Source organism: Dermochelys coriacea, chromosome 1, assembly GCF_009764565.3.
Source record: "Dermochelys coriacea isolate rDerCor1 chromosome 1, rDerCor1.pri.v4, whole genome shotgun sequence".
Lineage (NCBI taxonomy): Eukaryota > Metazoa > Chordata > Testudines > Dermochelyidae > Dermochelys > Dermochelys coriacea.
Window position 1 is genome coordinate 9,211,855 of NC_050068.2, and position 72,089 is coordinate 9,283,943.

General features: G+C 48.6%; 1 protein-coding gene and 1 long non-coding RNA gene across 2 annotated transcripts; both read left to right on the forward strand.

Moving 5' to 3' along the window:
• The first annotated feature begins 7,639 nt into the window (after positions 1–7,639).
• Positions 7,640–13,689, forward strand: TPBGL (trophoblast glycoprotein like). The gene is made up of 2 exons (XM_043504019.1): positions 7,640–9,197; positions 10,579–13,689. The coding sequence occupies exon 1, from the start codon at positions 8,066–8,068 to the stop codon at positions 9,164–9,166; it is 1,101 nt and encodes a 366-aa protein (XP_043359954.1). The 5' UTR covers positions 7,640–8,065; the 3' UTR covers positions 9,167–9,197; positions 10,579–13,689.
• Positions 13,690–29,515: 15,826 nt separating this feature from the next.
• LOC122457856 lies at positions 29,516–55,598 on the forward strand. Its single transcript, XR_006277531.1, has 3 exons — positions 29,516–29,570; positions 54,629–54,674; positions 55,437–55,598. It is a non-coding gene; the product is annotated as an uncharacterized LOC122457856 (long non-coding RNA).
• Positions 55,599–72,089: the final 16,491 nt, after the last annotated feature.

Below are 72,089 nucleotides of genomic sequence, written 5' to 3' on the forward strand. Positions count from 1 at the left end.
AGTTGACTAAGGGCTTGACTACACACCCAGTTACTGTCCTGCGAGCCAGGGTGTGAATCGGCAGAGCACCAGCCTGCCACGCAGTAACCTCCCCTTCGGACACAGCTCCAGTCAGCTGCGAGTCCACACGCTGGGACATCCATTGCACGGGAGCAGTGTCCACACAGGACCTCCCTGAGCAGCAGGCTGGTGTGCTGGTGAGTCACACACTGGCTTGCTGCATGGTAGCTTGCCGTGTAGTCAAACCCTTACTTCACCCACGCCCCTGTTCTACTGTTTCCCAGGAATTATTTTTTAGCTTTATAACAGGTGTTTGCCTCAGGTTTTGAGGTAAGTAGACAACACAGTGACCTCAACCAGACAAGAAATGACCAAGGAACCAATTCGGTGTCAATTAACGCGTGCAACCCAATTTACACTCCCACATCCCACCTCCTCAGAGAAGAACCCCTCCCATCTTCTCAGGGGAAAGTCTGGGTGAACCTAGGCCAACCTAGGCCATTTCTGGGCTGTGAGCACCCTGGAATCAGGGGGCTGTTAGCCTGAGCGCCTTGGCTGATCTCAACTGCATGACTGATACTCTGTGCTTACCGAGGGCCCAGGACTGAATGAACAGAGGGGGCTGCAGGCCGGGGCTGAGGTGCATTAGCAAAGCTGGAGGGGCAGAACTGAAACAGAAGAAAGTGCTGCAGATTGTGACTGAGAGGCACTGGCAGAGCTGTGGGAAGGAGCCTGGGGCGGGACTAGCAGAGGGTGCTGAAAGGCAGGACAGTGGTACGATGGTAGAACGGTGTGTGCTGAAGGGGGGGAACATATCACAGTCCACCATGGAGATGCTCTGAGAACTGTGTTTGTGTGTGCAGAAGGGGGCATATAATAGGACTAAAAGGAAGGTGCAGCAGGCCAAGACTGAGGGGCACTGGCAGAGCATGCAGAACAGGACACGCAGAACAGGAATAGCAAGGGGTGCTGCAGGTAAGGATTGAGGAGCACTGGCAGTGCCGTGTAGGGAGCCTAGGTCCGTAATAGCAAAAGGGGGCTGTAGGTCAGGACCAAGAACTGTAGGGGTGTGGGTTTGGAAGGGCTCTTTCAAAGGATACCTTTGCAGAACTGCATGGGGCAGTCTTGACCTGCACCGTGCCTAGGTCCAGCCAGTTCTGTTCTCTAGCTTTCATGACACTAAACTCGTGCATCAATTTAACAAGACAGGTAACATCAAGGAGAAGGTGCCAAGTCTAGAACTGGCTGTTGGTGAGCGATTGTTTAGGCATCACTTCATGTTTGTATTTTATAATTGGAAGGCAACGTGATGCATACAGCAGGGTTAGCTTTTAAATAGCCAGGCGCAGACAGTAATAGGAAAGTGCTTCCCTTATTCTTTGGGCAGAACAGAAATGGGATAGCAATCACTGATTGCTGCATGTTCTATTAACTCTTCAGTTGCCAGGAACTACTTCCGCATGTCAGTTCTCGGGTGACCTGTGGAAGAGCTCTGTGTAGCTCGAAAGCTTGTCCCTTCCACCACCAGAAGGTGATCCACTAAAAGCTATTACCTCACCTACCTTGTCTCTCTGTCCTATCTCTCTGATAGGGCAGCTGGTGGTGTTGGGTTTTCTTGTCATAAAACCTTGGGGAGCCGGCTTGCTAGAACAGGGCAAACAGTGAGAGAGCTGCTTCAGAATTCACAGCTCTCTAAAATGCCATCTCGAGGATGTTCTGAATGCAAGAGATCTGCCATCTGCACTGCCATCGCTGAGAGGCCACTTCGGGCAGCTGTCTCAGGAACTGCCACTCACTGCATGACTGCAACCTACCTCACCAGCTGCATTCGTCAGGGATGCTGCAGTCAGCTGTGCACAGGGTAAGATGCACAAGTGGTGGTGGAGGGACAGAGGGAGATCAGCTTTTTCTTGGCAGCTGACCCACAGCTGTGGAATTCCCTTCTACCAGAAACCAGAATGACTACCCATCTTACCACCTTCGCAATGTAATGTAAATCCACAGGGCCAAATCCCTTAGGTCCACTGTAGCCAAAGGAATTTCACTGATTTACACGCGAGGATCCAGCCCTCTCTCTTTACAACAACTTTGCTCCAGTAACTGCCCTTCAATGGCAATTAATAAATAAATTACAAATTCTCCATGCTGGCTGTCACAGCATTACAGGGGGAAAGTGTGGTAAATACAGACTGAAGGCCATATCCTGCCCTCGGTTACCCTGGCATCAGTTAGATGTAATAGCACTGAACTCAGTGGCGTTACTCCTGATTTACAACAGGGTAATCAGGAGCAGAACCTGATAGATCTGTCTGTACTCAAATACCACAGTGACCCAGGTGGGAAAACAGATAGAAAGTTAGTACTTGTGGCACCTTAGAGACTAACAAATTTATTAGAGCATAAGCTTTCGTGAGCTACAGCTCAGCTCACGAAAGCTTATGCTCTAATAAATTTGTTAGTCTCTAAGGTGCCACAAGTACTCCTTTTCTTTTTGCGAATACAGACTAACACGGCTGCTACTCTGAAACCAGATAGAAAGTTGTGACTGCCACAGTGCGTGGTACTCAAATCTTGATTATTGCTCACCCAACTACCAGTTTCAGAGTATGATCTTTCTCCAGTAATAATATCTGATATGTAAACAGGATCGCGTGTGCAAATATCACACTGAAGTTCGTACTGTAGTCATTAAACTGCACTTGATCCAGACAATGTCTGCATACTTTCTTGACCTCAGACTTGACCCGCCTGTCCCATTTCATAATCATAGAATCATAGAATCATAGAATCATAGAATATCAGGGTTGGAAGGGACCCCAGAAGGTCATCTAGTCCAACCCCCTGCTCAAAGCAGGACCAAGTCCCAGTTAAATCATCCCAGCCAGGGCTTTGTCAAGCCTGACCTTAAAAACCTCTAAGGAAGGAGATTCTACCACCTCCCTAGGTAACGCATTCCAGTGTTTCACCACCCTCTTAGTGAAAAAGTTTTTCCTAATATCCAATCTAAACCTCCCCCATTGCAACTTGAGACCATTACTCCTCGTTCTGTCATCTGCTACCATTGAGAACAGTCTAGAGCCATCCTCTTTGAAACCCCCTTTCAGGTAGTGGCATGCTGAGTCAGTTTCCTTGACTTTCACCGAATAGAGACTCAAGCTAGACTTCAAATTTTGTGGTTTGAGGGTTGGCTGATTTATTAGCAACAGTGAGAATACGGATCTCCGGCTAGCCAAGTGGAGATACCCTCCCTCTCCTGTTGTGTTCTAATGAAAAAGAGAAACACTATTTGAAAGGCAATCCAGGGAACAATAAAACAAAACCCAGTTTCATGGGAAACTTAGACATATGGTTCACAAAAGTGCAAAGAAAATCAGCTGAGTTGGAAGCAGCCCTAGTACATGCTGATAACAAGACCTCATCACCCCATCCTTAAGCAGCTGCACTGGCTTCTCATTGATTTCAGGATCCATTTAAAAACATCCCTCTTTGTTTTTAAAACTTTCAGTGGATTTGCTCAAATCTATATCCTGGGCCTGGTCTCTACTTCCTTTCCAGCTCCTGCTGCTTATCCAACACCACTCTCCTCTCTGACCCTTCACACAACCTCGCCTCTGCTGATGCGAGAGACTTCTCCTCTGCAGTTCTTTTCATCTTGCAGTACTGATAGTTCTCAGGATACTTGGTGTTTGCTTAATGCCTCAGTTCTTGGAGTCGTATGAATATGCAAAAATCTCAGCTTCCATTTTTTAAAAAAGGAACATTTTAACCCCAGTTGTTGCTGAGAATTGAAAAAGCTTCAAAATGTGAGCCCTAAAGGCTCAGAAACCAGCAGACAAATAGAAAGAATCCAGGGTTTATTATATTTTAGAATCTCATGGTTTTTTAGCCAATCTCATTATTTGGGGGGGCTGCTTTGTGATGTTAAGTGCTCACCGTGGAGGGCTCAGGATGGGAGAACTTGCTTCTGTCGCAGATCATGGCACAAAATGCAGCCCTTTGTGTGGATGTTTCCCTGAAGGATTAGTTATCACCCCCGCTCCACAAGGAGTCTGACCCTTGATGTAAAAGGATGTGAAGAAGAGGGTGAGAACTATGTTCCATTGCGTGGTCTTCCTTGTATGTGAAAATGTGAGGAATAATGACAATAAATACAGAGCACAAGCTGTACGCTTTGCAATCATAGAACTCTGGATGTAAAGCTGTGGAGGGTAAGTATCATTATCTCCATTTTACAGATGGGGAAACTGAGGCACAAAATGGGGCAGTAACTTGTGCTGATGTTATGGAGATGTGCTTTAGTGAGAATCCTTAAGTTGATCATCTGGCTTTCCTTCAGATCTATCACATGCTCAGCTTCTCCGTTTATCCATATTTTCTCTGAGACCATTGTTACATTCTTCACACACAGGTCTTTGTCCCTGAGCTACAGCAGTGTGTGTAGGCATTGCCAGATAATCAGATCGAGCTGCCAGATCATCTAGCCCAGTATCCTGGTCTCTGTCAGTGGCCCAGTGCCAAGTGCTTCAGAAGAAGGTACAAGAATCCCTGCAGTAGGCAGCGATGGGATTATCTTGCCACAGGGGAAGTATCCTCACTAGCTGTAGGCTGCCTTGGCCATGAAGCATGAGGGCACATAAACTTTGAGCCTCTCCACTCTTCAAAGGCAGTGGATTTACATCAGTTTAACTGAGAGAGGAATTTAGCCGTTTTTTCTTGCATGACCTTTAAAGTCTTACTGTGCTTAGAACTGCATGGTTTCAGTTCAATTATGTTTTATGATCTTTAGACAACAAGGGAAGAAGTTCTTCCTGTCTTGGTTTCTGTGGGCAGGTATCTCTTCTGCTAGAAGATACATAAAATGACTAAAAGCTACCCTGTGGCTTTCAGTCTTATGTATAAAAGCATCCCGGGAACTTAATGCAAAAAGGTGATTCTAAGATACTGGCTCCCTTGTTTTCCAAAGTGATATTGATTTGTTAAATATAACTATTAGGAGTGACAAATGGTCCTAATTGTGTCAGAGACTTGGAAAGGCTAAGAAAAGACTACTCGAGCCAGCTGGATGCAGCAATGCTGACTTGACACTACATAACCTGCATATGCCTGGTTTTCCCCAGTTCCTCAGTATTTGAGATTATATTGGACTCCAGCTCACACTTGAATAATTCCTGAAACATGATTATATGAAATATTTCCAGCTATTTTCTGTTTAAAAAGCTCCATTTCTATCTCTGGCTGGTAAATTAGTCACTGTCATTTTAAATATGGGGTTTGCTTGGCCCTGACTGTCTAGATTTATGATAGATCATTAAACAGAGCAAGTTTTAAGGAAGAGCGGACTCGCTAATCTCAGCCAGCCTCCATGTCCAGAAGTTCATCTGGGCCATTAGTAATTTAGAAAAGATGTGAAAAAAGAGCAGGTATGAGGAGAGGGGAAAAATCTTCAATAGGAAAACCAAATACAAAGGGGCTGTGATAAAATGGGCAAGGAGGCAGTGATTCTGATGAGAAAATAAATAGAGCCAATGGGTAGGAGGCCAGACGGGCATTGGGAGACACAGTACTGAGCCACCAGGATGGCTGCCATGCACGCTGCTTTGTTCCCACCCAGGATCCTATAGGTAAACTGAGGCTGGTGGCTGCAGGAGACCACAGTGCCCATCACATATCATGAGACACTGAGCAGCCGTATTTCAGGGAGCTCCCAGCCCCATTCCTGTTCCAGTGTTGACCCGGGCTGCTATTTCGGCTGCATGGCAGGCACAGTAAGAGAAAATCCTTGACTCTCCCTGCACTGTTATCTCCCATGCATGGCCACAGGACCTCCCCCTTCTCCAGCGCTCAGTTCAGCACAGGGGGAGAGGCAGGCTCACACTGCTGCACACAGTGGTACTCGTTTCTCTGGACGCACTGGACAAATTCTGCACATGGAGTGCTAAGGGGCCTTCTCCCTTCTTGCGGCAGCCTGCAGGGTTGCATAAGGTCTGTGCCAGGCCATAGAGCATTACAGTGCCCCCCAGAAATGCTCGCCGTTAATATAAAAATCTCCCCATTGCTGCACGGAGAGGGGTCACCTTCCAGCACCTTCTAGCACCCTGCAGAGGGCAGGGGAGACTCCCACGATCACGACATCACTGCAGTGGTAAATTTGTGCAAACATTAATGCAGCCTTGGTCACTGCACACGGGACTGTCTACGCACTGGGGACTTAAGATCCTGGGGTAAACGCCAGCAGCACCCAGGGTTTAGAGCTGGGGCCTTAGAGCCAGTGAGCAGCCAAATTCTGCAATGGAGTCTTAGGTGCTATGATAATATACATCATCATCATCTGGGGGGAAACTCTGCAAGAGGAATCTCAGGGAGTTTCTTCTCTGCCCATGTTTCCTAGGAGGGGGAGCAGGGGTGTGACTGTGCCATCATGGCATTTATCCTATGGAATTTATCAGCGGGATCCTACAGAACACACCATGGAAAAAGAGAGAGCTGGAGCTTTTAAAAAGCTCCTCGCAGTTTCAGAAAGCTGCTCCCTGTGACTGCCATTCGTTCACCTCTTCTCCTGCTGGCATCCTGAGTGCTGCCAGGTACTGCAGATGAAGTCTCCAGCAAGCAGCTATTGTACGGATTCCCCACATCCACCCTGCACTCCACCAAACATTCAGCAACATACGTATTTTAAAAGCTGTAGATACAAACTCAAAGCACTAGGAACAAAACCAAGGAAGTCCCCAGCTCGAGGAGCCCTTGTCCTCATCTTTGTCCTCCCACTTCATCCCTCCCTCCCCCATCCCCATCCCCATCCCTCATCCCTTGCTGTCTATTATCTCTCTTTCTGGACAAATTCGGCTCTGAGTCACACCAGCAAGAATCCTCTGGGCAGTAACTCCTTTGATTTCACTGGAACCACACTGGCTATACCCTGGTGTCTCTGGGAGCAGGATTTAACCCCTACCTCCCTGCCCTGGCGTTTATAATCTTATCCTTTACAAAGTGCAAAGTGCCCTGCACCCCTGGTGTGGTTATTGTGATAGGCAGAGCACCATACGGAGCGGCAGTGGAGTTACTCCAGACTGATGTGAAAGCAGAATCTGGCCCACAGCTCGGGAAATCCACAAAGGGAAATAAACAATAGAAAGCACCCGTTGCACAAAGACAGGCTAAACACCTCCAATCCAACACACCCACACAACTCACCCCTCTCTCTGCTTCTCCAGAGCCTGACCAGCTACGCGTGTTCTCCTCCCCTTCCATCACAGACAGGGCAGCGCTGACCCGAAAGAAACTCTGAGCAGCGGGCACCCCCCTCAGCGCGCCAGGGCTAAATCAATCATACCAGGCACTGGCCGCACTTTGACCACAGCCAGCTCCCGCTAAAGGGAAACTTCTCGGGGTGCGAGCGCAGAAGAGGCCGCCGGACGGGCAGGGCTGAGATCTTTATCCCGGTGGTGCCTCGCTTCGCCCCAAAGCCCGGGCCGGGCCGGGCCGACTCCCGGCTTTAAGCAGCCTTTCACGAGCGGCTGCTGGCTCTCGCCTGGCACAGGCAGGAGGAGTCGGGGTCCCTCGCCACCAGCGAAAAGTGCCCCCCTGGAGCGCGGCTTTTGCCACTGGGAGAGGAGGGAGCTGGGGAGCTCTGATGACGCGGCCCCCGGGGGGCGACCAGGAACAGATCGGGGCGCCTCGCTGCCTCCTCCCCAGCGGGGAGGGTTTAATCCTCCCCAGCGTAGGGCAGAGGCAGGTCTGGGAGTCCCCCCCCCCCGCGCCCCGGTCCAGCTGACCTGCCAGTGCGGGGAGACGTCAGGGGGCGGCGGGCGCCAGCAGCAGCTGTCGGGCTGCGGGAGCTGGGACCCCACCCCCGCCCCGCCCCGCCCCGCCCCGCGCTCTCACTTCGGGTGCCGCGTCTCTCCCGTTCACACTTAGCAGCGGGCGCCGGGCGCGTGTGAGATGAGGCGGCCCGGGACCGGCCGGCTCCTGCCTTGCGCCGAGCGGCCAGGGCTGTGAGCGGGATCCCGGGGGGAGGGGGGGCCGCTTTCCACCCCCCGCACCGGGACTCGATGCCCAGGCAGGGAGCATGGCAGGGAGGCGGCCGCTGGGCGCCCGCGCCCTCGCCCTGCTCCGGTGGCTGGGGATGCTGCTGCCGCTGCTCCAGGCCGGCCAGGGCTGCCCGGGTCACTGCTACTGCTTCGCCACGCCGGAGCTGGACCAGTGCAGCTACGTGCGCCTGCGGGAGCCGCCGCGGGACCTGCCCCGCGGGGTGCGCAACCTCACCATCGCCGGCGGCAACCTGACGGTGCTGCGCCGGGCGGCCTTCGCCGGCAACGGGAGCCGGCCGCTGGGCAACCTGAGCCTGCTGCTGCTGCCCCGCGACAACATCCAGGCCATCGAGGATCGCGCCTTCCAGGGGCTGCCCGGCCTGGCGGCGCTGGACCTCAGCCACAACCCGCTGCGCGCCCTGGCCGGCGGCGCCTTCCGCGGCTGCCCGCGGCTGCGCACCCTCAAGCTCAACCGGGCGCTGCGGCTGCTGGGCGAGGCGCCCGAGGAGCCGCTGGCCGGCGCCCTGCGCAACCTGAGCCTGCGGCGGCTGGAGCTGGCGGGCAACGGGCTGCGGGCGCTGCCGGGCGCCGCGCTGCCGGAGGGGCTGGAGGAGCTGGATCTGCGGAACAACTCGCTGCCGGGGCTGAGCCCCGAGGAGCTGGCCCGGCTGGACTCAGCCCCGCTGGGCAGGCTGCAGCTCTACCTGGGCTCCAACCCGCTGCGCTGCGACTGCGCCCTGCGCCCGCTGCTGGGCTGGATGCGCAACGCCAGCTGGAGGGTGCCCGATGCGCGCAGCCTGCGCTGCGCCGCCCCGCGGGAGCTGAGCGGCGCGCCTGTGTTGCGCCTCCGCCTGGAGCAGCTGGGCTGCGGGGCCGGCCGGGAGCCGGGGCCCGAGGCGGCCGGCGAGCAGAAGGAGCTGGAGACCGCCTCCTACGTGTTCTTCGGCATCGTGCTGGCGCTGATCGGGGTCATCTTCCTCATGGTGCTGTACCTCAACCGCAGGGGCATCAAGCGCTGGCTCAGCAACCTGCGGGAGGCCTGCCGGGACCAGATGGAGGGCTACCACTACCGCTACGAGCAGGACACCGACCCGCGCCGGGCCAGCGCCAGCCCCAGCCCCAGCCCCTCGGGGCTCTGAGCCAGAGTGCGGGGGGCCAGCTCGGCGCCAGATAGCCCTGCCCGCACGCATCGCTAGGGGATCCCATCCCTCCAGAGCCCACTCCTCCACCCACAGCCCGTGGGGATCCCGCCCCAAGCCCCCACCCCCGGCCCTCGGGGCTCCTTCCCCCAGTCCTTGGGGTTCCTCGCCGCCAGCCCCCACCCTTGGCCCTCGGGGATCCCACCCCTCCACCCACAGCCCGTGGGGATCCCGCCCCAAGCCCCCACCCCCGGCCCTCGGGGCTCCTTCCCCCAGTCCTTGGGGTTCCTCGCCGCCAGCCCCCACCCTTGGCCCTCGGGGATCCCACCCCTCCACCCACAGCCCGTGGGGATCCCGCCCCAAGCCCCCACCCCCGGCCCTCGGGGCTCCTTCCCCCAGTCCTTGGGGTTCCTCGCCGCCAGCCCCCACCCTTGGCCCTCGGGGATCCCACCCCTCCACCCACAGCCCGTGGGGATCCCGCCCCAAGCCCCCACCCCCGGCCCTCGGGGCTCCTTCCCCCAGTCCTTGGGGTTCCTCGCCGCCAGCCCCCACCCTTGGCCCTCGGGGATCCCACTCCTCCACCCACAGCCCGTGGGGATCCCGCCCCAAGCCCCCACCCCCGGCCCTCGGGGCTCCTTCCCCCAGTCCTTGGGGTTCCTCGCCGCCAGCCCCCACCCTTGGCCCTCGGGGATCCCACCCCTCCACCCACAGCCCGTGGGGATCCCGCCCCAAGCCCCCACCCCCGGCCCTCGGGGCTCCTTCCCCCAGTCCTTGGGGTTCCTCGCCGCCAGCCCCCACCCTTGGCCCTCGGGGATCCCACCCCTCCACCCACAGCCCGTGGGGATCCCGCCCCAAGCCCCCACCCCCGGCCCTCGGGGCTCCTTCCCCCAGTCCTTGGGGTTCCTCGCCGCCAGCCCCCACCCTTGGCCCTCGGGGATCCCACCCCTCCACCCACAGCCCGTGGGGATCCCGCCCCAAGCCCCCACCCCCGGCCCTCGGGGCTCCTTCCCCCAGTCCTTGGGGTTCCTCGCCGCCAGCCCCCACCCTTGGCCCTCGGGGATCCCACCCCTCCACCCACTACCCACAGCCCTTGGAGGTCCCACCTCATTGCCCAAGGGGTGTGTCAGGCTACCACTATCCAGGAAATCCACACATCCATTCACCAACTAGAGGATACCCCCATGCAGGAGAATATCTATTCACCCTCGGATTCTCTCATAACACCCCACTCCACCAATCCCACCCGCTCCCCAGGGGGGCACTCTTCCCCCCAGGAGACTGCTGACCGACACATGGAAAAAACCCCAGGAGAATACCCTTCACCAGCCCCCATCCTCTACCCAGGGAATACCTACCTTCCACCCAGCCATCCACTACTTGGAAATACTCCCCTCTCCCTTCTTGCCTGACAGGGGGCACTTCCAACCAGAGGGTACCCCACCCCCCAGGACAACACCCACCCGTCCGGGGAGCAGCCAGTAAAACACCCATCCACCAACCCCCAGCTCCAGGAGAACAGCTTTTTGCCAACCCACTCAAGATGGCACAGGATCCATCCTCAGGACAGTAAAACCCCTCCTACTAAGAAAACTGCACAGGATTCCCTCCACCCCCCCCCCCCTTCCAGGCCACTGCACAGCATCCAGTCCCCAGGAGAATACATCCCCTGCAAGGGGCCTGGGGATTGTGGATGAGAGAGCTACCCACCTTCACATGAATAACTGGCATCAGAGACGGCACGGGATCCATCACACCCACCCTCCCACCAGTGTTCTAGGGGCATGTGAACCTACAGGACTCTCCACATATAATAAACCCCCAGATGGGAATTGACTGGCTCCACCCTGAAAGGCCCTTCTCTCCCCACCCCAATGGTACAGGAAGTGTGGTATGAATGTACAAGGAAACACCCAGCTCCATGCAGAATTAACTCCCATCCAGGACTGTGCAGGAATCACTCCCGAAGAACCCCTCCCGTCCAGAATCCACAGGGGGATATGAATGTACAGGATGTAGCTCAACAATCCCTTTCAAGCCCTTCACTCCTCCAGGGTGTGTAACAGCACGTGTTCCACTGCCCTAACCGAAGAACCCTCTTCCCACGTCCCATAGGATGCTTCTCCAAAACCATCGCAGCCATCAGTGTCCAGGGAAGAATACATGGGTCTGACCTCGGCAAAAGAGCCTCCCATGACCTGTGGGAGTTATGAATGCACAGAAGAGCTCCGTGCACACGCAACTCCTAGCTACTCCAGGAGATTTAGGAGTTTCTTTTAGTTTTTCCTTTGTAAAAAAAGCTTCTGCAACAAGCTAGAATACAACTCCCTGTGAATGTACTTTGTGCACATGGACCGTGGGGTGAGTGTTTACTTGGTGAGTTGCTGAAAGCAATGGCCTAGATGGTGTTATACTTGTTTCCTGGATTTTATTGGAGCCCAGACTTTTACTGTGTACAGTTCTCTTTCCTAGTATAGTTCTAACAAACACAAAACTAACTTGATTTTTTTTTTTGCTCCAAACACAGAGGAAAAGAAAACAAAAAACCCCCAAGAAATTATATGATCTGCTGAGCCCATTTATTTACTATGGTTTTTGTTCCACAAAAATGATGACTTCTCTCAGGCACAAAATAATGCTCCTGCACAACAACCAAAACTTCCCTGCAAGCTGTATGCATGTTGCTAAAGCACATGGAAGCAGCTCATTTCCGACTGCGGAGTATAATCTAGAGTAGACTGTCTCAGCAATCTTCATAACTGTATCAAAAAAAAAGGCTCTCAATATCTTGCACAGGTTTGCTTCAAACTGCGCCTGTTAGTATATACTAGAGCAAATACACTGAACGCTGCATCCGGTGCATTGTATGGTTTCTATAAAGCTTATTGCAATAATTTCTGAATCCGTCGTGGCTGAAGCAATGTTGTTGTTAGGATCCATGTTTTGCAGAGCAAGACTGTTAGGTACTAAGTGATCTCTGTAAATAGATGGTTCCATATACACATCTGTGCTGTTGCTAGTTCTGTGAGAACAGAATGGGTTTACCGGTTAGTGCACAGCATTTGAATTCTAATCATTCTGACCCAAACTTGCTGCATGACCCGGGACAAATGACTTCGACCAGCAGTTCTCAATCTGTGGATCAGGACCCTGTTTTAATGGGGTCACCAAGGCTGGCATTAGACTTGCTGGGGCCCAGGGCCAAAGCCCAAGCCCCAGCCAAACCTGAGGGCTTCAGCCCTGGATGGCGGGGCTCAGGTTACAGGCCCCTTGCCCGGGGAAGAAGCCCTTGGGCTTCAGTTTTGGCCCCACCAGACTTTGGAATTGGCCGAGGGCAGCAGGGCTCGTGTGGGTTCAGGCTTCAGTCCCTGCTCATGGGGTCATGTCGTAATTTTTGTTGTCAGAAAGGGGTCGCCATGCAATGAAGTTTGAGAACCCCTGACTTAGACCTTAATTTCCAAAGTGGCCAATAATTCTGGGTTCCTCCGAGCTCCGATGCCTAAGTATAGCAACATCTTTAGCCTGCTGAGCCCCCTTGCCCGCAGCTCCAGCTAGCAAGCAGGGGAGCTGCAGGTACTCCATAGCTCTGAAAATCAAACTGTAGCTTTCTCTTAAGTGGGGATCCTTAAAAGAGAGGCACCCAAAATTAGCTGACCTGACTGAAAATTTTGGCCTTTAACTTGGTCTGTATTTGCCTCTCAGTCCTATCAGGATAATAACATTTACATACTTCACTGGAGTGTTGCGAGCCCTAATAAATTAAAGCCTGATCACAATGGAGTCAACAGCAGTACTCCCCCTGACATCCCTGGGCACAGGATCCAGCCCTTACTGTTAATAGCATGCTTTGAAATGCTTGGAAGCAATGCAATATATATGATTATTGTTCTACTCTAAGGCATTAGCAAATCCAGGTCCAAAATCTGCAAGTTGCTCCATCAGGGGGGACCTTTGTGGCCACATGACCCTCACTGAAATCCCAGGGGGCAATCTGCAGTGAGCAGCTCTCAGGATAAGGAGCTAAGAGTCTCGCAGTCCTTGCTCAGGCAAATCTCCCACTGACGGCACTGAGTAAAGAGCACAGGCTCAGTGTGAAAAGCACCCTGCAGACTTGGGACATGGATCCATTCCTATTGAATACAATGGCAAAATCCCTGCCAGCTTCAGTGACACTCATGCTCCTAAATCACACAGATGCTTTTGAAAATTCCTCCTGTAGGTGCCTAAACATGAACTTAGAAGCCCAACTTTCTGCTCCCATTTTTAGAAGTGTCAGCCTCTCTCTGTGTTTCATAAATGGGGCTTTCTCACTGAACAGCTCAGAAGCCTAAGATTAATACTTTGACAAAATATGTCTACAAGTTTATGCAGCTTTTTCATGGCACGTGGCTTTGTCAGTTTGTGATACGGTTTAATCTAATTATGCCTGACCTGTCTGCCAGTAACTTTTTGAACATAATAAATAAAGAAGGCAGAACGTTTGTGGGCGCAAAGGGCTCTTGCTTCATGAAGCCAGAGATCTGAGATGCAAAGTCTCTGTTTTCTAAAAAGGGTTCTCTTTTTTTTTTCCCAAAAATGTGGGAATCCATTTTTTTCCTACTCATTAAAGAGAAGGATTTCATAGCACCAGCAACAATCGGGCAGAGCAAGGCTGAGTGCTGTGCACACCTCCAATACACCGTGGTCCTTTCTTGCAGCACCTGCTCCTTACCGTTCCTGAGCTAAGCAAACCCTGGCTCATTTTCAGCTGCAGGCCCATCAGACCAGATTCTGTAGCACAAATCCCATTGGCTTCCAAAGAAGCCAGACCTGGTGTAATGTATAAATGGAGAGTAGGATGAGGCCCATAGACTTGCTTTTACACGTTTATATGAACTGTGAATTGAATGTCCTGTTGCTGCACCACTGAGCACAGTGTAAACCAGAAGGAATTTTGCTGCCAACTCCCTAAAACAAATTAAAGGTGCCTGCTACTTTATCATCTTGAGAAACAAGGAATAGGCATGTCTGTGATGCAGCTGTAATAATAATGCCATATCTATGTTTTCCTGTGGAAGCATGAACAAATATGCAGCCTCAAAATGCATCTCATATCCCTATAAAGTTCATTGTCTCTAACTCTCCCTCTTCCCCGTGTTGTTTTTCTGGCCCCCAGAGTTAACTCCATGCACTGTGTAAGGACCTGATCCTGCAAACCCTCATTCATGTGTGTAACTCCACTGTGCCCAGTGGGCTCTGTGAGATCTGCATACAGAGGGGCTCAGATCCACAAAGGTAGGCTGCTAACTTCCAGATACCTTTGTGAATTGAGCCCGGGATACGTGTCGAGTGGGATTTCCAGTGACAACAGGAAAGTTGCCGTGTAGGCCTGCCCAGCGAGCCTAGGTAAAGGCCCTGGCCTGCGACTGGCCTTGGGGGTGAACCCCCTGCCCACCCTCAGTTTAAAGAAAACTCCAGAGGGCCCGAGTCCCCCGTTCCTGCCGGATGGTGATCAGGCCCCTTGGCTTCACGGCACTCCCCACGTGAGTACAGGTGTGCAGGACTGGGCCCTTGCTCTGTGGATTCCAGTAAAGTCCAACAGTCCTTTTGGAGTCGCACAGTTCCTTGCTCTGTTTCCCATAGAGCTTAACTTGCGGGGGATCCCCAGGCACTCTGGGGCGAGGTGCCACGGTTCTAGAACTGACCGAAAGTGGGTTGCAGTGATCTGTATTGCAGGGTGTTATTTGCTTGCATGGATAGACCTCCACTTATTTTGAACGATGTAATTTCTCTCTTTCCTTAAAGCTCTGGGATTTGATTCTTCTCCCTCTGAAGTGAATGGGAGCTCTGCTTTCACTGGGAGCAGGACTGGGCAGCTGGTTTGCAGATTCATGGTATCTGTTTGCCCTTCAAGCCATAGCTTTGCTGTCCAAACAAAGTATTCTGGGTAAATTAGAGCTCCCATGGCCTGATTCTCCTCTGACTTGGCTGGTGTAAACCAGGAGTCGTCACTGAAATCCAGGGAGTGACAGCAGTGGAGAAACTACAATAAGCAAAAGCAGAATCAAGGCCCCACTCTTTGGAGGACAGACATGAACAATCCAAATGCTGCATCTCTCTGTGCCATTCCAAAAACTCCCTGAAAGGAAAACACACCAACAGAGCTCACTGCACAACAGCAGCTGCGGGAAACCAGCCCAGCTGCCACAAGGCAGAATATGTAGTCTGTGAGATTGACAGTGGGTTATTGTCATCTTCGTTTTTCATTTGCTAAAAAGAAACCAACCACGGGGTTTTCATATGGAAACAGGTTTGGGGGAAACTGGGTGTATCTGTAACCCTCTGTATGTGTGTGTGGCCAGCTCATCGGGTGGTGTGAATTGGCACAGTGCCAATGAAATCAATGGTACTGTATCAATTAACACCATTATTAATTGTATTGCGGTAGTGGCTGGAGGTCGCAGTGAAGAGTGGGGCCCCATTATGCTAGGTGAGCATACACCTAATGAGACAGTCCCTCCCCTAAAGGGCTTACAGTCTAAATTGACAAGACCGACAATGAATAGGAGGGGAAACTGAGGCATAGATTGGGGCCATGACCAGCTGAAGGTCACACAGCAGGTCAGCAGTGGAGCCAGGATTAAGAACCCAGGTCTTCAGATTTCCCATTCAGTGCCCTGTCATGGGACTATGTGAAGACGGTATGCCCGCTAACACCAGCTGAGGAGCTGGCCTGTGACATTTCAGCCATAACATGCTTTCTACTGGGGAAAAGTCCTTCAGAATTGAACAGGACATGATAAGTTTTCTATCGTTCCTTTGGCCCAGGGTATAGAATGTAATAGTGTCACAGCCCTGCTCTGTAGACTTCTACAGCAGGCTGCAAGCTCCGACAGAAAGGATCTCATTCGCCAACACATTTCACAGAGGGATTCCACAGGTCCGATTTCTCCACGGTGTTGTGCCAGTTTTACAGCTGTATGACTCTGCTGATCTGAATGGCGCTATAGTGGCTTACAGTGGATCTCTGTTAAATTCCATTGGACTTTTCCCTAGGGGTTTTCCTAGCCACCCATCCAATTTCCAATGTGTCCTAGGCAATAATATCACAAATATGGGATAGGCAGCTGGCCAACCATTCCCCACTAATTGTCCCACAGCCGCTGGAGGCCCAGAGGTTCTCAGATGCAGCAGAACTGGGGCACCCCATCCCCTGGGCAATGGAATTGCAGGCTCTTAGGAAACCCGTGCAAAGGACTGTGTCTATGGATATTCGATGCACCCTGTAAAGGGGCCACTGCAGGTCAGGGAGGTGGGTCACAGCTGCTCCCGGAGCCACAACAGCTCACATCTTGCTCTAAGTTACTCAAGGGCGAACCCATTGAAGTGAGTTGACCCCTAACAGCTGTAGCCTGCATTCTGCTCCTTTATTGGCCGGGAGCTTTTAAAAGCTGTATGGCAGATCCATGGGCTGGCGGGGACGGGGGGGAGACGAAGCGCCCTTTCCTCTGTGTTGTTAGAGAGGGCAATGGCGTGGGAGATTTCCCAGAGGCAGTGCTCTGGGTCGGTGACTAACAGGAGGCGACGTCACCAGTACAGCATATTTCTCTGTCTTGTGTCTGCACCACTCCTGGTTTCACTCTTCCTCTCCTATTGTCTCTAACCCCCAACAACCCACAAACCCTCTTGCCTCTAGACCTGCTTGTTCACACACACACACACACACACACACACACACACCGCCTCTCGGCCACTGCCCCTCCCCTTTCCCCCTCTACCTCTAGCAGACAGCGTTAGCAGCGTCCCCCCCCCCCCCCCCCGCCTTCTGGTACCATTAGCAACAGACAGAGGACTTGACTCGCTCATGCAATTTAGAACCACTCCACACCCGGTGGGGGGGAGGGGAAGAGGCTGTCATACAGCCAGTTCCAGCCCCGATACTGAAGGACAATCTGCATCAGTGTCAGAGTGAGTTAGAGCAGCCCTGGGGCTGCTCTCACTTATGCCAGTTGGGGAGCTCCATCATGCCCTTCCCCCGGTACACTTCCTGCCCTGAAAAATTCGCAGCTGGCCATTACAGACAGAATCTGGCCCTTCTGCACAGCCTGAGCCGCACAAAGAGCCAGAGTGGACTAGAGAATCTGGTCTTATAGATAGCAGCAGCAAACATGTCTATAGCAGCAGCAGTTCTAGTGTCTCAGGCCAGATGTGCTAGCAGCAGTAGGCATTAGATACAGAGAGTTTGCCTATACTGCAAAAAAAAAAAAATCCAGTGATAGTCTCGGAGCCTGAATCTACAGACTCGGGCTCGCCCTACAGCGCTAAAAATAAGAGTGAAGATGATCCCGCTTGGGCTGGCGCCTGGGCTCTAAAACCCAGCCAGGGCAGTGGGTCTCCAGCCCAAGTGGGAACATCTATACCGCGATTGTAAGCACCATAGCATGAGACTCGTGAGCCCCAGGTCTGTAGACCTGGGCTCTGAGACTTGCTGCTGTGGGTATTATTTTGCAGCATAGACTTACCCTAGGAGAGTGTAGTTGGCCTTCACACATCTAATGCAATTAACATTGCTATGGTCTGAGGGCACATCGTACCATGCTGTCGCACAAGGGCAAATGGTTCATGACATTGGAATGGCATTTTGCACCTATGGGGCAAAGCTGCAGCATGAACTGCCTACGTCTCCTCCCTGACTCTTCCCACCGATTGATTTGTTGCTCTCCATTTGGGCCCCAGATTTAGGATTTGTAAATACAAGGGGCCATATCTTCCTGGATTGGCTCACTTCCTCCATGCTTGGATCTCCCCACTTCTGTGTGCACGTGGGATGTAAACCACTTTTGGGCACTGTTCCCCTTTCCCTGAACCCTGTTGCAGACATGCCGTTGGGTCCACAATCCATGCATCACTAAACAGCAGAAATGTGCATTGCACCAGAGGCAAATCTGCAAAAAGTTAATGCAGCCTAAGGTTGCCTCAACTTTCACATGAGGGCCTCATGGCCTGTGTGTGGGTCCCAGATACAGGAGTAGCTGAGGGAAAACTTGATAATACTGCTCCATTGCACCACTCTTCCAGGTAGCCAAGATGGGGAACTAAAGAGCCCTTACATAGATACCCATCTTGGGAGACCCAGAGACCTTTGGGGGTCAAATCCCAGCTTGTGACTTAAGGGGACAATCCAGCCCCTTGCTCCCATGACAGAACCAGCTGGGGGAAATTCCATGTAGGGAACCTTTCAGAATTTCCCTCCCATCTTGCCCCATTCCATGAGATATTTATTGGCAGAGGTGGGGAATCTAGTTATATAGCCTGTGAGCAAGAGAGGTGTTTCCATGAACTTGTGCATGTAAAACATCAATGAAAATAATGCAGCGTTTTGGCTGAAATGTTTCCCCTGTAGGGTTGGCTATTGGAATATTGCAGCCTGGTGCTACTGCAGGAGAAACTGGAAAAAGAGACAATCTGGAGAGAAAGCAGGAGCAAAAAAGAGACCGACTAGACTATTTTAATGCCCAATGCAAATCAATAACATAATTTAAAAAATAACCAGCATCAGTGGTAACGAATAATGTACAAATTAAAAACCCAGTGTTCAAGTGTCACAGGCTAGAGGATATTTTTAAAGTCCAATCCTAACAATAACCCTTTCATTTGGAATTGTAACTGTCTTGGTTATTTTTCACGTTGAGATTGTAAGACGGCCCTCAGATTTTCATGGTGCCATCCTCATCTCAGATGCAGACCCAGGACTGAGAGTCAGGAGACATTGTCCCGGCTCTACAGCTGACTTTCTGTGTGATGGCCCTTACCACCTTTGCAGAGTGCTTTGATATCTGTCTGCAGATAAGTGTTTGTAGAGTCTGTAGCCTCAACCTTTAGTTAATGTCTGGTGCTGGACTGTTTATACATTACACATACATGTACAGTACATGAACCATCCTATTTACATGGGTGTGTATTGCATGACATAGTCAGCACACTGAAAAGATTGTGAGGAGATGTGGCAGTTTATTTAAATACTTATTATAATGGATAGTGCCCATGAAACAGATGGCCACAAAATCAGACGTATGAGCCAATCCCAAACCACTGAAGTCAGTGGCCCGGGGGACAGCATTGCTTTTGCTATGTTCCCAGTTCCACTGTTGACTTAGGGGCTGATGTTGCAGTCATGGCCATGTGTTGCACCCCCTCAGTGCCTCAGTTTACTTACCTCTAATGTGGGCATGAGAACATTTAACCACACACATAGGGGTGCTCGGAGGCTCAGATACACAATGCTTGAAAAGGGCTTCGAGAGCCATGGCCAAATGGCGTGATGTCATTTTAATGTACCGATGATTAGTCAATGTTTGTACGGTACTTTGAGGATACAATGTGAGCTTTGGAAGTGCTTTGAGATCTTTGTATAACGATTGATTACTGTTTATTAAATGAAGCACATGGCATCTACTCACTTATCGACCTGTCATGTCAGCAATAAATCAGTCCCAGGGCAGGAGCTGATCACACCTAATGTGGGTTGGCTGCCAAGCTTCAAAGGAAGCAGAGTCTCTAATGGGTGCAAGTCACTGCCAACTCAGTCAGAGAGGTGGCAGTGGGTCCAGGGAATTCTGGGAGATAAATCAACTTGGAGTTTCTTTTCAAGGGTGGAGGGATGTGGGGGGCAGCAGGGGCAGTCTCTCAACCCCACAGATATTGGGGATCTCTGAAGAGAACTCCCCACTCACAAAGGGTTGAATCCTCTGTTGAGCAGCCCTGTCCTGTCGGTGTCAGGCTGTAGCTAGCCGGCCATTCTGAGCCCACACAACCCCATCACCCCATCCCAGGAATGGTGCAGGCGGGGAGCATACGTTAAAATAATGCTACTTCTCTATCACATTTCTTGTTCGGGGGGGTGGGGAAAGGCACAATGGCCAGGCAATGGGGAAAGGGAAAAACTTGTGTTATTCCCTCCGATATTCGGGAGAAACCAGGGACTCAGATCTCTCTGACTGTCTGTTTTGGCATCGTGCATATGTAATCCACACACCTCCTGGGTGTGGTGTTCTGTCCCATCTAGTGGCCCCGAGACCACTTAGAGAGAGAGATTAATGAGTCTGCTCTACAGCCTTAGCTCACAGCCAGTTGGCTTTTAGCTCATGCAATAGAGGCTCATGCACTTAGCTCCACAGGTCCCCTGTTCAATCCTGCCTGCCAGCGACTGGGGCCTGTCGGCGTTACACACACACACACACACTTAAATTTTCCCTAAAAGCCCTCTTAGTATCACTGCGCAGAATATGTGCACTGTGCAACACTGTACTGTACATCCTGCACAGGGTATAAAGTCAGGGTGAAGCTAAGCAGGGCAAAATGGAGGTGCTGCCATTTAGTGAATTGAGCACAAGGCTGAATCAGGACAGAGTTCAATTCCCAGCGCTGCCACTGATACACTGTGCAACTTTGGGGCAGTCATTTCAGCTCTCCATGACTCAGTTTCCCTATCTGTAAAATGGGGGTACTCATGCTTACCCGTTTTGGTAAAGTGCTTGGAGATGTATTTTTGAAAATTGCCATGCAGGTCCAGAGTCGTCTAATTAAGTGGTGGTGTTAAGTCAGCAACTGGAACTTGCAAGCCGTACAATGTGGCTTGCTTGGTTAATTAACTAGACCCCATGCACTGCGAATCCTTGTGGCTTGGTAATATCATTTTGCAAAATACGAACCCCAAGTGAGGCAAATCAGCATTTTTAATAGCATTAAACAGTTCCTGGTCCTCATTAGTGAATCTTTCTGTTAGTTAGAGCAGCATTAGGTCAATGCTGGGCATGCTTTTGAAAATCTCACCCTAAATACACCCTGGTAGAATATTCAGGCTTGAAATTATTTGATGGCATAGACTTGATCATACCTGATGACAATTTTGGAACCAAGCTATCTTTCAAATTGAAACCAGCCTCTTCTAATGTTCAGCGACTCTAATCCTGCCTGCAGAGCAATATTCACGTCTTTTGTGCACCCAAAACTCCAGTCAAGGTCAGCAGGTGTTTTAGATGCACCAGATTCACACAGTGGGGCCCAACAATGTAAGTGAAGGATCTAGAGTTTGATGTAATCTCTGAATTAATATTTACATTTATTTTACAAGAAATATCTCATTGTCACAGTAGCACAGAGGTGGGCAAACTACGGCCCACGGGACCCTCCTCCCCGGGCCCTTGAGCTCCTGGCTAGGGAGGCTAGCCCCCAGCCCTCCCCTGCAGTCATGCTGCCACATGGGCAATGCAGTTGGCTGCATCCGGGCGGTGGGGCTGTGAGCTCCTGCTGCTCTGAGTGGCATGATATGGGGGGTTAGATAAGGGGCAGGGAGTCCTGGGGGGCAGACAGGGGACAGGCAGCAGGGGGCAGTTGGATGGGGTGGAGATTCTGGGGGGGAAGTCAGGGAATGGGAGGGTTGGATAGGGCATGGGAGTCCCGGGGGGGCTGTCAGGGGGCAGGGGTGTGGATAGAGGTTGGGGCAGTCAGGGGATAGGGAGCAGGGGGAGTTGGATGGGGGTGGGGTGCCAGGGGGCTGTCAGGGGCTGGGGGTGTGGATAAGGGTCAGGGGAGCAGTCGGGATAGGGAGCAGGGGGTAGGACCCCCCAACCCAAACTGCCCCCCCCGGAACCCCACCCCCTATCACTGTAAGGCAATCTTCATGGGCTACGCATAAACCATTCAGAAGTTTCAGTTCAAGCAGGTTGCTGGTCCATTTGTTTAGTGGCACTTCATGCAAGGACCACGTTACACATGTGCTCCAAGATCTGTTCGGGCTTCCAATTCACCATGTTGGTTCTAGCCCATAAAGCCCTAAGCGGTGTGTGCAGTAATGACTGCAGGATAATACCTCTGCAGTTGAGATCAGCTGAAGCATCAGAGCAGATGGCCTGTGGCTTAATGGCAAGGGGTTGGTTTCCACCTTTGGAAATTGCTTCCCCTCGAGGTCCAACGGAGCAGGAGGCTGGTGACCTTCAAGGAATTCTGCAAGGTTCAGCCGCTCTCCTGGGCTCTTGAGAAGGGCCAGGGGGTGGAGGGTGAGAGAGCGGGTAGTGAGTTCTGGTGGGTTAGCTGTGGAGGCAGAAGAACTTTGCATGGCTCTATTCTTCGTATAAAGTGTGGTGGTGGCACCTGAGCCTTAGAGCACAGACAGGTACCTTTTCCAAATCCAAACAAAACACAAACAAACGTAGAAGTGATAATAGAGCTAATAACAGCAGCAAGTGCCCCCCTCCACCCACACCCCACCCTCTGGAGAGGGAAGCTTTGATTAGACGTTCACCCAAGTATTTCCATTGTGGCACCCTGAAGCATAAATCTTTGCTAACAGCAAGCGAGTACTGCTCCGTGTGATATTAATGACCCAGAGAATAATTAACTGCTGGCACAGAAGTGTCATTAATGGATATCCTGATTGCAAAGATATGGAAAGTGTGGCCCTGTGAAGGCCCGGAAGTGTAGTAGCCATGCTTGCTTTGCCACGTGCCGAAACAGGAAAATAAAGAGTACCCTTTAATACCAGGGTATCTGGTGCCTATATACAGTGCGTGGGGTGACATCAGGGTATGCAATCAAGCTGCAGACCTCACCTTCACTTCCACACACCCCATAACCCATCCCGCCAGTTTCTGATCATAGCCGCTTGCCTTACTGGAAGAGCCCATATAGGCCAGGATAATTCTAGTTTCCCGCTTGCCCGCTGCCCCTTTCTCCACTATACTGGTAATCACTGGCATTTCCTTTCTCTGGACGGCTACTCCCTGATGAAGCAGCCAATGCTGCCACAGTGCTCCTGCCCTGCAATGCCATCCTAATGTATCCCTTAATAGAGTCTGAGAGCCCCTTTTCTGCCTGTCAACCCCTAGTGAGCGGAGAGCATCATTGACCTGTCCGCAAGGGGCGAGCCCATCAGAGTGTGCAAGTTTCAATTGTTCCTTCTAACATTTATGAACTTGAACCTGGACTGACGGCTCTGGAGACTGAAGCCTGACAGAGCTCCAAAGGTGATAATAGGTACACCACAGCCAATGGCAGGGCCAGCATCTCGCCCCAGGCAGCACTGATGTCTTAACCCAGCCCTGGAGAGAGACCTCTTCTGGGGTGAGGGAAGAGTTAAGATTCTACTCAAGAGATGGGCCTGTCTCCAGAGGCTGAGTTTCAATAAGCACCCAAACATCAGCATTACGTAACCAAACTTGTCAGTAGTTACAATGCCAACCATCACAATATCTAGGCACCTCTGTGGTTAAAGCACAGGTCTGCTTCTGTAAGTGGCCAGAGTTTTCTGCCATGACTTTGGGGGAAATCCCTTAATTTCTGGTCTTCAAGTAGGGCAAATGCTACCAACCTCACAAGGTTATGTGTGAGGTTCAATGTTTGAAAGGTGCTTTGAGACCCTTGGATGGAAGTGTGGTATTGTGTCTTTTTATATGATCTCAGAACCTGCCACCTCAGTAACACAGGCCTCTGACCATAAGAGCCACAAGAACTGCCATCTGCTCTTAGCGCTATCGGGCCTGTGATACACCGCAGCAGTTCTGATTGCGTGCAGCAGAGGGCAGTGCTGTCGCACATTAGACAGTATTAGTTAGGATGAGGCTGCCAGCTTCAATAATCTGCAGAACTGGAGTGGGGTGCAGAGAAGTCTCTCCCAAGAGTTTTTTCTGAACTTCCTGTTTCTGACTAGCCTAGAAATACAGCACGAGCAGGCTTTCTCATGGTATTTGGGCCCTTTTTGCTTCCAGTCCTTGCTCACACCACAAAGTGCAGAAGGCAGTAAAGAGTAAAGACAGCTTTGCTTTCACGTTGGTGCCCGGGGGTTAAGCTGCTGCTTCTGTCTGCAATAACTCATCCGTCCCATGGGCAGGCCTTGGCAACCTCTCCAGAGACTTCTGGGAGTGCCAGTTACCACAGGTTCCAGTGTTGTTGTAGCTGTACTGGTCCCAGGATATGAGAGAGACTAGGTGGGGGAGATGATCTCTTTTATTGGACCAGCTTCTGCTGGTGGAAGAGACAAATGCTCGAGCCACACAGAGCTCTTCGTCAGGCCACTGCAGGTGTCAGCCACCGACATCTGCACTGAGACCACCAATGCATTTCACACAAGGGGCAGAACCTGCATGAAGTGTTGAGTACGTAAATGCTGAGCAGGCTGGAGCAGCGGGAAACCGGTTATTGAATTAATGAGAGCTACTGTATGAGCACTGGGTTCCTCCCATTACTAGACACATGTGCGGGCACCCCTCTTAGAGGGGCCTGTGAACTTCATTGGGGGTGTTCCGCTAGGGAAAATCCAGAGTGCTGCAGCCCAGCCTTGCAGATTGCAACGCTCAGGATGCCTTGGGGAAGAGAGAAAGATTTGTTCTGGCTGCAGAGGCAGCTTGCTCGGTGGAGCTTTGTCCAAGCCAGAGCTGCTGCTGAGAAGCTGCCAGGGCTCTGCGCAAGCAGGGAGCCGAGAGGGCTATTGCTGGGTGTCACTGGAGCCAGGGAAGAGACCGTGGCAGTGCCAAGAACTGGCTGTGGCTGGCATGCAGTGAAGGCAGCGGGAGTAGCCACCACCTTTGTTGTTTGTGACAGTGCTATCAGGGGAATCATAGACTCCTAGAATCGTAAGACATAAGGGGACCTCGAGAGGTCATCTAGTCCAGCGCCCGGCACTCATGGCAGGACTAAGTGTTATTTAGGCCTGGACTACACTGCGGTGGGGGGATGTCGATCTAAGTTACGCAACTTCAGCTACATGAATAGCGTAGCTGAAGTCGACATACTTAGATCTACTCACCGCAGTGTCTTCATTGTGGTAAGTCGATGGCTGACATTCCCCCGTTGACTCCGCCTGCACCTCTCGCCCTGATGAAGTACCGGAGTCGATGGGAAAGCACTCGGGGGTTCAATTTATCGTGTCTAGACTAGACCCGATAAATCAACCCCCCACTGGATCGATCGCTGCCCGCCAATCCAGTGGGGAGTATAGGCATACCCCTAGACCATCCCTGACAGGTGTTTGTCTAACCTGCTCTTAAAAATCTCCAGTGACAGAGATCCCACAACCTCCCTACGAAATGTATTCCAGTGCTTAACCACATTGACAGGAAGTTTTTCCTAATGTCCAACTAAACCGCCCTTGCTGCAATTTAAGCCCATTGCTTCTTGTCCTATGCTCAGAGGTTAAGAAGAACAATTTTTCTCCCTCCTCCTTTTATGTACTTGAAAACTGTTACCATGTCCCCTGTCAGTCTTCTCTTGTTCAGACTAAACAAACCCAGTTTTTTCAATCTTCCCTCATAGGTCACGTTCTCTAGGCCTTTAATCATTTTTTTTTCTTTTCTCTGAACTTTCTACTATTTGTCTACATCCTTCCTGAATTATGGCACCTAGAACTAAACACAAACTCCAGTTGAGGCCTAATCAGCACGGAATAGAGCAGAAGAATTACTTCTCATGTCTTGCTTACAACACTCTGCTAACACAGCTGTGACGTTATCTGATTAAAATATGATCAAATAGATCATTGTTGCAACTACTGTTATATATTTGCAGCAAATCTTGTACAAAGGTTTTCAAGTGAGGTGTCTATGAAAAGGCTATGATTTGCTGGTTGTGATTATGCTATCTGTATGCATGTATCACTTTTGTATTTAGAGTTATGAATATTGGTTCTATACCTAGATTTCAAATGTTTGCTCCTGGGGTAACTAAACAAAGTAGTTAGCCAGCACATCTTGAAGGGACTATTCAAATTGAGTGGCTCATCAGAAGGACACTTAACTCACAATGGACCATGGGAGATGCCCATCTCCACTGAGTGGAGTTGCTCAGGGATCAGTTTTGGGACCAATCTTATTTAATCTTTTTATTACTTACCTTGGCACAAAAAGTGGGAGTGTGCTAATAAAGTTTGCAGATGATACAAATCTGGGAGGTATTGCCAATTTAGAGAAGGACTGGGATATCATACAGGAGGATCTGGATGACCTTGTAAACTGGAGTAATAGTAATAGGATGAAATTTAATAGTGAGAAGTGTAAGGTTATGCATTTAGGGATTAATAACAAGAATTTTAGTTTTAAGCCGGGGAGTCATCAATTAGAAGTAATGGAGGATGTCAAGGTTCTTTCCCACTCTGAACTCTAGGGTACAGATGTGGGGACCTGCATGAAAAACCCCCTAAGCTTATTTTTACCAGCTTAGGTTAAAACTTCCCCAAGGTACAAACTATTTTACCTTTTGCCCTTGGACTTTATTGTTGCCACCACCAAGAGTCTAACAAATATATAACAGGGAAAGAGCCCCCTTGGAAACGTCTTTCCCCCAAAATCCTCCCAAACCCTACACCCCCTTTCCTGGGGAAGGCTTGATAAAAATCCTCACCAATTTGCATAGGTGAACACAGACCCAAACCCTTGGATCTTAAGAACAATGAAAAAGCAATCAGGTTCTTAAAAGAATAATTTTAATTGAAGAAAAAAAGTAAAAGAATCACCTCTGTAAAATCAGGATGGTAAATACTTTACAGGGTAATCAGATTCAAAACATAGAGAATCCCTCTAGGCAAAATCTTAAATTACAAAAAGACACAAAAACAGGAATATACATTCCATTCAGCACAGCTTATTTTATCAGCCATTTAAACAAAACAGAATCTAACGCATATCTAGCTAGATTACTTACTAAGTTCTAAGACTCCATTCCTGTTCTGTCCCCGGCAAAACAACACCACAGACAGAGAGAGCCTTTGTTTCTTCCTCCCCCCCCACCCGCCTCCAGCTTTGAAAGTATCTTGTCTCCTCATTGGTCATTTTGGTCAGGTGCCAGTGAGGTTATCCTAGCTTCTTAAGCCTTTACAGGTGAAAGGGGTTTTCCTCTGTCCAGGAGGGATTTTAAAGGTGTTTACCCTTCCCTTTATATTTATGACAGAGGAGGAGAAGGACCTTGGAGTACTGGTTGATCATAGGATGACTATGGGCCGCCAATGTGATATGGCCGTGAAAAAAACTAATGCGGTCTTGAGATGCATCAGGCGAGGTATTTCCAGTAGAGATAAGGAGGTTTTAGTACCGTTATACAAGGCACTGGTGAGACCTCACTTGGAATACTGTGTGCAGTTCTGGTCTCCCATGTTTAAGAAGGATGAATTCAAACTGGAATAGGTACAGAGAAGGGCTACTAGGATGATCCGAGGAATGGAAAACTTGTCTTATGAAAGGAGACTCAAGGAGCTTGGCTTGTTTAGCCTAACTAAAAGAAGGTTGAGGGGAGATACGATTGCTCTCTATAAATATATCAGAGGGATAAATACAGGAGAGGGAGAGGAATTATTTAAGCTCAATACCAATGTGGACACAAGAACAAATGGATATAAACTGGTCATTGGGAAGTTTAGACTTGAAATTAGATGAAGGTTTCTAACCATCAGAGGAATGAAGTTTTGGAATAGCCTTCCAAGGGAAGCAGTGGGGGCAAAAGATCTATCTGGCTTTAAGATTAAACTCGATAAGTTTATGGAGAAGATGATATGATGGGATAACATGATTTTGGTAATTACTTGATCTTTAAATATTCATGGTAAATAGGCCTAATGGCCTGTGATGGGATGTTAGATGGGGTGGGATCTGAGTTACTACACAAAATTCTTTCCTGGTATCTGGCTGGTGAATCTTTCCTATATGCTCAGGGTTTAGCTGATCTCCATATTTGGGGTCAGGAAGGAATTTTCCTCCAGGGCAGATTGGAAGAGGCCCTGGAGGTTTTTCGCCTTCCTCTGTAGCATAGGGCATGGGTCACTTGAGGGAGGATTCTCTGCTCCTTGAAGTCTTTAAACCATGATTTGAGGACTTCAATAGCTCAGACATAGGTGAGGTTTTTAGTAGGAGTGGGTGGGTGAGATTCTGTGGCCTGCGTTGTGCAGGAGGTCGGACTAGATGATCATAATGGTCCCTTCTGACCTTAGTATCTATGAATCTATAAATCTATGAGTGGACTGTCCTGTAAACATGCTGTCTGGAATATAGGTAATGGCTTCCTGCAATGCCTGAGCGAAATTGGGCATGAACATGTGACTTGCCCATGTGACGCCAAACACTGTCTGGTCACCTGTGATTCTCTACTAGTTGTGCTGAGGTTTTTGTTTGAAACAATGGGTTTCCCTCCACACAGCAGAGGATATAAATGGCCCTGGCAATCCTCCATTTTGCCTCTATCCTGCTCCAGCCTCTTTCCAGCCCAAGCCTCTGGACTATGAATTTATACTAATGGGAGCATCTAACCAATGGACTGAGATCCTTCCAATGATTTGGAAGCAGCCAGAGACTTGACTTAGGCCAGCAGTTTATTCCATCACTGTTACAAGCCTGAACCAAGACCTTTGCCATTACTATATGTATTTGATTCCTTTAACCAATTTTAACTCCCTCCTTTCTTTTTTTCTTTTTATGAATAAACCTTTAGATTTTAGGTACTAAAAGATAGGCATCAGCATGATTTTTGGGTAATATCTAAATTATATATTGACCTGGGTGTGTGGCTGGTCCTTTGAGATCAGAAGAACCTTTTATTTGATGAGACTGGTTGTAAAGAACCGCTCACCTTTAAATCCAGTGTTTTCGTTGGTAGTACAAGGACTGGGATGCTCAAGGAAACTGCTTTTATGACTTCTTGTTCGCCAGTGTGGCGAAACAGAAGTTTATTTTTGTTGCTGGTTTGGTATATCCTGTGGGGGATTAGCCACCAATCCTGGGGTGTATCTGCCCTATTTCTGAGCAGTTCGTCCTGAATTTGGCATCCTCGGTTGTGACCCCCTGAGACACGGTTACAACATCCCAGAATTATGTTTGCTTTTTTGCAAAAGTGTTACACTCACTGTTCACTCGTATTTAGCTTGTGATCCCCTATGACACCCAGATCCCTTTCTGCAGGACTCCTTCCTAGGCAGTCGTTCCCCATTTTCTACGTGTGCAACTGATTGTTCCTTCCTAAGTGGAATACTTTGCATGTGTCCATATTGAATCTAATCCTATTTCCTTCAGACCCTTTCTCCAGTTTGTCCAGATCATGTGGAATTATAATTCTATGCTCCAAAGCACTTGCAACCCCTCCCAGCTTGATATCATCCACAAACTTTATAAGTTTATTCTCTATGCCATTATCTAAACCATTAACGAAGTGGGATGGGGTGGACTAGGTCCTGAGGCCCCCTTCTGGAGGCCTTTTGACCCTGCCACTCTTTGCCCCAGAAAAGGGCTGTGGAGAGGTCCTCCGAGCTGCCTAGAGTGGCTGTGTTGGAAGCAGCCAATCAGGGCCTAGCAGGCTAGTATAAGAAGAGGGGCAGGGCCAGGCTGAGAATTTCTTGCTAGGTCTGGAGGAGAGCGGCTGGTGCTCCAGGCTGGCTCCACAAGGACAAGGCCCTGAGGTAAGGGTGAAGAATATGCAGGAGCCATGGAGAAGTGGCCTAGGGAATTATAGCAGCAACACAGTTTATTTAAAGGGACGTTGTGGATGGCTGCTATCTATAGGGTCTATGGGCTGGGACCTAGAGTAAAGGGTGGGCCCAGGTCCCCACCACCAGCCACTGAGAAAGTGGCCTGGACTTTGAGGCACCCCAGAACTGAACTGTAGTGGCTTAGCTGAAGAGCTGGGGCCTGATGCAAAGACACTGCCTCCAGGGAAGGAGCCTTGGGGCACTGCTCCAGTCCGGAGCAGGGAGAAACTGAGAGAAACATTATAGAGGGTACTGAGAGAGGCCCTGTTGGACTTGTACCCCAAAAGGGATTTGGTTTGCTTTGTTTTGTTGTGTGACTCAGCCAGAGGGCTGAGTCAGCAAAGACCCACCACAAATGGGTAGAGGGAGAGTGCAGGCACACGCACTTGGCAAGGGGAATGCTCATGAGAGGTGAATGCAACCCTCTTGCATGAAGATATTTAACAGAATTGGCCCCAGAACTGATCCCTGCGGGACCCCACTTGATATGCCCTTCCTGTTTGACTGTGAACCACTGATAAATCCTTTCTGGGAATGGTTTTCCAACCACTTATGCACTCGCCTTAGAGTACCTCCATCTAGGTTGTATTTCCGTATTTTGTGTATGAGAAGGTCATGCAAGACAGTATCAAAAGCTTTACTAAAGTCAAGATGCACCACATCTACTGCTTCCCCCTTATCCCACAAGGCTTGTTACCCTGCCAAAGAAGCTATCAGGTTGGTTTGACAGGATTTGTTCTTGACAAATCCATGCTGACTGTTACTTATCACCTTTATTATCTTCTAGGTGTTTGCAAATTGATTGCTTCATTATTTGCTCCGTAACCTTTCTGAGTAGTGAAGTTAAGATGAGTGGTCTGTAATTCCCTGGGTTGTTCTTATTTCCCTTTTTATAGATTGACACTATATTTGCCCTTTTCCACTCCTCTGGAATCTCTCCCATCTTCCATGACTTTCCAAAGATAATCACTAATGGCTTCTATATCTCCTCAGTCAACTCCTTGAGTATTCTAGGATGTATTTAATCAGGCCTTGGTGACTTGAAGCCATCTAATTTGTCTAAGTAATTTTTTAACTTGTTCTTTCCCTATTTTAGCCTCTGGGCCTACCTCATTTTCACTGGCATTCACTATGTTAGATGTCCAATCGCTACTAACCTTTTTGGTAAAAACTGAAACAAAGTCATTTAGCACCTCTGCCATTTCCATGCTTTGTGTTATTGGTTCTTCCCCCCTCTCCCCCATTGAGTAAGGGGCCTACCCTGTCCTTGCTCTTCCTTCTAATGTATTGGTAGAAAGTTTTCTTGTTGTCCTTTGTTTCTAGCTACTTTAATCTCATTTTGTGCCTTGGCCTTTCTAAGTTTGTCCCTACATACTTGTGGTGTTTATATTCATCCTTTGTAAGTTGACCTAGTTTCCACTTTTGGTAGGACTCTGTTTTTGAGAAGGGGGACAGCAGAGACTCTAAGGGTTTCCTTGAATCTGAGAAGAGACAGTCGTTTTATTGGATAACCAGGATTCTGGGTTACTGGCCCCTGGCTATAACAACTCCCATCTTCAGAGGGGTGGTGCAGCCTGGATTGATGCCAAGTTAAAATCGCTCTCTCCTCTGTTATTTCGGCTGGACTGCTTTACCGGACTAACAGTGTGCTGTCCCTGGCTTCAAGATCTTCAAGTGCCCACACAAGTGTCCAAAACGCTGAAATTAGGAGGAGTGCACACTCAGGGGTGGGGTAACTGGTGCCAGTGTAAATGCAAGTTAGTGATGTTTCATTTACTATTGTAAACTGCATTTATTAACTGATGTATTGAAGTGCCCCCTACTGATGTAAAGTAGCTGTGACATTTTCATTAATCTCCATCTGTTATAGCCTGTTTTTTTTAAATTGTTAAATAAAGGTGTGTTAGCGCTAGTCTAAGAGTATGTTGGTTGTATATTGTTTATAATTGGTACTTTGAGGTTAAACCCATTGCACAGACTAGCTCAGGTTTATTCCTGGAGGCTCCCGAGACACGCCAGTTAGTGTGTATGGGGTCCAGCCAGGCAGAGGCACCACAAGGTTAATTTCTGTACAAGCAAGAGGGCTGCAGCAGCGGGGTGGACAGAGGATTCCCACCTATTCAACATCACTACCTGGATACTCAGGATCTCCTTTGCTGTCAACAGCATCAGGTGCCCAGACACACAGGGGCATGTTGTCTGTTCCTGAGTAACCCGGGCAGGAAAGGGGGGTTACAGATGTAAGACCACAGAGTGTTTGGCTAAGCTCCTCTTTGGCCCCCTCTGCCCACACTCTGCACTCCTGCTAAAGGGCCAAGAGCTAACTTGTTACAGCCTCCCCTTTGGAGCCTTTTGATACTGTTGCCTCAGGACTTGTGACAAATCCCTGCACAGATTTCGGTGTGGGACAAGCCAACTGAGGTGTAGCGAGGGCAGACCCCCTCTTGAGGGGCTGGGGGTAGCTGATTGCAGCAGTCCCATTCAGATAATAGTGAATGCAATACCCCTCCTCAGAAAGGGAACGCACCAGGCCTGCCTTCCCTCAAGGTGGCTCTGGCATTTAGCCATCTCTGGGTGGGTTCTGGCCATAGCCAGGCCCCACTTCAGGGGGCTAGCATAAGAGGTCCACTCTCCCACCCAGCCTCCCCTCAGCTGAGCTGGCCTTCTCCTTTGAGCAGCCCCCTGAAGCGGGGCTGGCTGATTCCACAGCAGCTCATTAACCCCTCCCTGGCCAGTGTGGGGTTTTTATGCCCCATTTTAAACATTCCAGGGCTGCCTGCCATCCATGCACAAGGACTTGTGGGATGAAGGCTTGGAGGTAAGCTTTCATTCAAAAAGAAAAGGAGGACTTGTGGCACCTTAGACTAACAAATTAATTTGAGCATAAGCTTTCGTGAGCTACAGCTCACTTCATCGGATACATGTAGTGGAAAATACAGTGGGGAGATTTATATACACAGAGAACATGAAACAAAGGGTGTTACTATACAGACTGCAACAAGAGTGCTCAGGAGAGGTGACCTACTGCCAGCAGGAGCTGGATTTGAGCCACTGAGCTTCATGGGAAAGACTCTGCACCCCTTTAGCAATTCTACCCAGCTCCTGATCTTTCAAGCGTTTCCTAGCTATACCTCACCTTCTGTCCTCCAAAGCACAGAGCAGCCCTTGTGCCCGTTTGCCCTGACCTGGGGGAGCCTTTGCTTTCCTAAACAAGCCTTGGAGCCCAAGTTCTCTGCTGGGTGAGCGATGCATCCTGCAGGCTGGTGCTGGCAGAGGATGCCACAGAAATAAATTTCTGCCTATTGTGTGGGCTGGGCACCCCATTTTGGAGCCCTCAGCATGCAGTAGGGTAGGGCGTGAAAGAGGGAGCAGGGAGGGGCGGGACAGAGAAGAGACCAGCCCTCCCTAGCAGCCAGAGGTGGGGCCAGAGAGAAAGCTGAGGCAGGGTTGTGTTTAACCCTGTTGAATAGTCCTGAGCCACATTAGACCATCATCAGTTTATCAGAAATTATCGGTATTTCAGTAGCATTGAGCTCAGAACTCCACTCCGTGGGCCCTCGTACTGACACCCAGTAAGGGAGAGACCCTGCCCCAAGGATTTTACCATCCAAATAGCCAGGATAAAGGGGAAGGGTCATTTTACACAGGGGGAACCAAGGCAGAGAGCTGTGAAGTGACTTGCCACAGTCACAGTGAGGAGTCTACAGTCGAGTTGGGAATTGAATTCAGCTCACCCTGGTCCCATGCAGTGCCTTACCCACAGGGCCAACTTTTCTCTGCTCTGTAAGCCCAAGAGCTGGCATAGTCCAGTGTCTTTGCCCCAACCACCCAGTGCCCCTGGAGTGACAGACTGGACCATTGAAACAATACAGAAGCCAAATACACCTACTGCACCAGCAGCTTTCCCTGGTTACTGTCCAGCACACAGCTCCCACCACCCCTCCAATCAGAAATGGGGACGCAGGGATGCCTGGCAGCCTGAGGAAAGATTTTTCACAGCTGCAGCGGGAGCAAGGCCCCGGTGTTGTGCAGCCCTCTCGCTGTTCTACACGTTCACTCTTAGGCTTTGCAGGATAAATATGTCATGACACAAACCCCCCAGAGGACACAGCGGGGTGTTCAGTTCTGCCAGGCACCGAGCTTCAGGAAAGGTGCCCCAACCCCCTTCTGTTCTGTCACAGTAACTCACTCGATGGGTGACATTCTGCATTTTCCATCCTTCCCGCTAATGAGGCCAATCAGCATCCGAGCCTTCTGGCCGCTCCCGGGGCCCCTTTTCTGTTGCTGTGTTTCTCCGCTGGTAACGTCTCCTTTGCCTAATCTCTCTGTAGATCTTCAAGCACCTGTGTCACTCCCCTTTTTTCCAACATGAATTCAGTGCTTGTAAAAGGTGCTGTAGCAGCAGCTCTGTTTATCCTCTGAACAGGTGACTAGTGGCAGTGCAAGCTTCTCCCATCACCACCTCTAGCCATGTGCCTCCACTTAGCCCCGATCTAGGGGAGAAAGGGTGTTACATTTACTTGGCATCCATTAAATCTTGAAAAAAGAAAAGGAGTACTTGTGGCACCTTAGAGACTAACAAATTTATTTGAGCATAAGCTTTCGTGAGCTACAGCTCACTTCATCGGATGCATTCGGTGGAAAATACAGTGGGGAGATTTATATACACACACACAGAGAACATGAAATAATGGGTTTATCATACACACTGTAAGGAGAGTGATCACTTAAGATAAGCCATCACCAGCAGCAGGGGGGGGAAAGGAGGAAAATCTTTCATGGTGACAAGCAAGGTAGGCTATTTCCAGCAGTTAACAAGAACATCTGAGGAACAGTGGGGGGTGGGGTGGGGGGAGAAATAACATGGGGAAATAGTTTTACTTTGTGTAATGACTCATCCACTCCCAGTCTCTATTCAAGCCTAAGTTAATTGTATCCAGTTTGCGAATTAATTCCAATTCAGCAGTCTCTCACTGGAATCTGTTTTTGAGGTTTTTTTGTTGAAGGATAGCCACTCTCAGATCTCCCACCCCACTTATGCTCAAATAAATTTTTTAGTCTCTAAGGTGCCACAAGTACTCCTTTTCTTTTTGCGAATACAGACTAACACGGCTGCTACTCTGAAACCTGTCATTAAATCTTGGCGTCACTGCTGAGATAAGAAAATCAAGCCTGCCAGTTATGCTAGGACTGTGGCCGCCCATTCATGGGAAGCAGAATGAGATCAGCCCATTTCAGACAGGCTCACGCACAAGCCGTTGCTTGTCAGGTAGATTTTTCTGAGCTTCCTCAGTTCCAGTAGTTAGAAACATATGGTCCGTGCCAAGACTGTCTTTATTAGCCAGTTCCTCCCCGCATGGATAGATGTCACTTCAGGCACAAACAAGGTTCCACCAGCCCTGTCTATCCTGGACCACACTTTGCATGCCCTCTGTGTGGTTGAATCCCATTATTTCCCTCTCTGAGTAGCGTTTGACTGAGGGATTCTTTTGGTTGGCCCCCTTGGCATGTTCTATTAGTTATGATTCCATAGTGAAGGTGTAACTAGCTTTCTACTTTAAGGTCGATTTACACCACATGCTTCACAGCCACCTCTAACCTCCTCAAACAAACTGCTTTTCACCTAAATTTTCTCATGCATGTTCTTTTTCCCCTGGGAGAATGCTTTTGTAAAGTTTGAAACAGCTTGGGTTAGGCATCTTGGAGCTAGACGGGTGTGGAAAATGAGAGCTTGGTTTCACTTTTGGAAAAGAAATGTTCAAGTTTTTGGGAATTCTATCTTGACTTGGTCTAGGAACTTCCTCCTCCTTGATTCAGCCATCCTTAATGAGAACTAGCACCTTTGAATACTTTTAGGAAAATTGGATCATTCGTGTTGAGATCTTTGAGAGTTCCATCAGGTCTGGGTGGAGCTTACCTATTTTCATAGTCTCCCTTGAGAGTTCAGTGAGAACTGTACTCAGGCTCCCACACGGCATTTTAGAAGGCACTATTAGATTCTCAGAGCCACCTAGGAAACTTGGATACTCAAATCCAGTTGAATCTGGTGGGAAGTGGGCATCCAAAACCCTCTGATAGCTCTAGAACTCCCAGCCTGAGGGCACAGGTAGGGCTGTTTTTAAAACAGAATGATTAGTGCAGAGAACACAGGACTGAGCATAGAGTTTAAGGCCAGAAAGGACCATTTGATTTGGTCTGACCTCCTGTCCATCATAGGCTACCAACACCAACCAGCACCTACACATTAAACCCAGCGACTGAACTTAGACCAAAGTATTACTGCCCACTTGGCTGCTAGGTTGGCCCACAACAAGTGGTGGCCCATGACGGTACTTTGCTCTCCTCTGGCACCTTCCACCTGAGGATCTCAAAGTACTCTACAAACACCCATGAATAAAGTCACCCAACTGCCCTGGGAAATGGGGAAGGATTATCCCCATTTGACTTATGGGGACACTGAGGAACACAAAGATTAAGGCCAACTCTTTTAAAGTAGCTACTGATTTTGGGTGCCCACCATGGGATACCATGGGCCTGGTCTTTAGAAGGGCCAAATCAAATATTCACCACTCTGGCTGAAACCAAGTGGAGCAGCAGATGCCGAGTGCCTCCGAATATCAGGCCTGCAGGGTCTCAAGCGAGGCACTCCAATTTAGACATGTGAAAACTTTGGCCTGAGTGATTTGCCCAAGGTCTCCCAGGGCCTCTAGGGTGGATCCAGGGCTCAGATTCAGGCTGTCTGCCTCTCACTCCTGTGCATTGACAAGATTATCCTTCCTTCTACCAGTTCAAGGAAAGAAAGAGGAATCAGGTTTGTCCTTAGATAAGAGTCATATACCTGGTGCCTCTAGCATTCCTCGTCAAACCCAGAGGTATAACAAACAAACACAATAACATAGCACCTTGATCTTCTACAGCTTGACGTTTTTATTTCCACTTAAGCAATACACAAAAACAGATGGCTCAGTGGATATACTTGGCAGGGCTTTAAAATTAAATAATTGCATTATCAAATGAAAACTATTAGCTCCACAGGTTACAGCAGCACCATCTCTCTGGGAGAATGCGACTTTTTCTGCCAGAGGGAATACCGGCAAATAGGAGTTCTTCAGCAAAGCTGCACAATAAAACTGACTAATCATTGACCAAGACATGCTGGTAAGTAACCGGCGTTGGGACAAACATGGCTGTGAAGCATCAGGGTTCTAGAGAGGGCACTGAACTTTCTGATCCAGCTTATGGGTCAGGGTGAGCCCTCCTGAGTTCACGCTGAATGTGCTCAAAGGACAAACGGCAGTGAGAGAGTAATGGGCTTTATGCCTTATGCCACAGACTGCTACAATACCCTGCACGAAAAGCCATACTCTTTGGAAGGGAGCTCAAATGGGTCAGCAAACCAGGGATCAAGAGCCCTGGCTTCTATTCCAAGCTCTGTCACTGGTTCACTGGCCTTGTCTACATGAGCGTTTTTCTTCAGCTGTCCCGCTGCTACCCCACGACTGGTGCGGAGCACTGTCCTACACAAGCTGCTGGTGGGTTGGCCCCGGTGCTCTGCACAGGATTACATGACGCTGCAGTTAAGATGCTGAGGGCCGGTCCATTGTAGCATCCACAGCTACTCTAGCATCCACTGCTGTTATCCTTCTTGGAACTTGTGATAGGGTGCCCACCCTGCACAAGGCTTGAGGGGATTAAGGTGGTCAGGTGGGCCAATTTACTCCCCTGGCTGCAGCTGGCGGAAGAGCCAGGGAGCAGGGGTTGATTAAATGAGGCTTAGCTGGACAGGAACAGGAGGGGCCTGGCTAAAGCCCAGAAGCTGAGAGCAGAAGGGATGGCAGGGAAGGAGTCTGCAGCCGCCCTGGGAGGAGGGAGTTTGGGCCGGAAAGCCTAGCACAGGGGGAGAGGCAGAGAGGTAGGGAAGGCAGCAGAATGCAGGGTAGGGCAGAGCTTGGCTGCTGATTAGTGTGACCCTGAGCTGGAACCCGGAGCAGAGGGTGGGCCCGGGCTCCACTACCAGCCCCTGGGGAAGTGTTGCAGACCAGACAGCGGAGAGCGGACTGCCGGGGACAGTTCACCCTGAAGGACTTGGATACCCTGGAAGGGAGGACCATAGTGACCTGACCGTGGGGGCCAAGTCACGAACAGGAAGTGGCAGCTCTGAGAGCAAGAGGGTGCAAGGTAAGAGAGGATGATGGAGGTGAGATGGCCAGAGGAGGGCTCAGCAAAGAGCTAATCCTCAGAGCGGCCAGGAGGAGGCACCTTAGGGGTGAGTGGACTCCACAACAGAGCTGTGCAGGTGGTGATATAGTTGGGGAAACTTCAAGAAAATAGTGTGATCCTGGACAATTCACCAGGGGCTCAGTTGTGTGCAGCTCCAGCCAGGGAGTGCTGTGGCGATTCCTCCCTTCCCTCCCCCCAAACACACACACCCCAGTGAGAGCAGTGTGAGGTACAATCCCTCCTGGAGTTCCTGGGGCTGGGGAGCATGTCTGATTCTACACCAATGCTGGACAGTTCCTCCTGCACATCTGGCCAGCTCCAGCGTGTGAGGGTCTGAGAGTCATGGCCCCACCTTCCTCCCTCGCCCTTTGCAGCAACAAGCATCTCCAGGGGTCCTCAGAAGAAGCAGTCGCTGCATTAGTTCCTGGCCCCACTGCAGGGGGACAATGGAGAGGGAAGCTTCTTAGCCTAGACCCACCAAGGTATCTTTCAGAGTAGCAGCTGTGTTAGTCTGTATCCGCAAAAAGAAAAGGAGTACTTGTGGCACCTTAGAGACTAACAAATTTATTTGAGCATAAGCTTTCATGGACTACAGCCCACTTCATCGGATGCATGCAGTGAAAAATACAAGTAGGATGATTTTATATACATAGAGAACATGAAACAATGGGTGTTACCATACACACTGTAACGAGAGTGATCAGTTAAGGTGAGCTATTACCAGCAGGAGAGAAAAAAACCTTTTGTATTGATAATCAAGATGGGCCATTTCCAGCAGTTGACAAGAACATCTGAGGAACAGTAGCAGTGGAAATAAACATGGGGAAATAGTTTTATTTTGTGTAATGACCCATCTACTCCCAGTCTTTATTCAAGCCTAATTTAATGGTGTCTAGTTTACAAATTAATTCCAATTCAGCAGTCTCTCTGTTCTTTTTACCAAGGTATCTAGGTATCTAATTCCCACTGATTTCAATAGAAGTGAGAAGCCTAAATACCCACGAGGAGCTGGGCCCTTGTGATATGCCTTCCTGTGCATGTGGAGAGCACTTGAGCGCAATCTAACCCTTAGCTTCTCTGTGCCCTAGTTGACATGGGCCCACTTTGTTGCACTGGCAGAACTCCAATGAAATCAATGGGATTGCAGTGGGTCACTAAATGATCAGGCATGACAGAGATGGCCACAAGGCAAGCACAGAGATAGATCAGCTTGAGGAGTAGATACAATCCTATGTACTTTCCTCTCAGCGGTGCTGAGAAGCTTCAGGAAAGTTGGTAAAGTACGGAAAGAGTCTCAGAAAGGACATGACAACTTTGGTAAGTGCCATCTCCCTCTCGACTAAATCTATCACTGGAAAAGCCCCGCTGGTACATTGTGTTAAAATACGGCAAACAGCCAACATATTGAATTTAAAAAGGAATGCACATTAATAAAATCCTGGCCTTAACAAACTCTCGCAGTCAAGTTCAAGTGCGTTCCACAATTGCATTTCCCTTCTCAGACGAATAGACGATATCTGACAAGGAAACAGCCACTCGCTGAGGTTCTGCCAAGCGAAATTCATATGTCTATCAGCTCCATCTTTCTATTAAAAAGCAAAACCACTGTCAATTTGGAAAGTGATCCCTCACTGGCAGAGCAGATGTCAATTTCCTTGGCCAGGCCACCTTGGGCTGCAATCACAGTTGCCAACTTTCACATGGTAAATAAGTACCCGACTTTCACAATAAGCCAAAAATCAAGCTAATCCAATCACCCCAACTCCCTATTTGATATAAGAGGAGTTGTTGATCTGGACTGTGGGTCCCACCAGAGGGGAAGGTCCCTGGCCTGTCCCCCGACCCATTAGGTGGGTCAGCAGAGACTGCGGGGATTGTTCTCCTCCTTTCCCCATGCTGGCCAGTGATGAGAGTAGCCGAGAGAATGGCAGGTTTGTGCCACTGACAAAAGGAGCCAAACTGAGGGCTGCCGTAAACCTCTGAGGCAAGCAAATCCGCCAGAAATCGCAGCACCCACTAAGGCAGAGGAAGAACTGGATAATTGCATCTTGCCTCACTGAATTCCCTCTGCAGTTCCAAACACAAAATATCTTCACTTCCTGTCCTAAACTGCACAGTGTTGCTGTGGGCTGTTAAAAAGCTGATGCATACTATCCCAGAGGAGCTAAATGACTGCACTGTACTGATGGAAGGGAAAGGCCTTGCTTTGACATCTTGGGCAAACTATTTAACCTCTCTCTGCCTCAGTTTCTCCACCTGTAAAATGAATACATTTGCGTAGCTAAAAGAGTTACATTTGTATATCTAAAAAGGTCACTGTGAGACTTAATTAATGTTTGTAAAGGGCTTTGGGACCCTGGCAATAAATACATTATATCAATGACAGGTTTCAGAGTAGCAGCCGTGTTAGTCTGTATTCGCAAAAAGAAAAGGAGTACTTGTGGCACCTTAGAGACTAACAAATTTATTATAGCATAAGCTTTCGTGAGCTACAGCTCACTTCATCGGATGCATTTGGTGGAAAAAACAGAGGAGAGATTTATATACACACACACAGAGAACATGTCTCTACGTAAAAGAATGAATGGACACAAATCAGACGTCAAGAATTATAACATTCAAAAACCAGTTGGAGAACACTTCAATCTCTCTGGTCACTCGATCACAGACCTAAGAGTGGCTATACTTCAACAAAAAAGCTTCAAAAACAGACTCCAACGAGAGACTGCTGAATTGGAATTAATTTGCAAACTGGATACAATTAACTTAGGCTTGAATAGAGACTGGGAATGGATGAGTCATTACACAAAGTAAAACTATTTCCCCATGGTATTTCTCCCTCCCACCCCACCCCCCACTGTTCCTCTGATATTCTTGTTAACTGCTGGAATTAGCCTACCTTGCTTGTCACCATGAAAGGTTTTCCTCCTTTCCCCCCCCCTGCTGCTGGTGATGGCTTATCTTAAGTGATCACTCTCCTTACAGTGTGTATGATAAACCCATTGTTTCATGTTCTCTGTGTGTGTGTATATAAATCTCTCCTCTGTTTTTTCCACCAAATGCATCCGATGAAGTGAGCTGTAGCTCACGAAAGCTTATGCTCTAATAAATTTGTTAGTCTCTAAGGTGCCACAAGTACTCCTTTTCTTATTATGTCAATGCAAATTGTTATTGCAAATTGGGTTTGTTTAGTCTGGAAGTTGTTACAAGGAGGAGGGAGAAAAATTGTTCTTCTTAACTTCTGAGGATAGGACAAGAAGCAATGGGCTAAAATTGCAGCAAGGGAGGTTTAGGTTGGACATTAGAAAAAACGTCCTAACTGTCAGGGTGGTTAAGCACTGGAATAAATTGCCTAGGGAGGTTGTGGAATCTCCATCACTGGAGATTTTTAAGAACAGGTTAGACAAACCCCAAATCCCCATCAGGGATGGTCTAGATAATACTTAATCCTGCCTTGAGTGTAGGGGACTGGATTAGATGACCTCTCAAGGTCCCGTCCAGTCCTATGTTTCTATGATCTGCAGACAGTTATGTCCTTCCCACTAGTCATTGTTTAACCAGGCTGGTCCTATTTACTGCTATTTCTTCATAAATCTATCCTGTCAGAGCCTTTATCATTTTTTTGCCCTTTTCCACAATTCCTTCCTTCCTCCCGACATCTTCCCAGTACAGAATAACCCAGACCAGAAGGTAATGTTCTGGAATTGGTCTCCCCAGAACCAGATAGAGATTTTACTTTAATTCCATTAACAGGATGTCTGGTAAACAAGATTTCTGCAGGGGAACATATTAATCCGTGTTAGAGTATCACGAGGCACTCTGAGCAGGAAAGGACTTTCTATGCTCCTGAGAATGTAAACCCATGAAATTCCAAGAAATGGCAGAAATTAGTATTAACTATAGTATTGGTCCTGTATATTTTAAGTCTAGACTACAGGTGTGTTAGTATCATATTCTGAGTTTGTCCAGGATTGCTGTTTTTGTACCATCTCCATCATCACAGTGTCAGAATAATATTGTTGCAAATGGAAAATCTGAGTGCCAACAAATTTAGAGAAGGCGCTGTTCCCCTGTCTTACTTTGGAAGGGGACTTGGCCAGGATCGAACTCTAAGACTGTCTTAGATAGCTGTGCTCCCTGTACCTGACACTTGAAATGAGCCACGCTGGTTAATGAAGTGCTTTATTTCTTTGCATAAATTCCTCACACAGGCCCCACTCTGAGTCAAGTGGCATTCGTTGTAAAGCTCTAATTGCATTTCTCCTCAGATCAAAGCTCTATTTATTTCTGTGGTGCCATAGTGAATACAGACAAACTATATCCTCCCAGTGTCATCTTTTCTAACATGCTGATCCTGCAAGCCCTCCCAGGGATGTGTAGTGCTTATTACTCCCATGGAATTAGTCCCAGCCTTCTGGGTTGGCAGGGTCAGACCCTCTGGCTGAAGCACACTGAGGAAGGAACGCACCATAATTTGAATTGGTTGGTGCAGCAGATGTCTTGGTGGGACTGGATTTTAATGCCAGACTCTCTGGAGAGATAGGGGTGCAGGAATAGCTCTGGGCCCGGGAAGCCCCACCCTGACAGCCCTTCTGGGCATGCTCCAGTTGGAGCAGGGGCTTAAAAGGGAGTCACTTCAGCACCCAGCAAGGTGGCAGGTAGAGAGATACAGAGCTGCACTCACTGCTACGAAGGAACTATGCCAAGATGAGGACAGCTGCACCAAGCCTGGATTCCCTAGCCTGCAGAGGCACATGGGCCAGGTCAAGGGACAACCACCTGCCATGATGCACCCCAAGGATACCTTTCTTACCATGCGCAAGAGGGCCCCTGGGTCGTCACCCGGTGGAGTGGGAGGGCCTGGGTTCCCTTTTCCCCTACCACTAGGCAGGGCTGCCACCACAGGCTCTAACCACTAGGCAAGGTCTCACCTGCTCACACTAACCTTAATCTCCCTTGCTGCAAATTAAGCCCATTGCCCATTCCCTACCTTCAGTGGACGTGGAGAACAATTGATCCCCATCCTCTCTAGAACAGCCCTTAACAGATCTGAAGACTATTCTCAGGTCCCCCTCAGTCTACTTTTCTCAACACTAAACATGCCCCGTTTAACCTTTCCTCACAGCACATCCTTTACCATTTTTGTTGCTCTTCTCCAGACTGTCTCCAATTTATCCACAGCTTTCCTAAAGTGTGGCAGGAGAGGGTCGCAGCACAGAGCATGTGCCGAGCCATGGGATATGGCCCAGCAGCGGGATGGCAACGGTTGTTCTGCAGCAGCCGCAAGAGTCTCACTCTGCTGCATATCGCTCAGTCAGGCGTCTGTCACTTCGGGCCTGGATTCCTGCCACTCTCTCTCTGCTCACCACACTGCCGCCTGTTCAGAATGCTGCTCCCCCCCACACATACACCCTGCCTCTCTCACACACACACACACACACACACACACCCTGTGGTCTCAGTCCCTGCTCTCCACACTGCCGCCTGTTCAGAATGCTGCTCCCCCCACACACACACCCTGCCTCTCTCTCACACACACACACACACACACACACACACACACACATGGTCTCAGTCCCTGCTGTCCACACTGCCACCTGTTCAGAATGCTGCTTCCCCCCGTGCACACACACATACCCTGCAGCTCTGATGAGCTCACACACACACACACACACACACCCTGCAGTTCCCTCCCCGCCATGGTCTCAGTCGCTGCTCTCCACATAATCGCCTGTTCAGAATGCTGCTCTGGCTCCCCTACCCCTCCACCACGCAAACCCTACAGCTCAAGACACATGAGCACAACTGTCCTTGTCTGCAAGGCCTGTCCTGCTGGACCCCTAGCTACCGCCATGATCTCAGCTTACCCAGCCACCTCCAGTTTCTCCAGTTCTCTCTGCTGTTCTTCTCAGTGCAGGGCTCCAGCCAGTTCCCTTCTTTCCTCCTCTGCTGGCATCTGACCCTTAGCAGATGCCAGCCCAGCTCCACACAGCATCTGCCACCCTTGCCAATTCCCCACTCCAGTTTACCCAGCTCATCTCCGCTGCCTGTAATCAGTGCACTGTCAGCCACTCCCCCCCACCCTGGCATCTATTATTCAAGCCTCTCTTATCTGCTGTCCATACCAACCCTAACGCCATCCTGCTGTGAGGTTACCCGGTAAACTGGAACTGGAGAGGTCTTAAGAGATGTGTAGGAACCACTAACATTAATGCTTCCCATTCCCCTGCCACTTTCCAGTTGCACAAAACCAGAATTATTAACCCCATTTTACAGACAATGAAACCGAGGAATTAGAGGTCAAGTGACTTGACTAAGGTCACAAAGGGAGTCAGTGGCAGAGTCTAGGCTACGGCTCAGGAGTCCTGTAAGCAGCCCCACTAGGCCGGGCTGTTTTGCATTCTGCTCCCAGAGAAGAGTCCTATCAAATTTATTAGGGACTAAGCCAAGAGGGTTCTATGGGCATGTAACAGAGATCCATAACAAGTATTCCAAAACTTCCCAGACTGACACCCCATTCCACTGGATGGGTTAAAAACTCTATTGTGGGTATATAGCAGGAATATGATGCCGTAGGGTTTAAAGTACCCCTTATTGGGTTTAGTCCTACTAAATTCTATAGGACTTATGGAAAAGGATGAAACAAAAATAATTTAGTCTATAATTTTTCTTCTCTCCCCACAAGACAGAGCATCCAAATTACTTTCAGAACCTCAAGGAACGTCTATATACCTCCTGCCCCAGTCAAAGTTTTCTCAACTTCTGAAGGCTGTATGCAGAGCCTTAAAATGAGAACGGGGTTACAAGAGAGCATACTTTGCCACCCCCAGTGGTATCCCAGAATGTGTCCCCCTACAAGACTAATGGTGGTATATGGTTTCAGAGTAGCAGCCGTGTTAGTCTGTATTCGCAAAAAGAAAAGCAGGATTTGTGGCACCTTAGAGACTAACAAATTTATTTGAGCATAAGCTTTCTTGAGCTACAGCAAGTGACAGAAAGCAGCAATAGAAAGACAATGCGTGGCAAAGAGATGCCAGTGATATGTCACAGGGCCAATCACACAGGGGAAAAGACAGAGGAACAGACAAGGGACAGAAGAGGTGTTTGCAGACAAGATTTGTAAAGGGGCAGAGAGCTGGTGAAGCAGAGAGACTCAGGAAGGCTGTTCCAGATGGCAAACGCTTCTGGGGAGAAGGCTATTGTGCCACCAGGACAGGAATTGTAGGATGGAACAGTGAGGGGCTGGGAGGGAGTGGGAGGGGCAGTGGTCTAAAGCCTGCCCACAGAGAGTTTTAAGGACAAGGAGGGCTAGGTCGTGAACCCGGAGAACAAATGCAAGGGGCAAAATTCACCTCTGGCTTCACTGCAGCTCCAAATTCCCACCACTGACCTCTTTGGCATGTAAAATTAGAGCCACAGAAATAAGCAGCAGAGGCAGAAGCTTGACATGATGGTGGGTTCTTGCCTTTAACCGCTCCCAGGTGTCCTGTAATCTTAGTTTCAATGTTCCATATTGCAGGTGACAATGAAAGAAGCAGTGAGCTACCAGCAGTGTGAGATGGAGGCATAGCTGAGTGTCAAATGAGTGATAAGCTTTTGGATATGCCATGTCCTTGTGGCATAACGCAGTGGTGTGGGCACTGTGGGAGTTGGGAGATCCAGAATGCAAGAGGATGGGGAAAGCTGATCGCTGGGAACCATTTGTCTGAATCAAATGCCACCGTTCGCCGTCCATCATATTTTATGGACGACCAGAGTGATGTCAGCTATGCGGCATACAGGTGCAAAGTTGGCTGGGGCATTATGTTGGTTTAAAAATGTTATGTTTCTGAGATTAGCCGTAAAGATTTGTTCGTCTGAAATAGCTGTGCACAGCAGTGGCACATTGATTCATCCACCCAGCGATAGCAAGAGCTGCAGAGTGAAACGCGTAGGAGACAGAAAGTTTCTCATTTTTGACTTTTGGTTTCATTCTGTAGCTTTTTCATTTTGTTTGGATCAAGTGATAGAGCCCTTCGGGAACACTCGCAAGAGGTGTCTTCAGAGGAATCCTACAAGTTTTTTATCACACTTTTCCCCCAGTGGGGCAGCATTTTAGACTCACTGAACCAGACCCCTGTTTATTATGATGGCAATTTCCCAAATGCAATTTGGATCAGTTTAGCTATCGAAGGAATTGATTTGCAGATGGAATCAGGTGCATTTCACGGTCTGATTGTCAAACAGACACATACATTTTTCCCCTGTGATTGTTTGTCAGTGCAATTTAGGTCATTTATGCATCTAATTCCCTGCATTCACCTACAAACTGGATATTCTGAGATACTAATGGAGCCAGCAAATAATTGCAAGCACAAAAACAGGGGCCAGAGTTTAGAATTCTGGCCCCAAATGTGTGAACTTGTTGAGGGAAAAGCTAATATGTGCAGAGCTGGCACCTTTTGGCGCCAGCCACTGTCTGTGCAGCACAGACCGCAGCACATTTGGGGAATCGTTTCAGGCCTTGAAATTGTTGTCCTTCCTGTCTTTGTGGTATGCGAGGCACATTGTGTAACTGCATGTTCCGTTTTAATGATAAAGTTGTTGACATTCTCAGAACACAAGAAAGCACTCACCGGAGAGTGGCTGAGGATGGGGTGAGGATGGAATTCATTGGTTAAGGGTGCCGATGCACGAGGGCAGCACGCGATGTCAGATGGTATATAAGCTTTGCATAAACTGTATACAGTGTCCCCTCCTGACTAGCGGGGGGGGCACCACGCTCGAGCGTAATACATTAAACACAGACTGGAAACTCTGCAGATCTGGACCTGGTTTTTGGTGCCTCAGCCTAAAAACTTGAACCGTGCGTGACCAATCAGGTATAATTCGCAACAGTTTTGGCGACCCAGATGGGACTTTAGGCTCGTCACAAAAGGCGTACTGAGGTTGCATTCCTCCTCGCGGACAGCTCTAGCCGGCAAAAGGTGAATTTACCTTGGAGAATTCCGACGGGGGGAAACACGAACAGTCGCTCGGACGATAAGGTGGCACATTAGGTGTCCCCTCGGTTGCCCAATTATGGGCTCTGGGCAGAGTATCAAGAAGGGGACCCCTTTGGCGGAAATTTTAGAGAATTGGAAAAATATTTCAGGCACCCATGGCTTAAAGAAGAAGAAAACTATTGTTTTATGTAAAGTAGAATGGCCAGTAATTCAGGCCCTTCCTGAGGTATCTATGCAATGGCCACCTGACGGGTCATTTGCAGGGGAAATATTGACTGCGTTGAGAAAGAGGCTGGAAGATAAGGCTCCAGCCCAGATGGATTACTGGTATGTATGGGACAATTGGGCTTATGCGCGTGCGAAAGGACGTCCTCTTATTTCTTCTTTTTCTTATCTGTCCCCGGGGTCTTCGGCCCCACCCTATCCTCTGCCTACTTCCTCTCCCTTTCCTCCAGCTTATTCTAAGCCTTCTAATTCATGCCCGCAATCCTCCCGGTTGCAGCCTCCCTGTTTATGTGGACCCGTTCTGGATCCACCGATTGCTTTGCAAGCCTCTCTTATTCAGCAACCTCTTGTCTCCCATACAGTGGACAGAGGTGAACAAGTTGTTTTCCCCTATGTGCACCGCCCCTTTGGCCCAGGCGACTTGATAACATGGCAACAGCAGATGCCTCGCCTGCGTGATGATCCGGAACAGGTATTACAAACGATTCGATCTGTGTTTACTGCTTTTAATCCTGCCTGGGGGGATGTTCAGGTAATTTTGGACACACTTTTTACTCCCGATGAGAAGTATTCCATCTTGGATGCCAATAGGCTCTGGGCAGGAGAGGATAATGTCCGTACTGCCTGGCCCCTTGTTGATCCTGGTTGGAACCCTAATGTTTCTGCCCAAATGGACCTCCTTAAAGCAGGCAGGGACGGTCTCTTAGAGGCGGTGCGTAAAGCAGGTAGTAAGTCAGCTAATTGGTCTAAAATTCGTGAATGTCAGCAGGAGGTCACTGAGCATCCCTCTGCCTTCCTAGCCTGCTTGTCGAAACGAGTCCACATATACGGTGGCATCGTCGACCCAGAAGCAGAGACAAACCGTCCAATGATGGTTTCCTTTTATGTCGATCAAGCAGCCCCAGACATTAGAAAATATTTCTCTAAACATGTGCCTGATTGGCCAGGGAAACCTCTCCAGGAAGTAGTCCGCTTGGCCACTTTCGTGTTTAATGGCAGGGACGAGGAGAAAGCTAAGGAAAAGCGTAAACAAAAGAAGGAAGAAGTAAGTATGTTGGCAGCTGCGTTGCAGGTCCCAGTTGGGAGTCAGAATTGGCGGGAGCATGGCGGGGCCAAAGGCAGGGGGCGGGGACGAACAGAGCCAAGAGGAAATTGGGTCAATACGAAATTTGGCACTTGTAACTACTGCAAACAACCAGGACACTGGAAAAGGGAATGTCCCCTCCGCCCAAAGGGGGCCCCTTGGCAGGAGCCAGTGCACAATGGCCTGTCCGGTTTTTCCCAGACTTCTCAAAGGTATCCTCCCACCAACCCTTTGAATCAAATTGACCCCCAGTGACTGGAGGCAGAGATTTTGGGAATTTTGGGAGAGTTGGAGTGGGACCTGGGAATGCAGTCACAAATTTACCTGCAAATTGGGGAATGTTTAGTGCCTTTCTTGGTAGATACAGGAGCCACCCTTTCCACTATAACGTTTGTGCCAGGGCCCGTGTCTAATACTAAGGTGTGGGTGCAAGGTATAGAAGGAAACCCCTGCCCGGCTCGGTTATCTTACCCTATCCCCATTAAGCTTGGTTTTCTAAAGCTATCCCATAGGTTTGTTATAATGCCGGAGGGCCCAGCAAACCTTCTGGGACGAGATGTGCTGGGCAAATTAGGAGCACATATATATTGTGCCCCTGAGGGGCTTCGTCTGATTGTTCCAGATTCGACAGTTGCCTCTCTTATGACATTGACTACGTCTGTTCCCAGTGTACCCTTTGAATTGTCTAGTGTTCCCCATTTTTTATGGAGTACAAATTCCACTGATGTGGGTCTCCTTAAATCTGCGGTTCCGGTGAGTCTAACAACTAAAGATGGGCCGCCCCCTTCCGTGAAGCAGTATCCCTTGCCAAGGGAAGCGGAGGAGAGTATCTCACGTGTTATTGACAGCTACTTGGCACAAGGAATTCTGGTTCCTTGTAGTTCACCCTGTAATACGCCCATCCTTCCGGTAAGAAAACCTAAACCAGGAACTGACGGGCACCCGGTTTATCGGTTTGTTCAGGATTTACGCGCTATTAATGACTACGTTATAGCCCCGCAGCCAGTTGTTCCTGACCCGAGTACTATTTTGACATTAATTCCTCACTTGGCCACTTGTTTTACTGTAGTTGATTTGTGTGCCGCGTTTTTAGTATCCCTTTGCACCCGGATTCCCAATATCTATTTGCCTTTACCTGGAAAGGTCAGCAATTAACATGGACGCGGCTCCCCCAGGGATTCTCTGGATCCCCTACTATCTTTTCTCGCATTCTCACAGCAGATTTGAAGGACATTGTTTTGCCCGGTTCTTCGGTTTTGGTTCAGTATGTAGATGATTTGTTGATTGCCTCTTTGGACTATAGCACATGTTTAACTGATTCTGTCGTTTTACTTACTGCATTAGCGAATAAAGGTCATCGTGCGTCCCCATACAAGTTATAGCTGTGCCTAAATCAGGTAATTTATCTGGGTTTTGTAATTCGGCCTGGGGAGCATTTATTATCTCCCGATAGAGTGCGGGCAATCCAGGATTACCCGCGCCCGACAACAAAAAGACAGTTACGGGCTTTCTTAGGGGCTGCCAGCTTTTGTCGACCTTGGATCGTGGGGTTTGGAGAACTGGTAAAACCCCTGGTCCAAGCTACCACGTCATCAACCTCGACCCGATTTCCTGGACTATGGAGAGGGAGACTGCCTTTACAGCGGTTAAAAAGGCTTTGGTTATGGCGCCCGCTTTGGGATTCCCGGACTACGGTAAACCATTTTTTCTTTTTAGCCATGAACAACAGGGAGTGGCTAGTGGAGTCCTCCTACAATATCTTGGAGACCGCCCACGCCCCATAGCTTATTATTCAGTACAGCTGGATCCTGTTGTCCGGGGCTCTGTTTCCTGTGTGCGGTCGATTGCCGCAGCGGCAATCATGGTTGAGCGTTCGCGACCCATAGTTCTGGGACATCCCCTGACTGTTTGGGTCCCCCACGAGGTTGAAATTCTTTTAAAACAGCATTCTACCCAGGCGTTGTCTCCACAACGAGCTCATAAATATAAACTAATTTTGTTGGCCACTGATAACATCACTCTACGCCGCTGCAACACTCTTAATCCAGCGACTTTGTTACCCCTCCCAGAGGATGGCACCCCTCATCATGTGTGTATGGACGTCGTCACCCAGAATGGTAAGCCCCGCCCGGATCTAACAGATTCTCCTTTAATGGAGTCCGATCTGCTTCTCTTCACAGATGGGTCCTCATATTATTTAGATGGCTATCGGGTTTCGGGGTATTCAGTGACTTCCCAGACCGATGTTATAGAAGCCGCTCCTTTACCACCATCATTTAGTGCCCAGGGTGCAGAGTTGTATGCGCTCACGAGAGCTTGCTTATTGTCCGCGGGAAAAACTGCTACCATTTACACAGACTCGAGATATGCTTTCGGAGTTTGTCATGCTACAGGCCAGCTTTGGAAACAGCGTGGATTTCTAACTTCATCAGGTGCAAAAATAGCTAATGGTCCCTTGATTGCCGCGTTGCTAGAAGCTATTTTAGTTCCACGCCAGGTGGCAGTGGTACATTGCTATGCACACAAGCACTCCGATAGTGCTGTTTCTCAAGGTAACGCATTAGCTGATTCAGCCGTAAAAGTGGCAGCTCTACAACCTCTTTCTGTGTCGGTTACCCTCTCCTTGGATGGGTCTTTCCCACCTGCGGATTGGACATTAATGTACACTGATGTATCCTTGGAAGAATTGGGTGAGTGGAAACGTTGGGAGGGTGTGGAGGGCGCGGACAAAATTTGGCGAATCGGGGGCAAACCTATTCTTCCCCGTCGTTATTTACTGGCAGCTGCTCATTATTTTCATTCCCTGGGCCATGCTGGTATTCAAGGCACAGTGGCTGCCATACTCCAATCCTGGGCGGCACCACATATTTATCCTGCGGTGAAGCATATTCTTGGATCCTGTTCAACTTGTTTGGCATTCTCTGCTATGATTCGGTCTGATGCCAGTTCGCGGGGGGGGAGACCTTGGGCGAATTTTCCGTTTCAGCGTCTGCAAATGGATTATGCAGACATGCCCAAGTGTTCAGGATTCCATCACCTTCTCATTATAGTGGACCAGCTATCTGGGTGGCCTGAAGCGGTACCGACGAGGAAAGCAGATGTGAGGTCTGTAGTTAAGTTTCTAATGAAGGATATTGTACCTAGGTTTGGTGTTCCTGAAGTTATAGATACAGATCAAGGCTCGCACTTTACTGCGAAAATTTTGGAGGAACTGTATAAATGTTTGGGAATCACTAAACAATTACATACTCCGTATCACCCTCAGTCTGCTGGTCAGGTGGAACGCATGAACCGAACAGTAAAGACAATGATAGCAAAGTTCTGTAAGGAAACTGGACTTAAATGGCCGGAAATCCTGCCAATCGTCTTATGGCATATAAGGCGGACACCGCGCATGCCCCTGGGCCTGTCCCCATTTGAGGTGTTATTTGGTAGACCCGCTTTAATTCCAGGAACCTACGTTCCAGCACATGCTAGTCTCTTGGATGGTGACGAAACTCTGGCCAAATATGTTGCTAGGTTACAAAAGGAGCTGATTGATAATCAATTTAAAGCTCAATTGTGTCAAACTGCACCATTGGGATTGCAAATTCACTCATTTAAGCCAGGGGATTGGGTTATGGTAAAAAGGATTCCCCGCACAGACCCCTTGGAACCTAGGTGGGAGGGGCCGTATCAAGTTCTGTTATGTACTTATTCTGCTTTAAAGGTTGCAGGAAAGAGCTCGTGGATCCACCACAACTACGTTAAAGCAGCAACAGCGCCTCCCCAGGACCCAAGTGATCCAGCGTACGAGCCATTCCACGGATGAATATTACAACCAACCCGTGGACCGAACCCTCCAATTACTGGAATCTTCACAGCCCACCAGGACTTCTTGTATTTCTCTTTTGGACTTGTATATTGGGAATAGGGGTTTTTGTATGGTACCGGGGCGGATGTTATTATTGGTATGGTTGGCCCGGGGGCTTTTCCCCCTACTCCCAAGTCCAGTACAAGGGTGGGCAGGTAATAGTTTTTTGAATTTGACTCGGGCTATTACGCAGAATATAAATCAAACACAATGTTGGATATGTATCCATACCACCACATATATTAGTCAGGGAATTCCATTGGTGGGGGTCCCTATCCCTACTAATGAAACGTGGTTGTCTACATTATGGGCTAATACTACCTTTCATTGGAATATCACTATTCAAACATGGTCTATTGACATGGTGGTCCAGGGCAATTATGCAATCTGTGTTAGAAGAAATTGGAATCCTGAAAATGGGAATTTTGTAGGAACTTTTATGGGGTGCAATCGTACTATCAAAATTAGTTCGGGGATGGCAACCATTTCAAATTATTCAAGGGCCCCTTGGCCCATCCCTGAAGGATCAGGGTGGTATTGGTTGTGTAACCACACAGCCTATAAAGTTCTTCCAGTAGGATGGTATGGTACCTGCACCCTAGGAGCAATAATCCCTGCTGTAACAGTTTATCAGAGTCTAAAACGAAAAGAAATTCGCAATATAGTATGGAGGGATCGGCAAAGTATCCCTTTTAATTCCCTTATCGAGCGGCCCACGGGTTTTCATTCCTTTGCGCGTTGGTTTCTGCCATGGTTAGGAGTAAGTGAGCTAGAAAAAGCTATAGTTAATATTTCTGCTGCCTTAGAGCAGATGGCCAATGCCACTGCAGATGCTTTATCTGCCCTCCAAACTGAAGTCACACAATTATCTCAAACAACCCTGCAAAATCGCTTAGCATTAGATTACCTCCTCGCTAATCAGGGTGGGGTATGCGCTTTAGTTAACTCCAGCTCTTGTGTTTTTATAAATCAACACCATAGGGTAGAGACTGATATCCATATCCTCAAGCAACAGGCGACGTTATTTCAACATATCAGTCTTGATAATACCAGTACTGGATTGCAGGAAGTATGGAATTGGCTCACATCATGGATGCCGGATCTCGGGGTCTGGGGAAGACGTGCTCTGTACATGTTCATATTGATTGCTGTTTTCTTTGCAGTGTTATTTGTATGCCTTCAATGTTGTAAAATGTGTTATTCGCAGTTATTAGTCCTTCATCGTGGTTACTCAGCTCCTATATAGTGTTAACTGACGTACAAAAAAAAAGGGAGGACTGTTGAGGGAAAAGCTAATATGTGCAGAGCTGGCACCTTTTGGCGCCAGCCACTGTCTGTGCAACACAGACCGCAGCACATTTGGGGAATCGTTTCGGGCCTTGAAACTGTTCAGCACAGACCGCAGCACATTGGGGGAATCGTTTCAGGCCTTGAAACTGTTGTCCTTCCTGTCTTTGTGGTATGCGAGGCACATTGTGTAACTGCATGTTCCGTTTTAATGATAAAGTTGTTGACATTCTCAGAACACGAGAAAGCACTCACCAGAGAGTGGCTGAGGATGGGGTGAGGATGGAATTCATTGGTTAAGGGTGCCGATGCACGAGGGCAGCACGCGATGTCAGATGGTATATAAGCTTTGCATAAACTGTATACGGTGTCCCCTCCTGACTAGCGGGGGGGCACCACGCTCGAGCGTAATACATTAAACACAGACTGGAAACTCTGCAGATCTGGACCTGGTTTTTGGTGCCTCAGCCTAAAAACTTGAACCGTGCGTGACCAATCAGGTATAATTCGCAACAAACTAATGAGCAGAATTGATTGCGTTTACATAGCAGCTTTTGTCTGAAAACACAGACTTTACCCACAACTCACTGCAATCTCTTTACTAAGGTCTACTGTAGATTGAACCAGGTTCTTGTGTGAATGTGTAAGGGCATGGGGAAGGCACAAGGAGCAACTGTGTTCTCCTGAGCACAAGAACTATTCCCTCCTAGCATACTGGTGGCACAAGACACACCACAGGTAGAGGGAGGAAGAGATGGGAGAGGCCATCCCACAGAGAAAGGAGCAGGCCAGGCACAGAGAAAGGAGCAGGCTTCCTGAAGCTTAGCTATAGCTTGGAACTGGAACTCCCCGCAAGCCCGAGGCTTTCACAGATGAGTGCAGGAAGCACCAACCCATGACAACAGGTATCTCAAATAAAAGCGCAGTCCCTGGGGCGTTGTTTCATCAGGTGCCATTATGAAACAAGTTGAGACAAGCCTTAGAAAATCTGTGATCTGCCAATTTCGTAATCCCTGGTAACGACACTGACCCAGATCTGATGGGACTGTTTTGATCTCAGCCACATCTGGTTCCAGCTGGGAGAGCGGATGAAGGAAAGGGGATGCCCGGTGTTGGCAGGAATGTGTCTCAGTGACAGACATGGCCAGCAGATGTAATAGTGTTTTGATCAGTGGATGTTCTTTGGCATAGATTTTGGAACCTATTGGTTCAGCAGATATGGTCTGGTCCCATTTCTCACACAGATAGAACAAAGAGGTCAGATTCTTGCTCTATGATCTGCTGCTAACCCTACCCTGCTATGTGTTTATGGTTCCCTCACTATTTTCTCCTGCAGATGCATCATAGAGAAGACAGTGACATTACGAGCCTATTGGAGCAAGGTACTTGCATTGTATATACACGGCCTTGATGTGTCAACATCTTGGAGTGAATCCCTAGGGGAAAAAACCTTCTCCTGCAGCATGGGCCAAATTCAACTGGCTCTATCTCCCCTGGCTTCAATGGCATTACAAAGGAGGTTAGTTTGGCCCTACAAATGTAGCTGAATTCAGGCTTTGGTAGTGGAATTCCCGATTCAGCTTCCAGGGCGCGGCTGCTCTGCAGCCACTGACTCTAGTTTTAAGGCTTTTCAGTATCTCCTGTCTCTGACAGTTAGACTCAGGGCTGCATCATTATCTCCCAGTTAGAAATGTCCATATTGGAACAGACTCTCCCCTGGGATCTGGGATCCTGGCTGCAACCCTGGCCTATACCAGCTGCTTCAGAGAGAGGTACCAAGCCTGCAGAGAGCACCCAGACAGCTGGAGATTGGGGGAGAAGGGACATTTGTATCTGATCCAAACTGAGGATCGGTTTGTGTCTTGAAGCATGAGGACCAGAAGCCCTTGACATTTTTGTCCTAGCTAGTGTAGGGCCAGATGCTCAGCAGGTGTAATTGGTGTAGGTCCATTGAAATCAATGGAGTTACAAGGATTTGCATCAGCTGATGATCTACCCTGATGGTTCAACAGAGCAGGCTCAGAGAGAATGCCTGCAGGCGGATTGGGAACTGGCAGGAGGGGAGTGCAAGTGGCAATGGCTGCACAGCCAGCCCCCTTTAAAGGTTTTTCTTTGCCCGCTTGCCCTCCATCCAATATTTCCAGGCTTGAAACGATGGGTCTGACAATATGCTGTGTTGCTCTGCGTATCTCCAAAGGCCAATTGTGGCAAGTAGGGGAAATCAGCTCATTAGAGGCTCTTATTTCCAGCCAGCCAGGCAGTTTCTCGAGCCCGAAGTCCATGAACAACATCTCACTTCTCCTGAGCCCTACGTGTAAGTGCACTGCTGTGAATGTTCCCCTCTGGTGTTACCTGGACTGGTGATCTGCTACATCACACCAATCCTTGACTCTGGAAGCCAGCCTTACCCTGCTCTGCTGTGAGAATCCCCACTCCTGGGCTGTTCACACACAGCCTCTGGCATGTAAGCTGCTCCTTGGATTGTACAACCAAATGGCATTAGTCAATAGCTCCGGTCCCAGACATAACCCTAGGAACCTCCGTCTTGCAGTGTCCAGTTATGCCCACTGGACGCTGCAAGCTTATATGAGTTCATTAATTTAACAAAGAAATGTATATGTACCAAGCTTATTATCCCAAGGGGAGTCTCTGACCAAATGCCCTGCTTCAGGTAGAACAAACAAATTTATTAACTATAAAGATAGATTTTAAGTGATTATAAGGCAAAGCATAACAAGTCAGATTTGGTCAAATGAAATAAAAGCAAAACGCATTCTAAGCTGATTTTAACACTTTCAGTGCCCTTACAAACTTAGATGCTTCTCACCACAGGCTGGCTGGTTGCCCTTCAGCCAGGCTCTCCCCTTTGATCAGCACTTCAGTCGCTTGGTGGTAATGTCTGTAGATGGAGATGGAAGACAGAGGAAGATCATGGCAAACGTCTCTCCCTTTTATCATGTTCTTTCTTCCCTCTTGGCTTCCCCTGCCCCCTTCAGAGTCAGGTGAGCATTACCTCATCACTGACCAAAGGAAGGGGGGTGACTCACTCGAGAGTCCAACAGATCCTTTTGTTGCTGCCTAAGCCAGTGTCCTTTGTTCCTGTGAGGCTGGGCTGAGTTTGTCCCATACATGCCCTGATGAGGTGTGAACTACCCCTCTGCTCTTGGAGAATTTTTGCCTGGGCTTATTTTAAGCCATTTTCAGCCTCATAACTATGTACATGAAATTATAACCTATAATATTACTATAACATTACTGTAACAACAATTATTATAACATCACTATAACAATACTCAGTGCATCATGAGCCTTCCAAAGACACCTGACATGACAAACTTTGAATTGGATACCACACAATCATTTTATAAGGATGAACATGGGGGTGTAGGGCACACCCACGAGGTATAGAATGTCACAACTGCATACTCTGTCATGTTCACAGTTTGAAATGATGCTGCCCCCACTGGTTGCTCACCAATCCAGGATGGTTGATTCACCCTTTCCTGGTGCCATTTGTTTCTTATGTGATTATTTTCCATGGGTCTGTGTCTTTATACAGTATTGCTGAAAGATGTACACCACTGATCTTCCTGCAGGATCTTCCACATCATTCAGTGCAGCCTGTTTTTTAAAGAAATCACAAGTGTCAAACACCCATCAGGGATGGTCTAGATCAGCGGTTCTCAAACTGTGGGTCGGGACCCCATTTTAATGGGGTTGCCAGGGCTGGCGTTAGACATGCTGGGGCCCAGGGTCGAAGCTGAAGCCCGAGTCCCACCACCCAGGGCCAAAGACTGAGCCCCACCACCCGATACCAAAGCCGAAGTCCAAGCCACACTGCCCGGAGTTCAAAGCCCGAAGGCTTCAGCCTTGGGTGGCAGGGCTCAGGTGACAGGCCCCCCACCTGTGGCTGAAGCCCTTGGGCTTTGGCTTTGCCCCCACCCCCCCCCCCACCTGGTGTGGGCTTAGGCTTTGGTCCCCCCTTATGAGCTTGTGTAGTAATTTTTTGTTGTCAGAAGGGGGTCGCAGTGCAATGAAGTTTGAGAACCCCTGGTGTAGATAATACTTAGTCCTGCCATTGGTAAAGGGGACTAGATTAAATGACTTTTCGGGGTTCCTTCCAGTCCTATGATCCTATAAGTGGTAAAGGTTCTCTTTTTTGGAGCACTTACATGCATCAGCAGATGCGATTGAGTGCACAGAGATGTCTAGCAAGGGGCCAGCGCTGGATGAAATGAAGCCTTTCGGGGTTACCGAAGGAAGGGTATTCATGAAGGCTGTTCATCTAATCCCATCACTTTCTGGCACATGTGCTCCAGGGCATGGATCCAACCAATTTACAGGCAGCATGCCATTCAGGCAAATGGGCCAGAGGATGTGTCTTCGCTAATCCATCTCTGATCTGGATTATTTTTCAAAAAACTGCTTTTGTGGCCCCACTAAGCACGTTTTTTGCACATCTGGAACAGGTGGAATTCTGGGATATTGTGAGGACAGATCCTGAGGGAAGGCAAACTGAGAGAAAGAGGAAAATAATCTCCTGTCTGCAGGTATGCTTGTTGTTTTATTTGGGTTCCTCCAACCCTGTTCTGAAGACTCCATCAGGCATGGTTTTATTGTCCTCGTCTGAAAGGGTCTAATTCTTTTTGAAGAGGGAGTTAAAGACGATTAGACATAGTTGTGAGCTAAATTGTCACAAATGATGGGCATAAAAGTTAGTTGGATTTTCACAACTGCTGGGAGCAAGTTCCATTTGCCTTCGGGTTGTCAGGAGGTGGCTGGGTTTGTCCCCTCCCCCTCCTCCCCCCATTTCTATAGTGTTCACCTTGCTGCTGGCGTGTTGTGGCACTACTAATATGTAGCATTAGTAACTCCCCTGCACCTCCATGAGCTTTCAGTACATACACAGAACAAAGCAAAATACAGATAAGACAATATACTTGGTTCATCCATATAGTGTTAGATATTAAAAGAACACCTTCCATTCTCTCTAATTTGTTAGGCACTCAGATACCACCATGATGGGTTCAGAGGAAGAGCCTAGATGTCATAAATTAGATAGGGTAACTGGCAGTCTGGATAATGCATCTGTCAATGGATATTTGTAAGTTTGTGGCAGCTGTTTTTTACCTGACATTTTCTGGTTTTCACCTCATGTTCAATTTTTGTTGATTTCTCAGACAGAGAGATCAGAGGTGTTCCGTCTTATTGTGATGGGTGTTCATATAAGAACATGACTGACAGATATGACTCTCTGAAAGGATTATCCTCCAGAACCATTCATTCAGATATGTTCACATTTTCCAACAATTCACCAACTTGATTTTTATCAATACCTATTTTTAGAAGATCTTTGTCACTTCTAATTATTCAAACTCCTTATCAACTCAGTGGAACAGATTCTGATCTTAGCGGGACATAAATCCAGAGTAACTTCATTGGGATGCATTATGCCAGATTCATGCCAGTGTAACTGAGATCAGGATCTGACCCACTTCTATAGAGTTTTTCATTATTAGATTCCAAAGTTCTTTAAAAAGGTAGGTAAATATCATTATCTCCATTTTACAGCTGGAGAAACTGAGGCACAGAGAAGCTAAGAGACTTGTCCAAGGTCATATAATAGGTCAACAGAGCCAGGAAAAAAACCCAGATCTGAGTATTCCAGAGGTTTTTAAAACTTTCAGTGCACTCCTGTAGCGGGGCATGGAGGAACATTTGTGAGGGGGAAGCAGCAACGCCAGGTGCTCTCAGGCTTCAGCCCGCAAAGCAGGGCTCAGACTTCAGCCCGGCACAATGGGACTCAGAATTGCCACCTCTACCCCCGACCCACCTCTTTTAGTCTGGCTTGGGGGACCGAGACCAAAAATTGTAACTCAAATCATAGAATCATAGAATATCAGGGTTGGAAGGGACCCCAGAAGGTCATCTAGTCCAACCCCCTGCTCAAAGCGGACCAAGTCCCAGTTAAATCATCCCAGCCAGGGCTTTGTCAAGCCTGACCTTAAAAACCTCTAAGGAAGGAGATTCTACCACCTCCCTAGGTAACGCATTCCAGTGTTTCACCACCCTCTTAGTGAAAAAGTTTTTCCTAATATCCAATCTAAACCTCCCCCATTGCAACTTGAGACCATTACTCCTCGTTCTGTCATCTGCTACCATTGAGAACAGTCTAGAGCCATCCTCTTTGAAACCCCCTTTCAGGTAGTTGAAAGCAGCTATCAATCCCCCCTCATTCTTCTCTTCTGCAGACTAAACAATCCCAGCTCCCTCAGCCTCTCCTCATAAGTCATGTGCTCTAGACCCCTAATCATTTTCGTTGCCCTTCGTTGTACTCTTTCCAATTTATCCACATCCTTCCTGTAGTGTGGGGCCCAAAACTGGACACAGTACTCCAGATGAGGCCTCACCAGTGTCGAATAGAGGGGAACGATCACGTCCCTCGATCTGCTCGCTATGCCCCTACTTATACATCCCAAAATGCCATTGGCCTTCTTGGCAACAAGGGCACACTGCTGACTCATATCCAGCTTCTCGTCCACTGTCACCCCTAGGTCCTTTTCCGCAGAACTGCTGCCGAGCCATTCGGTCCCTAGTCTGTAGCGGTGCATTGGATTCTTCCATCCTAAGTGCAGGACCCTGCACTTATCCTTATTGAACCTCATTAGATTTCTTTTGGCCCAATCCTCCAATTTGTCTAGGTCCTTCTGTATCCTATCCCTCCCCTCCAGCGTATCTACCACTCCTCCCAGTTTAGTATCATCCGCAAATTTGCTGAGAGTGCAATCCACACCATCCTCCAGATCATTTATGAAGATATTGAACAAAACGGGCCCCAGGACCGACCCCTGGGGCACTCCACTTGACACTTAAATGGGGGGCTCAGCTCAAAAAGTTTAAAAACCGCTGCACTATTCCATTGCAACAGCACATTGTTTAACATTGAAAAAGAGCTCTTTTGTTCAGCATCTTGGGATTCCACAATATGACAACCCTGCGAGGTGTTTTCCATAGTGTTCATTCTATTCGGGCAAATGTCCCTGTGAGCTGATTGACTTTCATTCAATAGGGAGTCATGCATAAATGAGACGCAAAAGTTATAAGAAGCCCTTGCAACTCGAAACATGGATCAGGAACTTACTGAAGTTCTGAGTTCTGCTATTAATATCGTGAACTTTATCAAGATGCAGCTCACAAAGGCATGTCTCTTTGCAATGCTTTGTGCAGAAATGGCAGTGCAGCACAATGCTTTGTTGTTTCACACAGAAGTCAGGTGGGTAGCCAGGGGGAAAGTGTTGCAATGCTTTTATGAACCAAGAAACGAAGTTCGACTTTTCCTAATGGATTTGAATTTCAGCAACACAGAGACACCATGTGATTCCCCACTGGCTTGTGCTTTTGGCTTACCTTGCTGATATTTTTGACAAACTGAATTCTCTAAATGTCTCATTGCAAGGAGCGGAAAGTACCATTTTTGACTTGTACAACAAGATATCGGCATTCAAGAGAGAGCGAGATCTCTGGAAAACAAAGATCGAAACTGGTTTAAGCATTCCCTTCCCGTTGTTAACTTGACACCGTCAATGAAACAGAACTTGAACTATTGAGTGTGGGAGAGCCAATCAAGAATCATTTGACTTCTCTCAGAGCCAGTTTGGATAGATATTTTCCCGAAGGAAACGTACCCCTGAATGACTGGATTATCCAACCTTTTGTATCTGAGGCAGTGACCTGGCCTCATCTCTCTGACATTCAGGAGAAGCTGATTGAACTTCAGAGTGAGAGGACACTGGGCATTCAATTTAAAAAACAGTCTTTGGAGGATTTTGGTTGAAAGTTGGCTCAGAACATCCTGCTTTGTCAAAGTGTGCGATCAAAGCTCTTTCACCATTCAGTTCAGCTTATTTGTGTGATTGGATTCTCTGCACTGGCTGTGCTAAAGACAAAGTACCGTTCGACCCTGGAAATGGAGGCCAACCTCAGAGATTCGGTTTCAAAAAACTATCCACACATTGATAAACTGTCTGCAGACAAAAAGCCACATCCTTCACATTAATTGGTAAGTATCTGTGTATTTGAAACCTACATGTGTAGGTAATGTAATTAAAGTTGTTTTAAGGTCTCTGTTAGGTTTATGAGTAGGCTATCAAGCACACTGTTGCATGTGTCTATTTTCATCTGGGTTGGGGCATGCAACCAAAAATTGTAACTCAAAGGGGGCGTAGCTCAGAAAGTTTGAAAACCCGTGCATTAAGGCAATAGAGCAAAGCTCTGGACATGTCTGAAGTACGTAGCGTCTTTTCTCACGGTGTCATGTGTGGCTTCGGGAAGAAGACAGGCGAGTTAATTGACTGGGTCAGGTAAAATTCTGAGACCACTTTAGGGACCAACTTCAGGTGTGGTCTCAACACCACCTTGTATCTTTGGAAGGATGTGTAAGGAGGTCTGGTCACAAAGGTTTTGAACTTGATCCTTTGTGCTAAGGTAATAAATAGTCACTAGAAATACCATCTTGAGTGTCAAGTGGGGTACTGAGCAATCGACAGCAACTCAAAAGGAGACTCCATGAGCATTAGGAGGACAATAGTAAGGTCCTACATGGGAGTTGGGTCTGTTACCAGTGAGTGAGTATGCAGGAGGCTCTTGAGGAATTTTGATATTATTGGATGTGAAAAGATAGATCATGACTGTACCAGAGCACAACATGCCAATATTGCTGCAAGATGGATCTTGAGAGCTAAATGCTAGTCCAGAATGTTTCAAGTGCAGCATGTAGTCAATTAACTTTGGTATCATAGAATCATAGAATCATAGAATATCAGGATTGGAAGGGACCCCAGAAGGTCATCTAGTCCAACCCCCTGCTCAAAGCAGGACCAAGTCCCAGTTAAATCATCCCAGCTAGGGCTTTGTCAAGCCTGACCTTAAAAACCTCTAAGGAAGGAGATTCTACCACCTCCCTAGGTAACGCATTCCAGTGTTTCACCACCCTCTTAGTGAAAAAGTTTTTCCTAATATCCAATCTAAACCTCCCCCATTGCAACTTGAGACCATTACTCCTCGTTCTGTCATCTGCTACCATTGAGAACAGTCTAGAGCCATCCTCTTTGAAACCCCCTTTCAGGTAGTTGAAAGCAGCTATCAAATCCCCCCTCATTCTTCTCTTCTCCAGACTAAACAATCCCAGCTCCCTCAGCCTCTCCTCATAAGTCATGTGCTCTAGACCCCTAATCATTTTCGTTGCCCTTCGTTGTACTCTTTCCAATTTATCCACATCCTTCCTGTAGTGTGGGGCCCAAAACTGGACACAGTACTCCAGATGAGGCCTCACCAGTGTCGAATAGAGGGGAACGATCACGTCCCTCGATCTGCTCGCTATGCCCCTACTTATACAACCCAAAATGCCATTGGCCTTCTTGGCAACAAGGGCACACTGCTGACTCATATCCAGCTTCTCGTCCACTGTCACCCCTAGGTCCTTTTCCGCAGAACTGCTGCCGAGCCATTCGGTCCCTAGTCTGTAGCGGTGCATTGGATTCTTCCATCCTAAGTGCAGGACCCTGCATTTATCCTTATTGAACCTCATTAGATTTCTTTTGGCCCAATCCTCCAATTTGTCTAGGTCCTTCTGTATCCTATCCCTCCCCTCCAGCGTATCTACCACTCCTCCCAGTTTAGTATCATCCGCAAATTTGCTGAGAGTGCAATCCACACCATCCTCCAGATCATTTATGAAGATATTGAACAAAACGGGCCCCAGGACCGACCCCTGGGGCACTCCACTTGACACCGGCTGCCAACTAGACATGGAGCCATTGATCACTACCCGTTGAGCCCGACAATCTAGCCAGCTTTCTACCCACCTTATAGTGCATTCATCCAGCCCATACTTCCTTAACTTGCTGACAAGAATGCTGTGGGAGACCGTGTCAAAAGCTTTGCTAAAGTCAAGAAACAATACATCCACTGCTTTCCCTTCATCCACAGAACCAGTAATCTCATCATAAAAGGCGATTAGATTAGTCAGGCATGACCTTCCCTTGGTGAATCCATGCTGACTGTTCCTGATCACTTTCCTCTCCTCTAAGTGCTTCAGGATTGATTCTTTGAGGACCTGCTCCATGATTTTTCCAGGGACTGAGGTGAGGCTGACCGGCCTGTAGTTCCCAGGATCCTCCTTCTTCCCTTTTTTAAAGATGGGCCACTACTGGGTCTAGATTGTGTCTAGATTGTGTTGGGCTGCCTATATGGAGAATCTTTTCCATTTCGAGGAGTAGGTCTTCTTAGTGGAAAGTTTCCTACTGGATATGAGACTCTCTTGAACCTTTAGGGACCAGTCTGTGTCAGTAGTGTTCAACCAGCCATCATCCAAGCTGTCAAGAGTAATGACTACAGCTCTCGGTGCAGAATCTGGCTATGGTTCTGAAATATGATGTCTGGACAGGGTGGGATATGTATGGACAGCTGCAACTGGTGTGACAGCCAAAATTGTCTCAGCCGGTAAGGAGCTATCAGGATCATTGTGGCCTTATCCCATCTGATCTGGGATATTTCACTGGGGATCAGACGAATTGGATTTCTGCTAGTTAACCAGCAGGCTGAGCTTGGAGAAGACATACTCTAGGGCTTTTGCAGTCTCTTTATGGGATCTGCCTCTGATCAGCCTGTCATTTAAGTACGGGTAGATGTGAATGACCTTTCTACTTATATGCACCACCACCACTGTCAGTGATGGGCAGGAGGAGTAGACTTTTCTGTAGGAGCAGTACCAAAGACTACCAGGCTCCACACCAATACCAGTATTCTCTTGGTACCAAGGTCATTGACAGTTCTTTTGGAGATATGTCCAGCAGCACCAGCAAACTCTGCTGGCAGCACTGAGGCCAAACGTTGCCTCTCCAGTGCTGGAGTCATTGCCAGGGACCTTTTTCTCTGTGCTGTGATGACAGATCATAAAATCATAGAATATCAGGGTTGGAAGGAACCTCAGGAGGTCATCTAGTCCAACCCCCTGCTCAAAGCAGGACCAATACCCAATTAAATCATACCAGCCAGAGCTTTGTCGAGCCTGACCTTAAAACCTCTAAGGAAGGAGATTCCACCACCTCCCTAGGTAACTGATTCCAGTGCTTCACCACCCTCCTAGTGAAAAAGGTTTTCCTAATAACCAACCTAGACCTCCCGCACTGCAACTTGAGACCATTGCTCCTTGTTCTGTCATCTGCCACCACTGAGAACAGCCTAGCTCCATGCTCTTTGGAACCCGCTTTCAGGTAGTTGAAAGCAGCTATCAAATCCGCCCTCATTCTTCTCTTCCGCAGACTAAATAATCCCACTTCCCTCAGCCTCTCCTCATGAATCATGTGCTCCAACCCCCTAATCATTTTTGTTGTCCTCCGCTGGACTCTTTCCAATTTTTCAACATCCTTCTTGTAGTGTTTACAAAACTAAACATAGTACTCCAGATGAGGCCTCACCAATGCCGAATAGAGGGGAACGATCACATCCCTCGATCTGCTGGCAATGCTCCTGCTTATACAGCCCAAAATGCCGTTAGCCTTCTTAGCAACCAGGGCACACTGTTGACTCATATCCAGCTTCTCATCCACTGTAACCCCTAGGTCCTTTTCTGCAAAACTGCTGCCTAGCCACTCAGTCCCTAGTCTCTAGCAGTGCATGGGATTCTTCCTTCCTAAGTGCAGGACTCTGCACTTGTCCTTGTTGAACCTCATCAGATTTCTTTTGGCCCAATCCTCTAATTTGTCTAGTCCCTCTGTATCCTATCCCTACCCTCCAGCATATCTACCACTCCTCCCAGTTTAGTGTCATCTGAAAACTTGCTGAGTGTGCAATGCACGCCATCCTCCAGATCATTAATGAAGATAGTGAACAAAACGGGCCCCATGACCGACCCTTGGGGCACTCTGCTTGATACTGGCTGCCAACTAGACATGGAGCCATTGATCACTCTCCACTGAGCCCAACGATCTAGCCGGCTTTCTATCCACCTTATAGGCCATTCATCCAGCCCATACTTCTTTAACTTGTTGGCAAGAATACTGTGGGAGACCATATCAAAAGCTTTGCTAAAGTCAAGGAATAACATGTCCATTGCTTTCCCCTCATCCACAGAGCCAGTTATCTCATCATAGAAGGCAATTAGGTTAGTCAGGCATGACTTGCCCTTGATGAATCCATGCTGACTGTTTCTGATCACTTTCCTCTCCTCTAAGTGCTTCAAAATGGATTCCTTGAGGACCTGCTCCATGATTTTTCCAGGGACTGAGGTGAGGCTGACTGGCCTGTAGTTCCCCGGATCCTCCTTCTTCCCTTTTTTAAAGATGGGCACTACATTAGCCTTTTTCCAGTCATCTAGGATCTCCCCCAATCGTCATGAGTTTTCAAAGATAATGGCCAATGGCTCTGCAGTCACATCCGCCAAATCCTTTAGCACTCTTGGATGCAGCGCATCTGGCTCCATGGACTTGTGCTCGTCCAGCTTTTCTAAATAGTCCCAAACTACTTCTTTCTCCACAGAGGGCTGGTCACCTCCTTCCCATACTGTGCTGCCCAGTGCAGTAGTCTGGGAGCTGACCTTGTTCGTGAAGACAGAGGCAAAAAAAGCATTGAGTACATAGCTTTTTCCCCATCCTCTGTCACTCGGTTGCCTCCCCCATTCAGGAAGGGGCCCACACTTTCCTTGACAGTCTTCTTGTTGCTAACATACCTGAAGAAACCCTTCTTGTTACTCTTAACATCCCTTGCTAGCTGCAACTCCAGGTGTGATTTGGCCTTCCTGATTTCACTTCTGCATCCCTGAGCAATATTTTTATACTCTTCCCTGGCCATTTGTCCAATCTTCCACTTCTTGTAAGCTTCTTTTTTGTATTTAAGATCAGCGAGGAATTCACTTGTAAGCCAAGCTGGTCACCTGCCATATTTACTGTTCTTTCTACACATCGGGATGGTTTGTACCTGCAACCTCATCCACTTTTGCGTCCCCTACTAATTCTTTCCTGTTTGTGAGCAGCATTGGTTCACTACATTGCTTGGGGCTCAGTGGCTTTGTCCCTGGAGGCCTTACATGGCACGGTCTTTACAGGTGGGAAGGCACTGAGTTCCATCTCTGACCCTGAATTCAGGGTAGCCTCTCTCGGTGTGGGGCTTCAGTACCGGAGGTGTTGACATCTGCTTCAGTGCTGATGTTGTTTGTTTTGATAGCATTTATTTTTGGCACCTGGTCTTTCAGTGCAGGCTTCTCTGCACTGGTTTTTGGAATCAAGTGTCCACCAGACGTTGTCTTGTGTGGTGCCTGGAGTCAAACTTGTCTCTTCAGGAACTGAAGACAGCTTCATAGATTGCTCCAGCAGGTGACGCTTCAGCGAAGCATCTTGTGACTTGCGGGTCCTGAAAGAGAATAAACAGATTGTCAAGCATCTGTCCAGTACATGGCTCTCTGCTAAACAGAGCAAGCATCTGCTGTGCCCATCTTTTAATGGGATCAACTCACCACAGAAAGGGTAGGGCTTAAAACCCACAGGTTTAGAATCAGCCATGTTGAGGCACCCTGAATGGGGGGGGGGGTCCTGTACAGAGAGGTCTGACTGTCAAAACCAGTCCATACAGGTCGAGATCTTTGCATCTGTTGGGCCTCTGATAGGTTGTAGCAGACCTTCTGTAGGTTGGAATTGAGGAGTTCTGACCATTTTTGTGGGATTTAGAGATTAGCCAGTGCCAAAGACTAGCAGGTTGGCCACTCGCTAGGTTTCATCTCACTGCCACAGGCAGCAAGAGGGAACTGGAGGAAAGCCATGGCTGTTCTGTCCTTTATTCCCTCACATGCGAGTACAAGGACTCGCATGTGCAGCTCTGATGGCCGCTGTATTCAAAAGACTCCAATCTTGCGTGAACGAGACACATGTGCACCTTACACAGGATCCACACAGACATGCCCTTCAAGAACTCTCTCTACTGCAGGAATCAGGTGGTGAAATTATACAACCTTCATTATGCAGGAGGTCAGGATAGGGAATCATAATGGTTCCTTCTGGCCTTAAAAAGCTATGTGTTAACATGGATGGAGCTGGCAGTTCAAATCTAATACAGTTCCTGGAGAACTGTTCATACCAAAATGCTTAACAAATTATACCCACAAAGGACTATTACAAGTACGACCCTCTTGAAGGCACAGTGCCCACTGGGCAAGCTCGTATCATGTGCAGCATGTCCCCCGCCCTCTCAGCAGCAGTCTGCACACACTATCGCCTGCGAAAATGGCCCTCTGCCACTGCAGACTGCAAGCTCTGTGACGTTTAAAGGGGCACTGTGCAGAACAAAAGTCACAACAGACACAAGCTACAGCCACCACTGTCTGAGACACCTCCTGACCCTGTCTGGACAGAGCCTGGCTCATCTGCTTTGGACTGATCTGATGCGGCCAGTATTTGAAGCCAAGTGAGATGTACTGGGCCAGCTTCTCGGGCTTGTATTTTAGTGCTCCTGTGTTGCTCACAACGGGCAGCTGACAGGCCTTCCACTTCAAGAGCATTTACTACCTCTTCTGCTTCACACTGCCCGTGCAGCTGTGTTCGTTCACCGTGTCCGTGGATGCCAGCTGGGATTTGGACTGAGATCATGCTTGGAGCCGATACCCCAAAACTTTCTCCTCCCTCCCCCTTGGATGACAAGTAGACTCTGCCACATACGCTGGCTGAATCAGAATCCTGGGACTCCTAGCTATGGCCTGTCTGTGTCATTCTCTTCACCCATGTCAGGCGATGGATATAGCCTGAGTTAAAGGGGGCACCAGGGACCCCCAAGTGACTCCTCTCCTCCCTAGATCTGGCACTGACAGCTGAGCAGTGACTCCTACCCTGTTCCCGGCTGCTCATTGCTGTGCTGGTGCTCCTTCCGCCTGTGGGTCCTAGACCCCAAGGATCTTGCCTTGGTCCTCTCTTGATCCCTCTGCTGGCTCACGACTGGGATGGAGAGTTGTAAGGCCTGCCAGCTCCTTGCTCCCACCCTGGCTATGTGAATGAAGGTGGAGAGATTAGCATTCCATCAGCCCATGAGGCCAAGTGCCAGGGGTCGGGATCTGGATTATGAAAGCACAGAGCATGTGAGCACATGGCCAGACAGCTGGCCAGCAAGGCCCAGCTTCTGACAAATAGTGCCTTGGAATGGAACATTCCTATTTCATTAGGATGCCAACACAGAGTGAAAGCCTATGACATCCTTCCCACTAGCTGGCATTAGGATAGCCCTAGACAGTGAGCCAGGAAGGATGGACACATGAATTGCACCTGCTGATTTACAGCATCTGTGCTGAACTTGGCCCATAATGTTCACCTGGTAATTTGGGTTCAGCTCTCAGTGCGAACAGGGCCAGCATGACATTTCACCTCATCACAGACCCAACCGATCACTCTAGCCTTCTCACCAGTCTCCCCACTTCCCCCTGCTCCTCCCATTCAAGTCCTTTTCTGTTGCTCCAGTTTCAGCTTCTCATCTTCTGCCATGCTGTCCCCTGCATTTGCCACTACCTCCCTGTTCTTGTCTGCCACATGCCCCCCCTTTCTTCCCCTCTCACTAGACACTCATAGAAATTATTAATTTCGCTGACTCCAAAGAGTCAGAGCACACAGACTCGTGCATCACTTTCATAGGAAGCACTGATATGATTTTGTAAGAAAACAAGAATACATTTATGAACAAAGAACAAAGATTTAAGCGATACTAAGCAAGAGAAAAAGAGGCAGGTCTGGTTACAAACAAAACAAAACTAAACACGCTTTCTAATGACTAAAACTGAATCTTAGCACATTACAATCTTTGCCGAAGCAGTTTTCTTACTTACATTAAGTTACCAGCCTCCCCTAGTGCTATGGACTGGGGCATCTAACTTTCCTAGGCTCAGAGGGTGCTGTACCCTATTGTCCCCTCAGTGATGGATAATTAAAATGTCTTTTTTCTCCCCTTATATTATCCAAAGTCCATTGTCTCTGCTTCTAGAGCCAGGAAGGATTCCTGGGGTGCAGACTCTGTCCCACAGTTTGATTGTTTAATGGTCTTCTCCCCTGCTTGTTTAGCCTGATGGCTTTGTTTACCTTGTATGTAAATGTACTTTCATTGTTCTCTGCCTGTAACCAAGCAGCTCAGAGAGGTAAATACACATTCCTTTATCTAGGGCAGGCTGGGTTTCTGCACTGCCTCCCAAACATATTTTAAGATGCACGCTTCCAGCACACATCTATAATGCTTGCTACACAACCCATGCATACATCATGCTATGATTTTTGGGACCAGCTTGTCACCAGTTTACATATGACACCTTACATGACACCTTTGAGATTCATATTAGGACAACAGTGTTTTGGGGCAGTGAGTGTGTCAGGCCAGATGTGAGTTATATTATGGGGAGCCCTCTGCCAGCTGGCATCGAGGGGCTCCCTGAGTCACACCTCCAAGATCGTCCTGGTTCTGGCCTTGACAGTATCTTATCTAAGTTAGATTGTAGATGCTTCAGTGCAGAGAACCCTGCTGGCATCAACAGTCCAGATCTTCTGCTGGCATCAACAAGCTCTGATCCATTGACTCTGACTTACACCTACTGAGGATTTGACCTTCTGTTAAGTCTCGTATTAATTTACAATACTTGTACGTGATTTGTAAAATCAATAATATCGTATTACCCTGCATTACCAAGACAGTCACGCAAGCCCTTTCTGAATCACTTCCCTGGCCAATGTGGGTGGAGTTAAATGGCTTGATAAACCATTTTACAAACACTGTTGTAGAGTTCAGGCAGGGCCGAAATTGCTCTCTGCCTGCAGGTTACTTTTATTGCAATAATTGGGCAGCACTGTATATAAAAGGGTTAGTGAGAGCTCAGTCACAGTTAAGTATCAGTGTCCTGTCCTCAGAATTTGGATTCAATGCCTGGCTCTAGCCTGCTGCGTGTCCTTTGGCAAGTCACTTCCTTCCCCGTGCCTCAGTTTCTCCCTCTGTAAAATGGGGAGAATGGTACTGGCCTCCTTTGTAAAGCACTGTGAGATCTAAGGAAGAAAAGTTTGATATAAGAGCTAGGCGTGGTTATTTATTGTAAGTTGCGCTGATGATGTAATGCTTCCATCTTCCATTGGCTGAATGTACTGTTATTCAATATAAGAAACCCCGACTATTTCCTATGCAGATAGTTGAACACAGTTTTTAACAGAACTGGCCTTTTCCCAATTGGCCTCCACACTCCTGCTATTCATTCAGACCCACCAGGCAAGTCTCCTCTCCCTCCATGTGACAGCACCCGGTTTGGCAGCAGGCCACTGAGCCCCAGTGCTGATGTGAAGAGGGGAGCTGATTGCCATGCTCTGTAAAATGCCCTTTGCAAATATAATTGCTCATCTGCTAAAGCAGATTTCCCTCAGTGATTTTAGAGTCACTGGAAATGGAACGACTGAAGGGATTATTTCATTAACTAAAGCAGGCTTGTGGCATTTCAAAGCACATCTTCCCCCCACAGAGGACACGGGAAGCTGGAGAGAGCTCAAGGGGAGCTGCCCTTGCCAGTCCCACTGGCAAAGGGAGATTACAATCTCCAGCGTTGTGGTTCTCCAACGGCCAGAGCCTGCATGGTGCTGAGCAGCCACTGCTCCCATTGGCTTGAGTGGGGCTCTGGGTGCTCAGGCTCTGCTCCCAGCTCAGGAAGACAGGGTTACGCTCGCTGCATCACTACAGGTTGACCCGAGTCATTTGCGAGTTGTCTGGCGAATGCAGGAAGCAAAACCATCACTATAATTCCTTGCTCTCCAGTGACATGTGGGAGAATCAGCTCAATCCATACAGGTACATATATGACCAGCAGGATCATACCCCAAAGCACCATCGGGGACCAGACTAAAAGTCATTCCTGGACCCTGTCAGTAAAATCTAAAGGGAAAGTCTCGGCTCTTTGGAAATTCAGCCTCGAATTGGGCCACAGCAAAGCTGAGCCAGAGGGAGAGGCCACGCTGGCCGGGGTTGACCCAAAATTCATTTAGTTGCTAAATTAACACTTAAAATATTAAGGTCTGAATCCAGCTCTGGCCTCTGCCTCCAGCCTGCTGCAGTGTAATGCTTCCCACACCTGCAGGGCTCCGAGCGGCACCCTGAGTTGTCTTTCAGCTGAACGGGAGAGTCCTCTAGGCTCCCCCTCTCCCTGGTCCAGGTAACCGCACATGGTGTAAAGATGGGCATGAGGGGCGGTGGAGACACGGCCTGGTCTGGAGCCACGCCGGAGAAGAAGGGCTTGGTTTTCACATGGACACAGTGGAAAGAAGCCTCGCCTGAGAGCAGCCTGTCGGGGCAGGACGTGAATAGCCATAGGCTGACTCCCTGCTCTGTGCACTTTCGAAGCATCCCTACGTGGGCCCTTGCGACGTTATCTGCTGCAGCCATTAATAGGAGACCTGAGCTTTCACTGCTTCCCTGGTAGGACTGTTATTGCAGTCCAGCCCCAGAGGTATGCCTGGCATGTACAGCTGAGGCATGATAGCTTCCACCTCAAGGGCCCAATCCCACTATTCACATGATTTCAATGAGGCCACTCCCGTAAGTAAGGGCTGCAGGATCAGGTAGTAAGTTAGACATGACACCCCACAGGAGCCAGAGGGCAGCAAGGGGACTATAGGAACTGGTCCCCAGGTATGGAACATCCCGCTGGAGACTAGAGTGAGTCTGGCCCTAACAGATCCAAATGCTAGATTCCCCTTTCTGAGTCCTTCTCCCAGGAGCTGTGTCTCCTTCAGCCTGGCCCACGAGAG

Coding starts and splice junctions, on each gene's coding strand:
- TPBGL (XM_043504019.1), top strand. CDS start 8,066: ATGGCAGGGAGGCGGCCGCTGGGCGCCCGCGCCCTCGCCCTGCTCCGG.